Raw genomic sequence first — 72,089 nt, 5'->3', positions numbered from 1 at the left:
ATACTCGAGTGTCAGCTCACCACAGCCACTCCTGAATGAACACACAAGACTCTCTGTGATATCACCAGAAACTTTTACTGTAGGAAACATGAACATCAGAAAAGCCAAGAATGGGATACTACGGCCAACCCTCCTTTATATACCCTCCCCCTCATTTGAACAGTCTCTTCCCGCTCAGTAAAACCCCGCGCAAATTCCCCGCCAAGTCCAGCAGCCGTTTCTTCTCCAAGTCCTGAGCCGCAGGTGTCTTATCAATGTCAGTGACCCTGAAACTCAGAGCCACATCCAGGCTCTAGTAGCAGGGTTCTGACATGGCGTCCTCCTCCCCTTCGTCCTGGAAGGAAAAAATTAAACACAACTATTGTTCTCCGCCGTCCAGAGTTCCTTTATACTTTTTTAACAGGCTGCAATGGAATACCGGGTGTACCTTTCCTAGGTCCTTGGGTAGCCTCAGCTCATAGGTCACTTCGTTTATTCTTTTTGCTACCCTGAATGGTCCTATATAGCGTGGAGCCAATTTCTTGGATGGGAATCCCAATTTTAGGTTTTTTGTGCTCAGCCAAACCAGATCTCCTTCGCCCAATTTGTCCCCCTCTCGGCGCCTACGATCCGCAAAGAGCTTGTACTTCTTTTGTGTTTCCCGCAATGCCTCTACCACGGTTTGCCACCCTTGCTTGATTTTGGCCGGCCATTCCTCGTCGGTCTGGCCCTCCCCTTCCTTCCACTCGGGTAGCCTGGGGAAAGGTGCCACCTCCTGTCCGTATACTATTTCGAATGGGGCACGACCTGTGGCCGAATGTACGGCCCCGTTAAAAGCCATCTCAGCAAACGGTAGAAGGTCCGCCCAATCATCCTGTCTATAATTGGTGTACATCCTTAAGAATTGGCACAGTGTCTGTTGGGTACGTTCGACCCCCCCGTTGGTCGCGGGATGAAAGGCCGAGCTCAGGTTCCTTTCTGCTCCTAACAGCTGTAAGAATTTTCCCCAAAATTTAGCAGTAAATTGGACTCCCCGGTCGCTAATTATTTTGTCGGGACACCCATGTAGGCGATATACATGCTTCACATACAAATCAGCAAGTTTTTCAGCTGAAGGGAGTTTTGGCAGGGCCACAAAGTGTGCCTGTTTTGAGAATAGGTCCAATATTGTCCAAATGTATCTGTGGCCTCTGCTGGGGGGTAGTTCGCCTACAAAATCCATGGCTACGCATTCCCATGGCCTCATGGGCTCCACCACCTTCTGCAATAGCCCCTGGGGCTTCCCCGGTGGTGTTTTTCCCTCTGCACATAATTCACACTGCGTGACGTACCCCCTGGCGTCTTTCCTCATTCCGGGCCACCAGCATTGTTTGGCCAACAGTTTAATAGTCCTGGTGGGGCCTAGATGACCCGCACCTTTGTTATCATGGTACTTCCTTAACATTTCTCGTCTTAAATATTCAGGGATATACAATTTCTTATTTACAAACACCAAATCCCCACACAATTCTCCCTTTTCTTTGTTAGTTTGTAACCATTTGTCCATTCCATACGCTCGCTTCAACTCTTCCTCCCATATTTCTCCTCCCCCCGTGGAAATGGCAGTACGTTTGTTTTCTTTGGCCGCTTGTGCTCGAGTTAGTACTGCCAGGCCCCATTGCTTATCTAGGAATAGGCTCCCTTCAGATTCCTGAATTCCTCCCCCGTGCTGAGGCATCCGAGAGAGAGCGTCAGCGAGTATGTTATGTTTCCCCTGGAAGAATCTGAGTCTGAAATCAAAACGGCTGAAATATTGGGCCCATCTAATTTGCTTCGCCGATAGTTTACGAGGGGACCTTAGATACTGTAAATTTCTATGATCAGTCCACACCTCAAACGGTTTTCCACTTCCTTCCAGAAAGTGTCTCCAGCACTCTAGTGCTTTTAGAATAGCTAAGGCTTCTCTCTCCCAAATAGGCCAGTTTTTTTCTGTATCGCTAAACTTTTTTGACAGATAGCCACATGGCTTCAGGTTCCCCCCCTCGTCTTTCTGTAGCAGAACTGCCCCATATGCCCGGTCTGACGCATCGCAATGTAATACAAAGGCTTTAGACATATCAGGGTGCTGTAGGACAGGCTCCTCAGTAAAACGCTTTTTAAGGGCTTCGAAAGCTTCCTGGCATTCTATTGTCCAGGTCAGTTTGGCCCCTGGGGCCTTCACTTTGGCTGTTTCTCCCCTGCCTTTAGTCTTTAACAAATCCGTTAATGGCAAAGTGAGGCGCGCAAAGTCCTTGATAAATGTTCTATAGAAGTTTGCGAACCCTAGGAAGGATTGCAGCTGCTTCCGTGTTTTGGGGGCTTCCCACCCCCTCACGTCTTCTACCTTCGCAGGGTCCATCGCCACTCCCTGGGAGGAAATCCTATACCCCAGAAAGTCTATCTGGTCTTTATTGAACTCGCACTTGGCAAGCTTCGCATACAGTTTTGCTTCTCTCAACTTTTGCAGGACTTCCCTGACTAGTTCTATGTGTTGCTCCTTAGTCCGAGATATTAACAATATGTCATCTAAAAAAACAAAGACTCCCTTGTACAACAATGGATGCAACACTTCGTTGATTAATTGCATGAACGCGGCACCTCCGCCGCACAAACCGAAAGGGAGCACACGATAATTGAATAATCCGAATGCACAGGAGAAGGCCGTCTTCCACCTGTCCTCTGGTTTAATCTGCAATTTATGGTACGCTTCAATTAAGTCCAATTTAGTGAATATCTGTCCCTCCGATAACTGGGCGATCAAGTCCTTCACTAAGGGTAGGGGGTATTTATTTACAGAACTGATTGCATTCAGGCCCCTGTAGTCAATGCAGAGCCTCAGCGTTTGGTCCTTTTTCCGCCTGAACAACACAGGCGCCCCTAAAGGGGAATTTGAAGGCTCTATGAAACCCCTCGCTAGGTTTTTATCAATGTATTTTCTCAGTTCCTCCTTTTCCCTAGCCGACATTGGGTATATTTTTGCCTTGGGAAGCTCTGCTCCTGGGACTAGCTCTATCTTCACTTCAACTCTCCGCTTCGGTGGGAAGCTGTCTGCTTCCTTCTCATCAAATACGTCCACAAAATCCCGATACTCTGGGGGTAATTTATCTGCCAGTTCTGCTATCCTGATAGAGTCTTCCTCCCCCCTTTTCCCCGGCTCCCTCTCCACTTCCTGGCTCCCTTCTTCCAAACTCATCCTGAAGATCATGCTCTTATCCTCCCAGTTGATTTGCGGGTTGGCCTGCCCCAGCCATGGCATGCCTAGTATAACATTATAGCTGGCTATTTGTGATATCACAAATGACACCTTTCCTTCCCAACTCCCTATCTTACACTTTACATCTTCGGCACTGTACTTAGCTAATGATCCCGATGCTGTGGATCCGTCCAACTGCGAAAAAGCTATTGGGGATTCTAGGTTTGTTCTTTCGCATCCCAATCCCTCGGCTAATTCAGGGGAGATGATGTTCCTGGAACATCCACAATCCACAAATGCTTTGCAGGTTGCTTGTTTGCTGCCACTTTCAAGCTGAATGGGGACCACTATCATGGCTTTGTCCTGACTTACCAACCCCCCCGAGTGGTGCCTCATCGGTGGTTCTTCCTCGGCGCGTTTCCCTGCCACGGCTCTTGGTTTGGGCGGGCCTCCGCCTTCCCCTTTTCTCTGCCAGCACTCGGCAGCCCTGTGGCCCAAACAGCCGCACACGAAGCAGCCCCTCCTGCTGGTGCTCACGTTCCCTGTCGGCTCCGTTCTCCTCCCGGCTGGGGTTGATCCCTCCTTCCGGCTCCCCTCTTTCATCTGCGGCCGCTGCTGTAGCCCTCCTCGGTGCCTCCTCGCCTGGGCCAGCGATGTCTCGATGCGCCCCGCCAGCTGAATCCATCCGCGCAGTGTGTCAGGCTCATCACGATGCACCGCCCAGGAGAGGATCTCCCGCCTGAGCCCCTCTTTGAAGAGTTCTATCTTTGTCACTGCAGACCATTCCGGCACCTTTTCAGCGAGGCATTGGAACTCCTCCGCATACTCAGATACCGACCTCTGCCCCTGGGAGACGGTCTTCAACTTCTCCCTCGCCCGGATCTGCTCCAGTGGATCTCGGAAACGGGTCTCCAGGGCCCCCATAAATCGTCGGAGTGACCCCAGACATGGGTCGCGCCGCGCGTGCAGTTGAACGTACCAGCTGGCCGCTCCCCTCTTCAACACTGCACCAATGGCCCGTACCCGGCTGGATTCCGTTCTAAAAGTGTGAGCATTGTCCTCCATATAGCCCCTCACCGTGGTCAGGAAAAAATCCAGTTCAGAGGACTCTCCCCCAAACTCGATCCTTAGTTCCTCTCGTCTCGGTAGGGGTCCCTGTGGTGGCAATCCCCAATTCTCCGCCCGTCGCAAGCCCCCTTGCGGACCAGTGGGCCCCGCTGCTGCTTCTCTTGGCCCTGTGCCACGCCCGGCATCCGCCAGGGGCACCAGGGTCTCAGCTGGGAGCGTAGCCGGGATTCTCGGAGGTTTTTCCCCTTCGTCGTCACTCTCCTCCACCCGCGTCAGGCTCGTTTGGATCTTGGGCCGGGCACCGGGCTCCTTTCGCATTTCCCTTCCCTTCGGTGCTGGGAGGTCTGCAAAGCCCTGGCTGCTTCCCATGCTCACGTCCCACATTGAGCTAGCCCGAAGTTCCCTTCCTCGCTCCGGCTCCGCCAAAACCGCCAGGCGCTCCATCGCCCTCGACATCACTGCCAGGGTGGTTTCCATCGCCGACATCCTCTCCTCCAGAAACACCATCTTTTGCGGGCCTGGGGAAGGTGAACCTTCCTCTCCTCCGGTGCTATCTCCCCGCACCACTCCGCGCCTCTGGGTTACCCCATTTGGCTGGGCATAAGCGGTGGATGACGCCAGGGCCGCCAGCTGGTGGAACTCAGCGTCCGGCTCGGGAGTGGCCCTTTCCGACCTTCCTCCTCCTGCGCCCAAGAGCTCTTCATCCTCCACTTGCATGTTACACCTCACCGCTACAGCGGGATGGTGTCCGTATTCTTGGCTTAGTGTCAGCTCACCACAGCCGCTCCTGAATGAACACACAAGACTCTCTGTGGTATCACCAGGAACTTTTACTGTAGGAAACATGAACATCAGAAAAGCCAAGAATGGGATACTACGGCCAACCCTCCTTTATATACCCTCCCCCTCATTTGAACAGTCTCTTCCCGCTCAGTAAAACCCCGCGCAAATTCCCCGCCAAGTCCAGCAGCCGTTTCTTCTCCAAGTCCTGAGCCGCAGGTGTCTTATCAATGTCAGTGACCCTGAAACTCAGAGCCACATCCAGGCTCTAGTAGCAGGGTTCTGACACAAAAGACGTATGAGGATCTGCGAGGGTTGAATGAAAAGTAATGCCTCCACCTTCGTTACTTGGGTTTGGATGGGAATCTTCTATAAATATAAAAATGTAATGGAATTTTTACCTAAAAGTAGACAACGAAACTAAACCACCCAGAAACACGAAACTTGGCAACACAACCCACGGTTCTTGTGGCTAGGTTCCGACAACACGATCAAAACTATTACTCACATACATCGCCTAAAAGAGACAAAAAACACCAAAAGGCCATATGCGCATGCGTGGCGCAGGACGCAGCACGCGAGCCTCTCTAATAATAATAACAACGGGGGGAGGGCTTACAGTAAAGGGTAATGGGGATGCTTTGAACTGTGTTCAGTGTGAACGACACTCTGACAACAGGAAAATTTCAGGCATAAAACAATCAGGGCCAGCTAATACCTCCCAACAAAAGATTCCCCCAGGGAGGAAGCAGCCAGGCTTTGAAGCTTAAAGGTCATTACATTCAAATCATTTTGCCTAATTGCAGCATTCCTACTTGCCCCCAGCAGACAAAACAAGGAATAACAAGAAATATTGTAAATTTACATGCTTTAGGACAGCACATATACTAACTACCACCAATTCCTCACAACCTTATTTTCCATACCACCAAACTTAGCCACAGCAATGCGTAGCTGGGCACAGCTAGTATTTTAATAAATGAAACACAGAAATAATCCTTAGAATGTGCTCTTTAACTACCACTATTCACTTTTCCATATCATGACCAGACAATTGGATATATTTCTGCCAACGATGAACACGTTTTCTGAAGTCGTCACAGAAGAAGTTGTTTCCACAACCAGCGTCCCACAGTCCCCATTGTGCACAGATCTTCCAATAGCCAAGAAAAAGAAATAATGTGACCCACACGTTCTTGTGAAATGCCCATTATGCTTGAAATTTCTCTCTAAGTGATATGACGATCATCCTGAATCAATCTGTCAACTTTTGCTTGTGAAACTCTATGGTTGCTGTCACAGGACATCCAACTCTTTGTTTGTCATGCAAGTCAGATATTTATTGCCCCAAATTGCTATGTGTGTGTGTAAAGAAATCCTTGCAAAAGATGTTTGCAGGAAATCTCTGCAAAAGAGCTCAGCTTTGCAGAGGCAAAGCCACGCCTAAAACAATGTATCGGTTTGATGGCAGATGGCTTGGTTTGTCAGTTGGTTTGTCAGTTGGAATTTGAGCTTGGTGGGAGAGCACAGAAAATAGACAGGCTCTCTGGCTACGGTCAAGTAGCTGATTTAAATATGCTATGCTGTATATATATTGAATGCTGATTGATTGGTTATTGATCTTATGCAACTACATGGACATTGTATGATTGCTGAACTGTTTATTTGACTTCAACTCAACAAGTAAAGTTTTTCCTTTTGTTCTTTCAATTCCTCTGCCTGGTCTGAGTCTTTTGCACATGGTGTTAACTGGACTCTGCTGATTCCGCTGCACACTCACCTGGTAACAATGTTCCCACCTCAACATCCTTAAACTTACTCGCCCAATGACGCACAGGACTCACATCAACACAATTACCCCAAACAGCTTGAATTTCTGATGAATCTCCTTTGGAGTGACACCTTCTGCTGTCAAGAATTCAGTGACTGCATGTTGCTTAAGTCACATTGACCGACCATCTGCGCAAGGTTCCATACTTCGCACTTTAACAACACAACCAGTCAATGCTGAGGCTTCCGACCAAATGGAACTGTAGAGGAGAGTCTACTGAACAAGCCAGTACCTGCCACATTCCAGGACTGTTATCTGTTGAGGAATTACGAAGGTGGAGGCATTACTTTTCATTCAACCCTCGTAGATGCGGTGCATGGTCTTGCCTGCAATGTCGGAATGAAGTCAAGTGGTGCATGTGTGTGCATGCATATTTTGTGGCGTTTTACAATGGCTTTTACACCTCCCGCCCTCTCCTTGTTGAGGTTGAGTGTTGCCTGGCTAACCCACTTCAGCCGCCTATAAAAGCATCATTAGCACTGGTTTAGCAACCCGCTGACCTCAACAAGGGGCCTTGAAAGCCTCCTTAATCAGAAAGGCTTCAGCTTGTCCCTCAGCCCCCAAAGGCAAGCCAGAACTGAAAGGAAAGAAAAACTTGATTTGTTGATTTGGTCAAATCAAACAAAACCAAATCCAATTAAAACATACAACACAGATTGAAAACAGAATTAAGACCTATACCGATAAAGAACAAAACGATATCTCCCCGCCAGCCTAAAGCCCTAGGGGGTTGGCTCAGGATATTTTGCAGTCTGGAAGAGACTCGCTTCCCTTCATCTATACAGATTTGAAGGTGTTTTTGCATCCAAAAGCATCCAAGTTGGGAAGGGGGAAGATCTCTCAAACACCTCTCCGCAATTGCAGTTTATTTATTTATTGTGTCAAAAGCAGTCATTGGGCGAATAAGTTTAAAGATGTTGAGGTGAGAACATCTGCCTTCCGTGGCAGAGTTGGACGTCCTGTGACAGCAACCACCAAGTTTCACAAGCAAAAGGTCGACAGATTGATTCAGGATGATCGTTGTTGAGAAATTTCAAGCATAATCGGCATTTCACAAGAACGTGTGGGTCACATTATTGCTTTGCTTGGCTATCGGAAGATCTGTGCACGATGGGTCCTGTGAGATGCCGGTTGCAGAAACAGAGTGTCGACTTCTTCCGTGACGGCTTCAGAAAACATATTCATTGTTGGCAGAAATGTTTCCAATTGTCTGGTGATGATGTGGAAAAGTGAATAGTGGTAATTAAAGGATTATTTCTGCATTTGATTTATTAAAATATTCCCATCCTAACCCAAGTAACGAAGGTGGAGGCATTACTTTTCATTCGACCCGTGTCTGATCCCATGATAAAGACAATTGGTATGTTCAGCCCAAGAAGAGAGATGATCACATTGCAAGTTTGATTGACCTGATTTATGGACATTTTTGGCCAGTTGGGGAATGAAGTTGGGCCATACTCTGGCCTGACTTGGGAATCTTACTTGAGGTATTTGCCCAGCCTGTGGATACATGCACACATTTTAAAATTGAGAGTACAAGCTGCCCTTTTCTTACTCTTTTTTCCCTTCAGTACATCCATGGGCCTCCGTATATTAATGGCATCTTATTTGTTCTGAATGCATCATTAATGTTAACGATCCCTTTGAGTCTCCCCTCACCCTCCCTGGACAGAATGTATTAATTGCTCGCGTTGTAATTAAATATTAAGGCTGGGATTTTTCACGCTTCACACGGCTGGGTTGTGAATGTGAGAGAAAGAGAGAAAGTGTGCGCTTCTTGAAAGCCAAGGGCTGGTGAAAAAGGACATTGTTTCACGAACGTACAAACACAATATCACCTATGCACACAAACACTGAAGTTAAGTGGAGGAAATGGTCTCATAGTGTTGATTTATGAATGATAATCTAGCAATCCATGTTTAACATTTATACAAATGATCAACCACTGCCAGAAGGGACAGAGATTTCCTTCTATGCTGACGATCATGCCATCACTGCTCAAACTTGAAATGGTTGAACAGAAGCTCTCCGGAGCTTTAGGTGCTCTTACTGCCTAAAGCTCGCTGTTTCAACATTCCTGTGTCAATCATAAAGGTCCTTTTGGATTCTTGCCTCTCTGAAGTTCTTGCTGTGCTGTTAGGCTTTTGTTTTGCCTATCAAAAGGATAGCAGAGAGTTAAGGCTTTGTTTCCCCCTCTCTCTTGGAAGAACATAAGAATAACCCTTATAAATGTTGTTGTGAGCTTTTTGGGCTGTAAATTGAACCCCAAAGATTACTGCCTATTACAGGGAAAACCAGCTCATTCCTAATCGATCTAAACTGCAGACACATACTTTTCACCTTAAGAACCAACAAGCATCTCAAGCCTTGAGCATGACCTGGGAAAGAATCCTCCTGGAGCATTGCAGCACAACAAAATACTTGGAAATCACTCTGACTTATAAGAACCACTGCTTGAATATCAAGCAAAAAGTGGGTGCTAGAAATAATATTGGACGAAAGCTGTTTGGCACAACCTGGGATCACAACCCGACACAGCTTTGCTACTCTGCTGCTGAATACACATGCCCAGTGTGGAATACATCTCACCACGTTAAAACAGTTTATGTGGCTCTTAATGAGACATGACACATTTTCACAAGATGTCTACATCCTACACCCATGGAAAAATTATACTTTTTAGCCCGTATTGTACCATCCGATATCCGTTAGGAAATAGCAGCCAGCAATGAAAGGACCAAGGTATTGACATCTCCGGTCCATCCTCTGTTCAGATATCAGCGAGCAAACCAACGCCTTAAAGCAAGAAACAGCTTCCTAAGATCTACAGAGATACTCGCAGGAACACCACAGCAAGCAAGAGTCCAAATGTGGCAGGTGAAAACCCGGAATCTCAATCAGTAGCTGATACCAGATGGGAGACGCTCTCTTGGGCACACAGAGGATTGGGTGATTTGGAAGGCACTGATCAGGCTGCGCTCTGGCACCACGAGATACAGAGCCAATCTTCAGAAATGGGGCTACAAAGTGGAGTCCATGACATGCGAGTGTGGAGAAGAGCAAACCACAGACAAGGTACGACAATGCAACCTGAGCCCTGCCACATACACAATGGAGGACCTTCTCACGGCAACATCAGAGGCACTCCAAGTGGTCAAAGGAAATCTACGAGGGTTATCCAGAAAGTAGATTACGTTTTGGAATTAAAAATGAACAAAGTATAGGAGAAAACATTTACCGTATGCAGTTGAAAGCCACAGCCAAATACCACTTCTCAACATAGTCGCCATTCAAATCTAGGCACTTCTCATAGCGATGAATGAGCTTGGCAACTCCTTCCCCACAAAACTCTGCCGCTTGCGTCCTCAATGCAGCGTTTTGGTGATGATGCGCAGCTGTGGAGAGGGGTGACCGGCTGGTTGAGAACGCAAGCGGCAGAGTTTGGTGGGGAAGGAGTTGCCAAGCCCATTTATTTATTTATTTATTTATTTATTTATTTATTTATTTATTTATTTGCAGCATTTATATTCCGCCCTTCTCACCCCGAAGGGGACTCAGGGGCGGATCACATGATATACATATAGAGCAAACATTCAATGCCCATATAACACATAGAACCGAGACAGAGACAGATGCAGAGGCAATTTAACCTTCTCCTGAGGGGATGTTCGATTCTGGCCACACTGGAGAGCAGCTGATTCATCATCCACTGTGACGGCACTTCCTCATTCCAACATTGTAAATTAGTTAAATTTGCCTCCCCACTTTATAAGGTAAAGATTTCCCCTGACATTAAGTCCAGTCGTGACCAACTCTGGGGGTTGGTGCTCATCTCCATTTCTAAGTCGAAGAGCCAGCGTTGTTCGCAGACACCTCCAAGGTCATGTGGCCACTGGCATGACTGCATGGAGCACCATTACCTTCCCGCCGGAGCCGTACCTATTGATCTACTCACATTGGCATGTTTTTGAACTGCAAGGTTGGCAGAAGCTGGAGCTAATAGCGAGCGCTCACTCCGCTCCTGGGATTTGAACCTGGGACCTTTCGGTCTGCAAGTTCAGCAGCTCAGTGCTTTAACACACTTTGCCATCAGGGCTCCTTTATAAACTTTATATGTGGTACCTTATTTCCTACTTGATAGATGCAACTATCTTTCGGGTTGCTAGGTCAGCAACGAGCAGGGGCTTTTTTTTTTAATTGACGGGTGCTCACCCCTTCACGGGCTGGCCTTAATAATAATAATAAAATAATAAAACTTTATTTATACCCCGCCACCATCTCCCCAATGGGGACTCGGGGCGGCTTTGAACTCATGACCTCATGGTCAGAGTGATTTATTGCAGCAGGCTGCTCACCAGCCTGCGCCAGAGCCCGGCCCAATTCATCGCTATCATAAGTGCCTAGATTTGAATGGCAACTATGTTGAGAAGTGGTATTTAGGTGTGGCTTTCAACTGCATATGGTGAATGTTTTCTCCTATACTTTGTTCATTTTTAATTCCAAAACGTAATCTACTTTCTGGATAGCCCTCGTAATATAATGCCAAGTTTTTAACTTTGTTTGTGTTTTTAAATACATTATAAGTTCACCCAATTTGCTTCTGACATGATAAATAAATAAATCCAGCAATGGGAGACATTGGCCTTGCATCTTGCATGTCCTGAAAGACATGGTGGTGGGTTTACACTGACCTTTCGACGTCTGGTGCACCTCGCTGGTTCCTCTCCCTGTCCCACCTTCCGAGTAGAGTAGGGACCCTCCTGTAGAAGGAGAAATATAGCATTAGGGAATAACTCCAGAAGAACCACCATTATCCCCAGATATATCATATCACTCCCTATGCACACACATAGAGTATACCCTCCAATATTTCACAGATGAAAATTGAGAGACGAGCGGCATCAGAGTGTGGTCAAGATGGCAAACGTATTAATAAGTAAGAACACCCAAAGCAAGGCGAACATATCTCAGGTTGATTTGGCAGAATTTGTTTGCCTTCTTCCATCCATAACAACAACAACAATTGCACAACATGTACAAAAAGGCCGCTTGGGAACAATGCTTCCGTTGTAAACACTCCCTTGACCCTGCCCCAAACCCGCAACCTGCCCACAAAGCATTCCCCAAAAATCAATGTTGGAAACAAACTTCCAGTAAATGTTGGAAACTATTCGAATCAAACCGCAATATTTACTAGTTATTATCATGAGATTTCAAACCTGTAAACAGGTTTATAGACGGCATAAACGATTTCAACAAGGCAGAACTAAAATCTAGACATAACGTATCAAAAATTCCAAGTACAGTAGAGTCTCACTTATCCAACATAAACGGGCCGGCAGAACATTGGATAAGCGAAAATCTTGGATAATAAGGAGGGATCAAGAAAAAAGCCTATTAAACATTGGATAAGCAAAAATCTTGGATAATAAGGAGGGATCAAGAAGAAAGCCTATTAAACATTGGATAAGCAAAAATCTTGGATAATAAGGAGGGATCAAGAAAAAAGCCTATTAAACATCAGATAAGCAAAAATCTTGGATAATAAGGAGGGATCAAGAAAAAAGCCTATTAAACATTGGATAAGCAAAAATCTTGGATAGTAAGGAGGGATCAAGAAAAAAGCCTATTAAACATTGGATAAGCAAAAATCTTGGATAACAAGGAGAGACTAAGAAAAAAGCCTATTAAACATAAAATTACATTATGATTTTACAAATTAAGCACCAAAACATCATGTTTGACAAGAAATAGACAGAAAAAGCAGTCAATACACAGTAATGTTATGTAGTAATTACTATATCTACGAATTTAGCACCAAAACATTGCAACATTGACTACAAAAACAATGACTACTAAAAGGCAGACCGTGTTGGATAATATAGAACCTTGGATAAGTGAAGCTTGGATAAGTGAGACTCTACTGTAATTGAAAGAGATTTAAAAGGGTTTTAAAACAACCATGGACAAGGTTCAAAGGAAATTAGGCTTAGTGAAGACATATAATAAAAAAAACCACATGTTGACTAGAAACCAAAAAAAAAATAAGGTAGCAACACTGGTGCAGGGAGGGTCTGCAAAAGTAAGGAATTCTACAAGTGGGATGCCATGGCTGAGAAGACCCTCTTCTGCATCTGTCCCCCCCATCATATTGTCCATATGGATGGGATACACATTAAAGATGAGGGTTGAATGAAAAGTAATGCCTCCACCTTCATAACTCCTCAACAGATGGCAGTACTGGTCTGCGGCAGGTCCTGGCTTATTTAGTAGACTCTCCTCTACAGTTCCATTTGGCGGGAAGCCTTAGCATTGAACGGTTGTGTTGTTAAAGTGCGAAGTATGGAACCCTGCGCAGACAGGGAAGCCTTAGCATTGAACGGTTGTGTTGTTAAAGTGCAAAGTCTGGAACCCTGTGCAGACGGTCGGTCAATGTGACTTAAGCAACGTGCAGTCACTGAATTCTTGACTGCAGAAGGTGCCACCCCAAAGGAGATTCATCAGAGAATGAAAGGTGATTATGGTGATTGTGTTGATGTGAGTCCTGTGCGTCGTTGGGCAAGTAAGTTTAAAGATGTTGAGGTGGGAACACCTGACTTATGTGACAAACAAAGAGTTGGATCTTCTGATAGCCAAGCAAAGCAATAATGTGACCCACATGTTCTTGTGAAATGCCAATGATGCTTGAAATTTCTCTCTGAGTGATACGATGATCATCCTGAATCAATCTGCCAACCTTTTGCTTGTGAAACTCGGTGGTTGCTGTCACAGGACGTCCAACTCTTTGTCGGTCACACAAGTTAGATGCCGCATACCAGGACTACTATACAAAATCCCAGAATACTTGTAAAGTATCTATACAAACATACGATAGTCTATGTACAAAGAAAATGTGTCCAAATGACATATATTATTACAGTTCCCCGTACAAACACTCGCAGTTGAAATCACCACAAGCAGGGTCACTCAGTGAAAGCAATTAGGCACTATATAGAAATTCATTGTTGCTGAGTATAACAACTCCTGAAGAAGGGGATTTTCTCCCTGAAACAGGGTACAAAAATACCCGGGACCCCTGTAGACTTGGGACTTTATTTAGACTTTATTTTCGAAGACTTTTTTGAGAGCGGTGCTCCATCATTATTTTCTTCATTCCAGTATACAGCAACACGACCAACCATCTGTTTAAATTGTTTGGAAGATATTTTCATTGACTATGTATCCCTGAAGCCTATATACATTGGAACCAATACCAGACTTGAATAACTTTTGTGTTAGAGCTGTTGCTCCTTTTCATTTTGCCGGGTACGGCCAAATCGAGCTTTGTACGGGGAACTGTAATAATATATGTCATTTGGACGCATACCAGGACTGCCATGTGTTGAGGAGTTACGAAGGTGGAGGCATTACTTTTCATTCAACCCTTGTATGATGGGAAACAATGAAAGTAAGTCCCATTGCTGAATCTTGAGACCCTGTATGCCTGGCATTGCCAGATTGGAAAAATCAATTTTTGGTCCAAATTCCTAGAGGAAAAATGCTCCTAAACAGCAACATTGTCCTCACTTCCTAACCGCAAAAAATAAAATAAACCCAAGAGGGTCTCAAGGCTTTAGACACAACCTTTGCAGGACCACTGTCCCCATTATTAGAAAGTATAGTTTATGAATATGTATTGTTCGGTGAAGTTAGAACTCAATGAACTAAAGAGTTAGATTGTCCTGTATGAAGCAACCAGTGGAAAATTGCCGCAGCCTCAGTACCAAACATTTCTATAGATTTAAAAGTACATCTGGTTCAGCAAAATAACCGATGTTTTGGGCATACTGGATATCACAGTGTCTTTTTCAGAAAGAATTGGACAATTCAGTTAAATGTTGGCAAGTTGATACAGATAATGCTGTTAGGAATGGTGGGAGTTGGAGTCCAAAACATCTGGAGGGCCGAAGTTCACCCATGCATGTCCCAGGCAGTCAACTGTGCCGAGAAAGCTTGTATTCCTATTTGGATTATAGTAACTCTTACATCCAAATTTGCATCTATATATATAAAAAAATTACCATTGGCAGATTTAATGCAAATCTGTGTGCTCTTTCGTGCCTCATTTTGGTGATGCCTAAGTGGCTGCCCTCGGGAAGATGGCGAGGAGTGAATGAAACGAGTGACGTTCAAAAAGTACAGGCTGTGACAATTACCTTAAAGCCAAAATGGACGTAAAGCATCGACGCATGTCGCGGTGAGTATTTTACATATGTTTAAGCTTTTCCGTAATTGTCACTGCCTGTACTTTTTGGCGTTTCGTTTTCCTCTGATCTCAGTGTCCACAATTTTTCTCTCCCTGTCTTTGTGTATGCACATGCAAATACTGTATATACTCGAGTATAAGCCTAGTTTTTCAGCCCTTTTTTAAAGACTGAAAAAGCCCCCCTCAGCTTATACTCAGGTGAGGGTCCTGGTTGGCTTATATTTGGTTCAGCTTATACTCAAGAATATATGGTACATTTATTATTTTTCTCTATTATTGTTGCTGCTATTACATTTATTTTACTATATTTTTATTAATATTATTAACACAGTAGCGTCTCACTTATCCAAGCTAAATGGGCTGGCAGAACCTTGGATAAGCAAATATCTTGGATAATAAGGGGGAATTATGGAAAAGCCTATTAAACATCAAATTAGGTTATGATTTTACAAATTAAGCACCAAAACTGGATTATCCAAGGCATTTTTGTAGTCAATGTTTTCAATATATCGTGATATTTTGGTGCTAAATTCGTAAATACCGTAACTACTACATAGCATTACTGCGTATTGAACTACTTTTTCTGTCAAATTTGTTTTATTACATGATGTTTTGGTGCTTAATTTGTAAAATCATAACCTAATTTGATGTTTAATAGGCTTTTCCTTAATCCCTCCTTATTATCCAAGATATCCGCTTATCCAAGGTTCTGCCGGCCTGTTTAGCTTGACTAAGTGAGACTCTACTGTATTTTTATTTCTGAAATTTACCACTCTCGGCTTATACTGGAGTCAATGTTTTCCCAGTTTTTTTGTAGGAAAATTAGGTGCCTCGGCTTATATTCAGGTCAGCTTATACTCGAGTATATATGGTATATATGCCGACAGCATTGGGGAAGAATCCAACTCTGATTAAAACGGCTTATACTCGGGTGCGGGCTTATATTCGGATCAGCTTATACTTGAGTATATACAGTTATTGGAATCTATTTTTATTTCTGAAATTTCCCACCCTCGGCTTATACTGAAGTCAATATTTTCCCCTTTTTTTGTGGTCAAATTAGGTGCCTCGGCTTATATTCGGGTCGGCTTATACTCGAGTATATACGGTAATTGGAATCTATTTTTATTTCTGAAATTTACCACCCTTGGCTTATACTGGAGTCAATGTTTTCCCAGTTTTTTTGTGGTCAAATTAGGTGCCTCGGCTTATACTTGAGTATATACGGTATATATGCCGACAGCATTGGGGAAGAATCCAACTCTGATTAAAACGGCTTATACTTGGGTGCAGGCTTATATTCGGGTCAGCTTATACTCAAGTATATATGGTATATAGGCTGACGCTCCTTGCGGTCATGCCAGCCACGTGTTATTTGAGTGATTATATTGCTTCTGTTTATGTGATTGTTTTAGTCAATTGTTATGTTTTTTAAAAAATTCTTATAGCGTTTTATAGTGTTTTCAGTGTTTTATTGTACAATGTTTTATGCTGATTTTATATTGGAAACTGCCCTGAGTCCCTTTTGGGAGAGAGGGCGGCATACAAATAAACTTTTACTTACTTACTTACTGACAGCATTGGGGAAGAATCCAATTCTGATTAAAACAGCTTATACCCGGGTGCAGGTCTTGGTTGGCTTATATTTGGGTCAGCTTACACTCGAGTATATATGGTATATTTATAATTTTTCTCTATTATTATTGGTATGATTAGATTTGTTATTTTACTGTGATAATCAAACCCTGTCAGAACAACCAGCTTGAAAAGGGGAAGGACTGCTGTGAGGTTATCCCTGATGAGCAAGCCAGGTTCTAGCTACATATTTGCACAGTACAAAAGCTGCCCGGGCCCTGAAATCTTCCTCAAGCGTGAGGCTGCTGCAGGCAAGTAATTCTGGGTTTCAGGTGCTCTGACTCTGCCCACCTTCTACCTGTAAGCTGCAATTATCCACAGAGCAATAGCAGCCAGGTTCAACAACAGGTTGGGGATGGATGACATGCTTATCTATCAAGGATGCCTGTGCAAACATCCTTTGCTTCCCATTTCTGTGTCTGGCTTGTGTCCACTTCTGATTACTTTTGCTGTACTATCGTTTTGTTGTGTTTGGTTTATAATTGGAAATTATTAATTAGTTACATTGCTTTAACTACATCTTGTTTGCGATCTACGTACATGTATGGATACCTAGGCTTTAAAAATGGGTAATCCAAAATCTTACCCCATTGATTAAAACATACACCTGGATAGAGAGAGGTATGTTATTGTTGGGTTACTATGAGTTTTCCAGGCTGTATGTTCCAGAAGCATTCTCTCCTGACGTTTCGCTCTTTATTTTGAAACATTTTAATAACTGCCTCATGTTTACAAAACACACTTAGTGCACTTTCGCCCAGTTCGTTTTTTATGATTTTATTGCTGTATTTTAATATGTCTTTACTAATGTTTTTGCTGTTTTTTTAACATGTTTATTCTCATTTGCGCGTGGTTTTTGCTGTTTGATGTGTTCCTTATTGTATTTGCTCGGGCTTTTGCCCCATGTAAGCCGCCCCGAGTCCCTTCGGGGAGATGGAGGCAGGGTATAAGAATAAAGATTATTATTATTATTATTATTATTATTATTATTATTATTATTATTATTAAATCTGGGATCTGAGACTTAAGCAAAGTCTGTTGCCTTTTGCTCCTCTTGCATAACCGCTTGCTGCTTTGTTTCATTTTATTAGGGGACTGATACCTTCTGGGTGACACAATGGAGGAAATGTCCTTCTCGTTCGTCCCCTCCAACCCTGTCCTGGAGGGTCTGGAACAGACAGAAGGGTGTCCTTGGATGACTTGAGCAGACAGGCTGAGTCATCTGTGGGTCCCTGGGGGGAAACTTCAAGGTTTGCAGGAATATAGCAGGGGAATAATTCAGCAGTGGGGATCCAAACCCTGGATTCCAGAGTTCAGTGCTCAGATCACTACAGCTTTGATTTGAATGCAAAAGCAGGCGGTTGCCTTATCTCACGTGAGACAACTGGCTCATCTCTCTCAAGGGTGGGTCAATGTCTTCTTCAAGTATCAGCTTTTTGCTCCAACTCAAAATTAGGGCTCTGCCTACACCCTAAATTTGGGATAGGGGAGGGTGGAAGAAAAATTGTTCTAAAATATTGTGTCAGATTCCAGTTCTCCTGCTTCTGAAGAATGGGTTGATTGAAATAGGAACATAGGCAATAGATTTACACCGAGACAGGGAACTGCTGGATCCAGTCTACAAAGAAGTCCTCTGTCTTGAACTTTGGGCAAAAAAGCAACTGTCTCTGAAACATTTTCATACTGCAATTCTCGGTATCTTCTAAGCAACACAGCCTAGCGGGGAGATTCTCAGAGATATAGCCCAAAATAGTAACTTTATCCATCTCTGATGAATGCTGATAATTTGGCCATCCTGCATTGCACAGCCTGCCTTTAAGTTGGAAGTTCTCCTCCTCTATTTGAAGTGCTAATTTAAAGATGGAAAATCCCACGAAGGAACTGCATAGACCAGGGGTCCTCAAACATTTTAAGTGGAGGGCCGATTCACTGTCCCTCAGAGTGTTGGGGGCCCGGATTAGGATGAAATAGTCCAAAATTATGATTGTTGTTGTTGTGTACCTTCAAGTCATTTCAGACTTAGGTCAACCCTAAGTCTAAAGTTTAGGACAGAGGCCAGGTCAGTGACCCTGGAGGACCTTAGTTTGGGGACCCCTGATCTAGACGATCTCATTAGACCATAGGTAAGGAAAGAGACCTCCAAAGACCATCTAGATGGTCTCATAAGACCATAGGTAAGGAAAGGGACCCTCAAAGGCCATCTAGACGGTCTCATAGGACCATAGGTAAGGACAGTGACCTCCAAAAGCCATCTAGATGGTCTCATAAAACTATAGATAAGGAAAGGGATCCTCAAAGACTATCTAGATGGTCTCATAGGACCATAGGTAAGGAAAGTGACCTCCAAAAGCCATCTAGATGGTCTCATAAGACTATAGATAAGGAAAGGGATCCTCAAAGACTATCTAGATGGTCTCATAGGACCATAGGTAAGGAAAGTGACCTCCAAAAGCCATCTAGATGGTCTCAATAGACCATAGGTAAGGAAAGGGACCCTCAAAGGCCATCTAGATGATCTCATAAGGGCATCAGAAGACCATAGATAAGGAAAGGGACCTCAAAGACCATCTAGATGGTTTTGTAAGACCATCGGTAAGGAAAGGGGCCCCCAAAAGCCATCTAGACAATCTCATAAAACCATAGGTAAGGAAAGGGACCCTCAAAGGCCATCTACAGTCTCATAGGACCATAGGTAAGGAAAGTGACCTCCAAAAGCCATCTAGATGGTCTCATAAGGCCGTAGCTAAGCAAAGAGACCTTCAAAGACCATCTAGACGATCTCATAAGGTCGAAGCTAAGCAAAGAGATCTTCAAAGACAATCTAGACAATTTCATAAGGCCATAAGTAAGCAAAGAGACCTCCAAAGACCAGGTAGACTTAGATCAACCTTAAGTCTAAAGTTTAGGACAGGGGCCAAGTCAATGACCTTGCAGGGCCACATCCGGCCCACGGGCCTTAGTTTGGGGACCCCTGGAATAGACTGTTGTAGTTCAGCAGCCAGGGGATGATGGGTTCACTGAAGACTCAGAAGGGATTGTGGGATTTCCTGGGGTTCAAAGTGATACAGACCAAGGGAATGAAATTGACTCAGACCGTGCTGAGCTCCAAGGTCAGTCACAGGAGCCAGAAACAACATCATTAGATAAGGGGAGGAGAGAAGAAGAATGAAGTGAAACAGAAAACTCAAGGGAAAGTACCTGGTGGTATGGAGATAAACCAGGATCTCTGTTTGCACATCAGGACAGAGAATCAATTCCTAAGGTCAGCATGTTTACGTGGGAAATAGATAAAGTTCATGGGAAACACCATGACTTCATGACTGCTTATTAACGGCCAGTTGTTTACCTTTAAATTAGTTCAGGCAACATTGGTGTTCGAGGGAGAACCTAGGCCTGAGTTCTTGTGTCCTGCTCATGGGATTCAAATATCTTGGAAGGTTGTTTATATTCTTGCTTTGTGATTCTTGCTAAGTTTTTTTTCCTAAGGATATCTTTTGCTTATGAATTTATGCTCTACTTGTGATTTTTGACTATTCCTGGACTGTGTGACCTTTGGATTTTCATGAGACATTTGGAATCCTGTAAGATTATCACCTATTGCTGAACCTGTTTTGTATTACAGTAGAGTCTCACTTATCCAAGGTTCTGTGTTATCCAAGGCAGTCTGCCTTTTAGTAGTCATTGCTTTTGTAGTCAATGTTGCAATGTTTTGGTGCTAAATTTGTAAATACAGTAATTACTACATAACATTACTGTGTATTGAACTGTTTTTTCTGTCCATTTCTTGTAAAACATGATGTCTTGGTGCTTAATTTGTAAAATCATAATGTAATTTGATGTTTAATAGGCTTTTTTCTTAATCCCTCCTTATTATCCAAGATTTTCGCTTATCCAATGTTCTAATTTTATATTTAATAGGCTTTTTTCTTAATCCCTCCTTATTATCCGAGATTTTCGCTTATCCAATGTTCTAATTTGATGTTTAATAGGCTTTTTTCTTAATCCCTCCTTATTATCCAAGATTTTCGCTTATCCAATGTTCTAATCTTATGTTTAATAGGCTTTTTTCTTAATCCCTCCTTATTATCCAAGATTTTCGCTTATCCAATGTTCTAATTTTAATAGGCTTTTTTCTTAATCTCTCCTTATTATCCAAGATTTTCGCTTATCCAATGTTCTAATTTTATGTTTAATAGGATTTTTTTCTTAATCCCTCCTTACTATCCAAGATTTTCGCTTATCCAATGTTCTAATTTTATGTTTAATAGGCTTTTTTCTTAATCCCTCCTTACTATCCAAGATTTTCGCTTATCCAGTGTTCTAATTTTATATTGTACTAGCTGTGCTCGGCTATGCGTTGCTGTGGCAAAGTGGTGGTGGTATTGGTTAAAAGTTGTTGTGGAATTTTTATTTGACGTTATTTGTACTTTTTAAAATTAATTTTATTGTAACTTATCTTTTTTATTTATTATATTTTATTATTTTGTAGTATTATTTTTAGTTATTTTGTTATTATAGTATTTAATTTTTTTAGTGTTTTTATTGTATTATTTGTATTTATTTTATTTTTTATTCTTTTATTAACACTGGGCTGAGTGGGTTGCTAGGAGACCAAGTGGGCAGAGCTTAGAGCCTTCTAAGTGGCAGCAATTGGATAAAAACAATTATTTCTCTCCCTCTAATTAGGACTTTATTTTTCTTTGCTTTTTGTTGTATCAACCTAGAGGAGTGGATGAGGGGTTGTGCTGTCAAATTTCGAGGTTGGGGGGCCTGTAGTTTTGTTGTTTTGTGGGTCGCAGTGATGCCATCACTCTTTTATATATATAGATAGGCTTTTTTCTTAATCCCTCCTTATTATCCAAGATTTTTGCTTATCCAATGTTCTGCCGGCCTGTTTATCTTGGATAAGTGAGACTCTGCTGTATTCCTCTTCTTTCTTATTTCCTGCTTTTTCACATATTTTATGTATTTTTACAGTCAACTCTTTACTTATACTCTGGATTCTTGTGTGTTGCTGTGGTCCTAGGTGGCATCAGGCCTGGAGGGCAACCTAGAACTTGACATTGTCTATCAACAATCCCATTGGCCATGATAGATCAGTGGTCCAAAATCATGATTTCCCAAGCTCGAGCCATCTGTTCCTTGAAACACTCTCCTACGACTCCGGATACCAATTACAAATATTGGCTGGACAATTTGGAAATAATTGGAGGTGGAGGAGGATTTTCCTAAGCATTATTGTGAACATTTCTGGAACACGATGGCCACTTCATCCTGATGTTAGAAACATGGCTGGGTGTGATACACCATATGCCCAAGCTCTAAACCTCGCCATCTGTAAAGATAATGAACTGAGTGATGGCAAGAGATGAATGGCAGAAGCTGGCATTGTAGGACTTTATGGAAGACCAAGGGCCATGGCAATTTACAGTCCAATCCTACAGAAACCTGGCACCTCCTGGACAGAGCACTAAATATCCCACCACGATGCACAGTCTCCTCGGGAAGGCATGTCACGTCCTTCGACTGATGGGGCCTCGTAAGCATCTCTGTGCATGATAAGGGAGTTGTCATGCCAGCCAGCTGCTATGGCTGGTTGACTGCTCAATCGCCCAATCCTGATGGACAGTTCTGAATTTGAGCTGCATCCAGGGCCAGCTTGAGGCAGGGGACAATATGGCACGTTGCCAGAGGTTACCTTTTGGTCTACAGTTTCCTGGGGATTTGGGGAGCTGTAGCCCAGAAAAGGAACATTTTCCTGCTTTGCTAACTTCATATCCAGAAGCTAGCCAAGGATGCACTTGTGTCTCCTCTGACATGGACAATGAGGCAACATCCTGAGCTATTTCCAGTTAAAATAATTTGAATATTTATTTATTTATTTATTTATTTATTTATTTATTTACAACAGTTATAGCCTGCACTTCTCGCCCGAGGGGACTCAGGGCAGCTTACAAAAATATTGGGTTGCTGTGAGTTTCCCAGGCTGCATGGCCAAGTTCCAGAAGCATTTTTCTCTCCTGACATTTCACCCGCATCTATGGCAGGCATCCTCAGAGGTTGTAGGGTCTGTTGGAAACTAGGCAAGTGGGGTTTATATATCAGTGGAAGGTCCAGGGTGTGAGAAAGAACTTTTATCTGTTGGAGGCAAGTGTGAATGTTGCAACAGGCCCTGATTGTGGGAGGTCCAGGGCGGGAGAAAAGGACTCTTGTCTGTTGGAGGCAAGTGTGAATCTTGCAACTGGCCACATTGAATGGCCCTTCAGCTTCAAAGCCTGGCTGCTTCCTGCCTGGAGGGATTCTTTGTTGGGAGGTGTCAGCTGGCCCTGATTGTGGGAGGTCCAAGGTGGGAGAAAGGGACTCTTTTCTGTTGGAGGCAAGTGTGAATGTTGCAGCAGGCCACATTGAATGGCCCTTCAGCTTCAAAGCCTGGCTGCTTCCTGCCTGGAGGGATCTTTTGTTGGGAGAAGTTAGCTGGCCTTGATTGTGGGAGGTCCAGGGTGGGAGAAAAGGACTCTTGTCTGTTTGAGGCAAGTGTGAATGTTGCAGCAGGCCACATTGAATGGCCCTTCAGCTTCAAAGCCTGGCTGCTTCCTGCCTGGAGGGATCTTTTGTTGGGAGAAGTTAGCTGGCCTTGATTGTGGGAGGTCCAGGGTGGGAGAAAAGGACTCTTGTCTGTTTGAGGCAAGTGTGAATGTTGCAGCAGGCCACATTGAATGGCCCTTCAGCTTCAAAGCCTGGCTGCTTCCTGCCTGGAGGGATCTTTTTGTTGGGAGAAGTTAGCTGGCCCTGATTGTGGGAGGTCCAGGGTGGGAGAAAAGGACTCTTGTCTGTTTGAGGCAAGTGTGAATGCAAGTGTGAAGCTTGATTAGCACTGAAAGGCTCGGCAGACTAATTCAGCCAGATAACTCAGCCATAGCAGAGCACCTGATGAACCAACCTGTATACAGCATATTATCTGAGAACGCAGAAATGCTGGGCCACTCTCACAACCACCATGTCACACTATACAGAGAAGCCTTTGAAATACGCAAGCATGTGGAGAATTTCAACTGAAAGGAGAAAACCATGAAAATGGACAAAATCTGGGGGAATCCTTTGTTGGGAGGTGTTAGCTGGCCTTGATTCTTTCTTGTCTGGAATTCCTGTGTTTTTTAAATGTTGTTCCTTATTTCCTGTCCTAATTCTGTCCTGATTTTAGCCAGATTTTGTTCGTTTTCATGGTTTCCTCATGAATACCATTTTCCTGCTTCTTGAAAGGTGGTTGGATTGGATCAGTGGTTCCCAAAGTTATTTGGCCTGCCGCCCCCTTTCCAGAAAAAATATGACTCAGCACACCCTGGAAAGAGGGGAGTGGCTTAGAGGGGTGGGCGTGGCTCCTGCTCAAGAGGGCGGGACTGAGCCTCTCCCCTAGACCCAGATTCAGTGCTGGGAGGGGGAGGGGGAGGTGGGCGGGGCCACAAATGGGCGGCCAGGACTGGAATGGGCGGAGTTACGAGTTCTGAGGCAGGGCTGAGCTTCTATCCCTGTCTTGCGGTGCCTGCCAGGACACAGGGGGCAGGGCTAGAGGAGGGGGCGGGCCTCTTCCCAAGTGCCTGATGGGGCTGAACCTCTATACCCCACCCCTGTGTTCTAACAAGAGCCTCAGGAGAGGTATAGAGGCTCAGCCCTGTCTCATGCTCTTGGAAAGAGGCCACGCCCCCACCCCTAGCACCGCCCTTTAGTCCTAAAAGGCCTCTCAGGAGAGGTATAGAGGCTCAGCCCTGTCTCAGGCTCTTGGAAGGAGGCCCCGCCCCCTTCCCTAGCTCCACCCTCTGTGTCCCAACAAGCGCCTCAGGAGAGGTATAGATGCTCAGCCCTGTCTCGGGCTGTTGGGAAGAAGCCACGCCCACTCCTCTAGCTCCACCCCCTGTGTCCTAACAGGTGCCTCAGGTGCTCAGCCCTGTCTCCGGCACTTGGGAAGAGGCCCCGCCCTTCCCCTGGCCCCGCCCCCGTATCCTAATAGGTGCCATCACCGCCCCCCTGGATCTCTGCAGCACCCACTAGGGGGCAGTAGTGCCCACTTTGGGAATCACTGGACTGGATGGCCCACGAGGTCTCTTCCAACTCTATGATTCTATCAGTTGGAAGGGCTTGGGCTGTGTCTTCCTGCATAGCAGAGGGTTGTACAGGATGGTCCTGGGGGTCTCTTCCAAATCTAGGATTCTGTAACCACGTTTCTGATATGGGAGCCACCATCCATCATAGAAGAGTGGCATCATGCTTCTCCTGCCCTGATCTAGTTGGGGGCAAACTCCTTCACTCGCTTGCATCCTGGTTCACTATATCTTGGTCCAAGAACTCCATTGTATCTTGTGTAGACAAATTTAGCTCACACCAGCTGGTACAGTATGTGAATCCCCTAGAACCGCATCCAAAGCAACCAATGAGCCAAATGCACAAGGCTGTTAATAATCAGATCATAAGCATAAGTCACACAGTTCATCAACGTGAAGCGACACGAGATAAAACCATCTTTCTCTGGTGCTCTCGAGTTCTCTCCGCAACATGCTTTTTCTTTCGGATACATGTTCACATTCCAAACAACCAAAAGATATATATATATATAAATATATAAAATTCAGCAAGAGACAGAGGCAATGTCAGAAACCAACATGAGATGAGATGGTCGAGGCGGATGGCAGGAGAGAGAACGAGAGACTGAGAGTGATGATGAAAAGAGAGAAAAAGAGAAAGAGAGATGGAAGCAGGTTTCGGAGGAGGAGGAGAAGAACTTTGAAACTCATTTGTTGAAAGAAACATAAAACCATACCTTGGCTGTTTAGCGTCAGGTGAGCCGGACCTTGAAGGGGAAGGAAAGGAAAAAAGAAAGAAAGAAAAAAGACGAGTCATATAAACGCACGGAAAAAAGGAGGGTTTTCCCCTCTATGCCACAATTTAAAAGCTTTTTTTAACTTGTGACAGACATCCGGGTCCCCCAGCAGATAGAGAGGGGAAGGGAGTTGAGGGTCGGATGCCGAAACAAACAGAAAGGAGAGGAGAAGAAACTGAAAATCCCGGACAGAGCCAGACAGAACCAAAACAAGAACAAGAGAGGGGAACAGGCTAGAACAGAAAAACAAATTAAAGTTGGGTTTCTTTTACGGTTTAAAAAAAAAAAAGCATTTTGGGCAAATGGCCACATTGCCCAGTGGGAGAAAATGCTTTTTTTTTCAGGAGAAAAACAACAAAAATGGGTGGGGGGTGGGTGGGAGAGAACTACACAAACCAAGCAGCCTTGAGGGGCGAGTGTTGTGTTTGCAGCCGTGAGCGAAAACAGCTCCAGGAAGGAAGATTGTTAGTGGTGCGAAAAAATGGTTTGCAGGACTCTCCTGGTGGAATACTTTTTGGGAAGGTGTCAGTGTAGTAGGCCAGGGAGGGAGAGCCCAGCTGTCCATGGGACCGGAGGAACATTTCCACCCTTCCCATCAAACCAACCAACATCTCTCACCCACGAACCAGCAATGATAATACATTCTGGATGAACACCATGTTATATCCCTTTACCACAGAAATATTGTGTAAGCCCCAAAAACTGACCTACCACCACCTTGGATGGGGGATTGTACAGCCAGAGCCATCGGGTAGGAGACTTGGGATCAATAAGAACGCGGAAATTTGGTGTGCCCAAAGCCAGTTTCTCAGTCCATCAATTTCAGTGCTGTGACAGAGGTCTCCCATGGGCTTTATTGTGAAATTCCAAGACCTTTTGCATGCTAGACATTTGTAACTGCCACTCAACTAGAACTTTACTCCCACCCATAAAAAAGCTGGTTTGAATTGGAGCAGAGAAACTGGCAGTCGGGTTCTCCACGGTATCAGGTAAGCCAAACCTAGAGATGTCAGGCATCAAACCTGGGAACTTGTATATGCAAAGCAGATATTCTGGACTGAGATGCATCTCCTAATTTATAGCAGCACATTAACATGCTTTATTTGACCTGTTCGGCAGTAATGGTGTAAGTGCCATTGATCACATGTAAGTGCAATTGACCACATCCCTTTATTGTGCACCACCACTACCAGTTTGAAGCCCAGGAGAACAATTCCCAAATAGAAAATGACATTGACCCTCCCTGTTGAAAAATGGCCTCTCATGAACCTGAAATGACCTAGAAGGTGCTCAAAATATAGCCCAATTCACCACCAATTCCACTACGTTATGTTGTAGGCAAGCGTCAACCTGAATGTGGCCTCCAACCACCAATCCTTGACCACTTTGATCTTTCCTAGCTCTTCTTGGAGCTCTGTGATCTTGGCCTCGGGATCTCATGATTGCTCTACAATGGAGCTAGGTCTAACTCCCCACTACCCAAATAGAAAATGACATTGACTCTCCCTATTGACAAATGGTTTCTCTTGGACCTAAAATGACCTAGAAGGTGCTCAAAATATAGCCCAATTCACCACCAAGTCCACTATGTTATGTTGTAGGCAAGCGTCAACCTGAATGTGGTCTCCAACCACCAATCCTTGACCACTTTGATCTTTCCTAGCTCTTCTTGGAGCTCTCTGAAGTGAAACCTGGGATCTTGGCCTCAAAATATAGCCCAATTCACCACCAAGTCCACTATGTTATGTTGGAAGCAAGCGTCAATCTGAATGTGGCCTCCAACCACCAATCCTTGACCACTTTGATGTTTCCTAACTCTTCTTGGAGCTGTGTGATCTTGGCCTCGGGATCTCATGATTGCTCTACAATGGAGCTAGGTCCAACTCCCCACTACCCAAATAGAAAATGACATTGACCCTCCCTATTGACAAATGGCCTTTCATGGGCCTAAAATGACCTAGAAGGTGCTCAAAATATAGCCCAATTCACCACCATGTTATGTTGGAGGCAAGCGTCAACCTGAATGTGGCCTCCAACCACCAATCCTTGACCACTTTGATCTTTCCTAGCTCTTCTTGGAGCTCTCTGAAGTGAAACCTGGAATCTTGACCTCAAAATATAGCCCAATTCACCACCATGTCCACTATGTTGGAGGCAAGCATCAACCTGAATGTGGCCTCCAACCACCAATCCTTGAGCACTTTGATCTTTCCTAGCTCTTCTTGGAGTTCTCTGAAGTGAAACCTGGGATCTTGGCCTCAAAATATAGCCCAATTCACCACCATGTCCACTATGTTATGTTGGAAGTGAGCATCAACCTGAATGTGGCCTCCAACCACCAATCCTTGACCACTTTGATCTTTCCTAGCTCTTCTTGGAGCTCTGTGATCTTGGCCTCGGGATCTCATGATTGTTCTACAATGGAGCTAGGTCTAATTCCCCACTTCCCTAAAAGAAAAGAAAAAGATCCCCATACTCATCAATCCGAACAAAGAGTAGACATTTTGCAAGCAAAGTACATACTACATCCTTTGGCTACCACAAAATAGATGAGCACGTCTTGAGTGGTTGCGTCATGCTAATGTTCATCTTCCTCTATTATTCTGCATTAGTCACAAGACAACATCAGATCACAAACACATTTTGCATCACTTAATTCCATGCTCACCTCCTCCATTCCTATTCTTGAACGATTCGAATACATTAGAATTCTTACTTTATTGCCATGGGGAACCCATTACTTGAAAATGCGGGATATGAATTTAATCAGTAAATAAAGTAAATAAATAAGCATGCGTTGACACGCTATGGATGTTTCTCAAATACAAGACAGACAGCGAGGTTAACACTGGCCACTCATCTGGTCACCTGTGGTGAGTAAGCCTTCGCCTCCGGGCGAATGTCTTCCAGTGACTAATACTGATATATGCGCAGAAGGACACATATTATCGTGAGCTGGTAATTTCTGAAGATTTCTTTGCAAGACTAGACTGAAGGTTGCTAAAGGGCAAACAGTTATGGTCAGACTTTGTCTAGCAATCTCATTTTGTTCACTGGCATTGATACAGCAAAGTGCCGAGTTCGATTTGCACCAGTCTGCGCACCCATGCCCAGGAACTCGTTATTTCAGGCCCATTGGTTGTGGGTTCAATGGTTGCGTTATACTCTGTTATCATGTTAATTTTATTCTGTTTTATGTATCACAGTGTGTTATTTTAATTACCGTATATACTCGAGTATAAGCCGACCCGAATATAAGCCAAGGCACCTAATTTGACCACAAAAAACAGGGATAACTTGTTGACTCGAGTATAAGCCAAAGGTGGGAAATGCAGCAGCTAATAATACATTTCAAAATAAAAATAGATACCAATAAAATTACATTACCGTATATACTCGAGTATAAGCCGAGACAGCTAATTTTACCACAAAAAAACTGGGATAACTTATTGACTCGAGTATAAGCCAAAGGTGGGAAATGCAACAGCTAATAATAAATTTCAAAATAAAAATAGATACCAATAAAATTACATTACTGTATATACTCGAGTATAAGCCGACCCGAATATAAGCTGAGGCACCTAATTTGACCACAAAAAACTGAGATAACTTATTGACTTGAGTGTAAGCCAAAGGTGGGAAATGCAGCTGCTAATAATAAATTTCAAAATAAAAATAGATACCAATAAAATTACATTAATTGAAGCATCAGTAGGTTAAATGTTTTTGAATATTTAACGTATTTCAAATAAAAACAATAAACTAGCTCTGTAAGTGGAAACGTAAGATCAACAAAAACAATATGGTATCAACAATAATTTTATACTACTACTACTACTACTAATAATAATAATAATAATAATAATTCATTTGTATCCCACCCTATCTCCCATGGGGACTCAGGCCGGCTTCCAACATAGTAACAGGCAAACATTCAATGCCTATATAAACAATGCAGAGCTAGATATACATCTATAATTATATATACAGTAGAGTCTCACTTATCCAACACTAGCTTATCCAACGTTCTGGATTATCCAACGCATTTTTGTAGTCAATGTTTTCAATACATCGTGATATTTTGGTGCTAAATTTGTAAATACAGTAATTACTACATAGTATTACTGCATATTGAACTACTTTTTCTTTCAAATTTGTTGTATAACATGATGTTTTGGTGCTTAATTTGTAAAATCATAACCTAATGTGATGTTCAATAGGCTTTTCCTTAATCCCTCCTTATTATCCAACATATTCACTTATCCAGCATTCTGCTGGCCCGTTTATGTTGGATAAGTGAGACTACTGTAATTCATTTGTATCCCACCCTATCTCCCATGGGGACTCAGGCCGGCTTCCAACATAGTAACAGGCAAACATTCAATGCCTATATAAACAATGCAGAGCTAGATATACATCTATAATTATATATACTAATTTCACATATGCATTTAATGATTTAATCAGAGTTGAACAGTCATATCTTAAATTACAGTTTGATGTAAAGATTCAAAAACATGTAAACTACTGATTCCTCAATTAATGTAATTTTATTGGTATCTCGGCTTATACTGGAGTCAATGTTTTCCCAGTTTTTTTTCTGGTAAAATTAGGTGCCTCGGCTTATATTCGGGTCGGCTTATACTCGAGTATATATGGTATTATATATTATTATATTGTTATAGTGACACAGGAGACATGGTGGAATGATGTCTTCCTGTCTGCTTCTTCATTCTGGCTCAGAGCTCCTTTGACGCATCAGGAATTGGTCTTTGGAGTGTTTTCAAAGCCGGAGGTCCCATGTTAAAGTCTTCCTGATTTCCATGTCTGCTAAGACCACCTACCCATTCATTACCTCCCAGTACAGTCTTGATATATAAAACAGGATCCCGAGGACTAGGAGGAGGATAAGCAATATGGGGCCACATACTTCGCTCCTGCTTCTTAAAGGGTGCAGTTGATATCAGATCAAAATGCCATTACTATTCCTTTTGCACCAGCCCTTCTGTCACCATTCATCATCGCGTCAGCTTTCGACCTGGCACTGGCAGCTGTTTCCGAAAAAGGACCCAATTTCATGCAAATGAGGGCTTTGCACTCCCTTCTTGAATGTGCAAACACACATGCTCTCTCTATCACACACTCACACACACACCCACAGCAATCAATCTGTCAAGTGGCCACAGCTTATGCGCCCATTCCATACTCACTGGTGCAAAGCACACAGACTGATAGAATGCCTGATGTTCTCCCAAAAAGAAAGAATACAGTGTTCCCTCACTTATCGATGGGTTTAGGTTCCAGGTTCAAATCCAGAGAGCGGAGTGAGCGCCTGCTGTTAAGCTCCAGCTTCTGCCAACCTAGTCGAAAACATGCCAACGTGAGTAGATCAATAGGTACCGCTCCGGTGGGAAGGTAATGGCACTCCATGCAATCATGCCAATGGCCACATGACCTTGGAGGTGTCTACGGACAATGCCAACTCTTCGGCTTAGAAATGGAGATGAGCACCAACCCCCAGAGTCGGACACGACTGGACTTAACGTCAGGGGAAACCTTTACCTTTTTACCTTACATTATTTTAAAAATAAATATAGTGTCCCTACTTCGCGGATTGTCACTTATTGCGGAAAATATATTTTAATACTGTATTTATACATTATTTTAAGGGGCCCCTGGTGGCACAGTGCGTTAAAGCGCTGAGCTGCTGAACTTGCAAACTGAAAGGTCCCAGGTTCAAATCCGGGGAGTGGAGTGAGCATCCGCTGTTAAGCTCCAGCTTCTGCCAACCTAGCAGTTCGAAAACATGCCAATGTGAGTAGATCAATAGGTACCGCTCCAGCGGGAAGATAACGGCGTTCCATGCAGTCATGTCAGCCACATGACCTTGGAGGTGTCTACGGACAACGCCGGCTCTTTGGCTTAGAAATGGAGATGAGCACCAACCCCCAGAGTCAGACACGACTGGACTTAACGTCAGGGGAAACCTTTACCTTTACCTTATACATGGAAAAGTTGGAAGGAGCTAGCCATGTTCTGCTCCATGAAGAGGACTGAGAAGGGACATGGGATCATTCTTTAAATAGCTCATAGGCTGTCACAGAGGGTAGCACCAGGCTTGTAGTTATAGGAGAGTAGATTTTGATTGAACATTTGAAGGAACTTTTTGACAGTAGGTGTGGTTCAGCAGTGGAACCAATTTCCTAAGGAGGTGAACTTTTTCAAAAGACCTTGGACAGTTCCCTGTTGTGGATACTTTGGCTGGAAATCCTGCCTTGAGCAAGGAGGCTGCACTCGCGCCCATGAGCTCTGTTACAACTCTGTCATTCTGAGATTTTAAGCTGTCTTACACTGCAGTGGACCACTTGCCTGTCTTGCTCAGTATTCTGTGCATCGGCCAGCAGTGATTCTCCAGAGTTTCTTGACAGAAATCTTTCTCAGCCCAGCCTTTCTCAGCGTCTGCATGCAAAGGAGTTGCCCTCCCACTGAGTTGCAACCTGTTTGCAGCCATTCCTGCGCTTCTTTCTTCCGCAATCAGATAGGGGGTAATGGGACTGTAGGACAACCAAGATCTCTATAAATCTCAATTGAATCAGTGAGGTCTTATGCTCGACAGCATCCGGCTCACCCAGTTCTTGCCAGGTGGAGCCTGCACCTGCCTTAGGATCCTATATCTTCCTGGAATTTCATTTCGCTGCTCCCAATCTGCTTTTCGATGAGGAGTTCATCCAGGAATGCATATAGATAAATCCCCGGTGACTTGCAGTGTTTTTATGCTATACAGTTCTGTGGAACTACCGTATATACTCGAAGATAAGCCGAGTTTTTCAGCCCTTTTTATTTTAGCTGAAAAAGCCTCCCTTGGCTTATAATGGGGTCAAGATCAACAGAACCTGGAGGACATTGCTTGCAATATATGATATATATGTATCTCTCTTATCCTCCCTTAGCAGTGTTTAGTTTTCCAAAGCCTCCCTCGCTCTTAACCAAGGGAATGTTTTGAAAAGGTAGAGAAGCCCTTGCAAGTCAGGAAGAAGAAAATATATATCCATTAATCTTATAAAAGCATTTTCCCCTGAAATATTGGTTAAACTCTCCTACAGATAGGCATTAACCCCCCTGCATGCATTTGCAATCCCTATGTATTTATATACCTGTATCTATCTAGCTATATACATTAATTTTATATATGAATTTTCCCCTCATATCTTTGCAGGTCTTTGCAAATCCTATATACATATAGATCCATGTATCTGTATATCTGTATCTGTATATATACATTATTTAACCCACTGATGCCTTGATTAATGTAATTTTATTGGTATCTATTTTTATTTTGAAATTGACGAGTAGCTGCTTCATTTCCCACCCTCGGCTTATACTCGAGAATATACGGTAAGTATTTTGGCTTTATCTTACAGAACCCTCACATTTGTAGTTTGGTGAGCAGCTTAAAGTTTTACATAGATGAGCATTAGAGCTCCCTAGTAAAGAATTCGTGACCAAACTACAAATCCAAAGCTTCCTTAGATTTATGCATTGGCAGTGAAAATAGTATGAAACTGTTGTAACTGTCTAGTGTAGGTGTACTCTAAGGAGCCCCAAATAGATGACTTGTGAGTAGATTCTAGTAGTGGGTGGCATGTGTAAAAATTTGCTAGCATAGTGATGGGCTTTTGAGAAGGAGATGCTGGAAATGGTGCGTGTATGGTACGAGGGTTATCCAGAAAGTAGATTACGTTTTGGAATTAAAAATGAACAAAGTATAGGAGAAAACATTTACCATATGCAGTTGAAAGCCATACCCAAATACCACTTCTCAACATAGTCCCCATTGAAATCTAGGCACTTATCATAGCGATGAAGGAGCTTGGCAACTCCTTCCCAACAAAACTCTGCTGCTTGCGCCCTCAAAAAGTATAGGAGAAAACATTTACCATATGCAGTTGAAAGCCACACCCAAATACCACTTCTCAACATAGTCGCCATTCAAATCTAGGCACTTATCATAGCGAAGAATGAGCCTGGCAACTCCTTCCCCACAAAACTCTGCCGCTTGCGTCCTCAACCAGCCGGTCACCCCTTTTCGCAGTTGCGCAGCGTCGCCAAAACGCTGCATTGTCAGCCACCCTCCCCATTGTTGGAATGAGGATGAAGAAACAACTCCCACCCAAAGACTCCAAAAGATCCCCACACGGAGGGTCGCACACGTGAAGTTCTGGAGTCTTTTGGGTGAGAGTTGTTAGCCCCAGCTTCTACCAACCTAGCAGTTTGAAAACATGCAAATGTGAGTAGATAAATAGGTACCACTCCGGCGGGAAGGTAATAATGCTCCATGCAGTCATGCCACTGGCCTCATGACCTTGGAGGTGTCTATGGACAACGTCGGCTCTTCGGCTTAGAAATGGAGATGAGCACCAACCCCCAGGTCGGACACGACTGGACTTAATGTCACCGGCATTTTCCTGGCATTTCCTTATGGGTGCCTAAATACCTCCCAGTATTTATCTATTCACATTTTTCTTTTGAACCACTAGGTAGGTGAAAGCTGGGCTAAAGGCTAGGATCTCACCCTGACTCAAGCTTCGAACTGTCAACCTTTCGACTAATAAACCAACATTTCAGCTGGTAGTTTAACCTGCTGTGCTAAAGCCTGGCCCCAAAGATAACTGCTCAAGACTGTGTGGAAGGGGCTGGTCCTGAAGCATTTCTGGAACTGGTTGTAATATGATTTTATTTATTTATTTACAGCATTTATATTCCGCCCTTCTTTCTCACCCCGAAGGGGACTCAGGGCAGATCACATTGCACACATAAAGGCAAACATTCAATGCCATAACATAGAACCGAGGCAAAGACAGACACAGGCTCCGAGCTGGCCTCGAACTCATGACCTCTTGGTCAGAGTGATTTGTTGCAGCTGGCTGCTAACTAGCCTGCACCACAGCCCGGCCCAATGCACAGGTATGCATGAGAAGTACTACAGTTGATAATGAAAGGCATGGCAGGGGATTAGACCACACAGCCCAACTCTGCGATTCTACGATTCTGCATGCAAGGCAGCTGCTATGGAAAGATGCATATTGCATGCACTTGAAGGTGTGAAATGATGAAACGTGAAGGTGAGCGCGATGCACCAGGCACTCAAGTCTCCCTGCAAAAGGAGACTGTTGCTTTGTTTCATTTTCTTGCCTCGGTCGCCTGCCGTGGGTTGCTCCTTGGGCAACCCCCCCCCCACCCCCCCTCCGCCCCCACCCCCCGCCCCCAATTGCCTTGCTTGAAGCAGCGAGGATGACGACGGGCAGAGCCTGAATTCACAGCCTGCCCTTTGGGATTTATCCTTTCCACTTCACTATGTAGACGCGGAGAGTGGGCGGATGTGTGCGAACGTGTGCCTTTGTGCATTGCTCACAAGTCTCCCTCCCTTTTGCTCCCCTTGAGCCAGAAAGGACTCAGAGAGAGGAAGGGTTACATAGGGGTTCGGGGCAGGCTCTCAATAATAGAGGGGGTGTGATAGTAGCAGGGAAGGGGAAAGCCATGCGGGTGGTGCGCACATGTCTCCTGCTTTCTTTCGTCTCCAAGTTCCCTCTGGTTTTGTCCGGCTGCAAGATCCTAACCGGAGCCAATTCCGGCTCACTTAGTGGGGGCTGCCGCAGCCGGAGCAATATGGCCGCCGCCGTCATGCCTGAGGGACCACTGGAGTGGTCTCCATGGCAACGGGAGGAGAGAGCAGCATCCTAATGTGCTCAGACTCCTTTTCCTTCTCCGCTCGGCTCAGGCGCTTGACAGGCCTTGGAAGACGGGAGGCGAGGACCGGGACCCTCAAATCTGCATCCTCCTCCCCTCCAACCCACATCTAGAGTATAGACGCAGGCATGGGCAAACTTCAGTCCTCCAGGTGTTTTGGACTTCAACTCCCACAATTAATAATAATAATAATAATAATAATAATAATAATAATAATAATAGAAGGCCTGATCCTTGCAGCCCAGGAGCAAGCCATCAGAACAAAGGCAATGAAGACCCTAACCAGTACAAGAAAACCGCACTGCAAACTAGAGCTGACAGCTGGCACAACAAAACATTGCATGGAAAGTTCCTTGACAAAATTGAAGGAAAAGCTGACAAGGAGAAGACCTGGCTCTGGCTCACGAATGGGACCCTGAAGAAGGAGACAGAAGGCCTGATCCTTGCAGCCCGGGAGCAAGCCATCAGAACAAAGGCAATGAAGACCAAGATCGAAAAATCAGCTGATGACCCAAAATGCAGACTCTGCAAGGAAACCGACGAAACCATGGATCATATCCTCAGCTGCTGGAAGAAAATCGCACAGACAGACTACAAACAGAGGCACAACTCTGTGGCCCAAATGATTCATTGGAACTTAGGCCTCAAGTACCACCTCCCAGCAGCAAAGAACTGGTGGGATCACAAACTTGCAAAAGTATTGGAAAATGAGCATGCAAACATACTGTGGGACTTCCGAATCCAGACTGACAAAGTTCTGGAACACAACATACCAGGCATCACAATTGTGGAAAAGAAAAAGGTTTGGATCATTGATGTTGCCATCCCAGGTGACAGTCGCATAGATGAAAAACAACAGGAAAAACTCAGGACCTCAAGATTGAACTTCAAAGACTCTGGCAGAAACCAGTGCAGGTGGTCCCGGTGGTGATTGGCGCATTGGGTGCCATGCCAAAAGATCTCAGCCGGCATACACAAGGAAACTATTCCTGGCCTCGATGTGCCTGAAAGGACTAAGAGAGAGGACGAATGGACTGGGAGGGTTATTCCTATCATCCAGCATGCCAATGCCTTAAATCAAGAAACAGCTTTTTAAGATCTACAGAGATACTCTCTATTGCAAAGTCATTTCTTCATAATATCACCTGCTTGTAGCTTAGTCATGACTTTGTACCTTCTGTCCTCCTTCCTTCCTTATTTATTTATTTATTTATTTATTTATTTACAGCATTTATATTCCGCCCTTCTCACCCCGAAGGGGACTCAGGGCAGATCACATTACACATATAGGCAAACATTCAATGCCTTTTTAACATAGAACAAAGACAAGACAAACATAGGCTCCGAGCGGCTTCGAACTCATGACCTCCTGGTCAGAGTGATTCATTGCAGTTAATTGCAGCTGGCTTGCTCTCCCGCCTGCGCCACAGCCCAGGCCCTTTACTTCCTTGATTTAGCTATGCTGATAATCGTGCCATTACCGATCAGGCAGGGAGCTTTGAAATGGTTGAACAGAAGCTCTCTGAAGCTCTAGGTGATCTTACTGCCTATTATAGGGAAAACCAGCTGATTCCAAATCCATCTAAAATGCAGACATGTGCTTTTCACTTTAAGAACAGACAAGCATCTTGAGCTCTGAGGATTACCTGGGAAGGAATCCCCCTGGAGCTAGTTTATTGTTTTTCTTTGAAATACGGTAACTATTTAAAAACATTTAACCTACTGACGCCTCAATTAATGTAATTTTATTGGTATCTATTTTTATTTCTGAAATTTACCACTCTCGGCTTATACTTGAGTCAATGTCTTCCCAGGTTTTTTTGTGGTAAAATTAGGTGCTTATATTCGTGTCGGCTTATACTTGAGTATATCGGTAATCAATGTGTTACAAACACACATACACTCACAGAAAGCAAAACTCTTATATTCAAGGTTTGTGAATTTCTTTGCTTTCCTATATAAGGAAGATTTTGGCTTAGAGACATGTATTTTGAAGCATTTAGTATATTCTGAATCTCTATAATCCTTGTCTGTATATTGTATGTTCTATGACTATAGCATTTATAGGAAATACTGTCTTATAGTTTATATTATTATATTATATATCTGGTTATAGTGGCCTCTTGCCTTAGGAGAAGAGAGAAACCAGGACATTTTAAAAAGGTTTTTTTTTAATCGTGTCAGAAGCAACTTGGGAACATACTGCAAGTTGCTTCTGGTATAGGAGAATTGACTGTCTACAGAGACGTTGCCCAGGAGATGCCCAGGTGTGTTATCCTCCTGCTGTGTTCCATTCAGTGCCGTTTGTCTTTATTTGCTTTGAATTACTGAGTTTCAATATTAACATCATCAATACAAAGTAAAGTAGAGTTTTGCTTATCCAACCTTTGCTCATCCAACCTACTGACGCCTCAATTAATGTAATTTTATTGGTATCTATTTTTATTTCTGAAATTTACCACTCTCGGCTTATACTTGAGTCAATGTTTTCCCAGTTGTTTGTGGTAAAATTAGATGACTTGGCTTATATTCGGGTTGGCTTATACTCGAGTATATACGGTATGGTACATCTCAACCACCCCAATTTCTTTTTTTACGGATTAATTTTGTCTCTTCCTTCTTTCCACCCATTTGACTTATACTTGAGTATATACAGTACTCCAGATTCATTAACCCCAGAAAACGTCCTCATTCCATGCCACAGAGTATTAACATAAATTAGTATCCTAAATGAGAGCCAGTGTGGATGAGGAGGAAACTATTGCCTACCTAGGACATGGAGGGAGAGAGTATTGGGGGAAATTCTGTATTTTTGGGACACCTGGATTTAGGAAGAAAGTGGGTTTCAATCCACTGCAACAACAGTGTATACTTGTCATAAGCCGTGGCTACATGATCCATCCATCATCAAATAAATCTGCTTTTACCAAATGGCTTTGCCTTAATTTCATCAGTCTGTAATCTGGTTTGGTGGAGTGGTTGTGATCAAAGCAGCTCCGATCAATTCATAACAAAGGGGACGGAGCAGGATCCTCTGATGAAAGGCTATGACATCCACAGCTCTTTAATTAAGAATAAAAGTTTGATGGGGAAGCACTGAGAGCTATGTGCAGTTCTACATGCAGTAGGCTGAGGCTTAATTCAGACAAGATGGGAAAAAACAGCCTATGAAATAATTCACCATGATTTACAGGAGTTGTAGGGACTGGGATGTATAGTTCATCTGCAATCAATGAGCACTCTAAACTCTGCCAATGATGGAACTGGAACTAACTTGTCACATAGAAGCTCCCATGACCAAGAAAAAATACTGGAGGTCTTTGGGGAAAATTCACCTTGATTTGGGGGAGTTGTAGTTCACCTCCATCCAGAGAGCACTGTGAACCCCAACACCGATGGATCTGGACCAAATTTGGCACACAGACCTATATCCCAAAATTGGATTACTGGAGTGTTTGGGTTAGGGTTAGGAAACTGACCTTCCTTTCTGGGAGTTGTAGTTCACCCACAACCAGAGAAACTGTGACCTCCACCGATGATGGACCTGAACCAAACTTGGCACGCAGAATCATAATAACTAACTTGACCTACTGGAGGGGTTTGAGGGGTCCGAAAACATAGTGGGAGTTGTAGTTTACCCTACAGCAAGAGAGCACTTAACCTTACCAATGATGCATACAAAGCAAATTTGCCCAACATAACAAGCTTTAAGTACTGATGAAGTTTTTTGGGATTAACCTGGCATTATGTGAGTTGTAGTTCATCCACAACCTGATGGAGTTTTTCGGGTTATGCCGTTAGGACTGGCACCACATGTATCTGCACATGAAAGCAATCCCATCCACAGTATCTGGGCTTCATTTATTTATTTACTACATTTATATCCCGCCCTTCTCGCCCCAAAGGGGACTCAGAGTGGCTTACAAATAATATTTATCTACAGTGTATTATATTATATTAGCACAGCACTACACTAGCACAATATACCAGCATATTGCAGCACACCACTATACTGTACTATTACCGGTAATATTACGTGAAATAAATAATATATAATTAATATTATTATATTGTATTATTATTAGTATTAAATTGCATTGCATTATAATATTATCATCATGTAATATTAATAATAATATTATGATGTGATACAATGTAATAATGCAGTAGAGTCTCACTAATGTAATATTAATAATAATATTATGATGTGATACAATGTAATAATACAGTAGAGTCTCACTAATCCAAGCCTCACTTATCCAAGCCTCTGGATAATCCAAGCCATTTTAGTAGTCAATGTTTTCAATATATCGTGATATTTTGGTGCTAAATTCGTAAATACAGTAATTACAACAGAACATTACTGCGTATTGAACTACATTTTGTCAAATTTGTTGTATAACATGAAGTTTTGGTGCTTAATTTGTAAAATCATAACCTAATTTGATGTTTAATAGGCTTTTCCTTAATCCCTCCTTATTATCCAAGATATTCGCTTATCCAAGCTTCTGCCGGCCCATTTAGCTTGGATAAGTGAGACTCTACTGTATTCAAAAAATTTTAATCTACTGATTAATTTAATTTTATTGGTATCGATTTTTATTTCTGAAATTTACCACTCTCGGCTTATACTTGAGTCAATGTTTTCCCAGTTGTTTGTGGTAAAATTAGGTGCCTCGGCTTACATTTGGGTTGGCTTATATTCGAGTATCTACTGTATATATTATCGTAACACAACCACACAATACAGAGCAGGGAGCTTATATAAACATATATCTCAAATTGAAGGAAATCTAAATCCTTGCTTAAACTACAAAAGGCTGGTCTAAATGAGTCCCTCAATGTATATTTGGTATAAAAAAACTCCACTGTGGCAAAATGAGGCACATTATGATAAAACACATATTGTGCAATTTAAAATCGTTTTCTTTTCTTTCTTCCTCTCTAATAAGAGTTGGGGGACCGATCCATCTCTGGGCGGGGGAGGCTTAACCTTCCATTGCACCCCTGACTGGTTTTTGTTTCAAAATTCCCTCTCTGCGTAGGAGCTCCAAAGGCAGAAACGGGGTTTTCTTTGCCTTAACCGGCACAGGGGGGCCAATTTTGCAACAAAAAACCAGCTGCAGAGGAACAAGGTTTAAGCCTCTTTCGCCCATGCCAGTCTTGACACAAGCTTACTTGAAGCTTTTTAAAAAGGATTTTAAACCACACAGGACTGCACGGAGCTTAGATCTTACTCTGGGAGTGACTTTCGTGGCTTCTGAATGTTTTCTTTGAAACACAGGAGCCCCATGGACCCTCCTTTGACCCCAAAGAGTCCACCCCAGGAATCCACATATTGCATTGCCAATGCTTTCAAGCTCTCCTTCTTCATTTGGAGTGAAGAACCCTTATAATAAACCCAGATTAAAAGTCCTTTTGTAGACAATTATCACTCAGAACAGAAAGGTCACACTTTGATGTCATGGCTGGGATATTTGGCTAGGGTCACAAAAAAATGGGGTTTAGTTCTGAAACTCAATGGATGATATGATAATATAATAATACCATATATTCTCGAGTATAAGCCAACCCAAATATAAGCCGAGGCACCTAATTTTATCACAAAAAAACTGGGAAAACATTGACTCCAGTATAAGCCGAGGGTGGTAAATTTCAGAAATAAAAATACATTCCAATTACCATATATACTCGAGTATAAGCCGACCGGAATATAAGCCAAGGCACCTAATTTTATCACAAAAAAACAGGGAAAACATTGACTCCAGTATAAGCCGAGGGTGGTAAATTTCAAAAATAAAAATAGATACCAATAAAATTACATTAATTGAGGCATCAGTAGGTTAAATGTTTTTGTAATTGGGATACATTTGCAAATTCCAGTCAATTACCAGTGGTTTGAACAGAGAAAATGGCTTTTCAGCCCATTATATATATTAATAGGCTGGCTTTCATGATAGTTGTGCGTATGACAAACAAACAAACAAAAGCCTTCAAGAAAAGGCTCTGCTTCCAACAGCACCAAACTTTCCTGAAAGCAGAACGTATTAGTTTCACACTTCAGAGCCAATTAACAGCCAAGCAGACCCGTGTTTTCGCTTAACGGTGCCAGCATGTTTATGCTAAGTGCCTAATGTTACAATCCCGTTTTTTCCGTATCCCATTTCGCCCCCTCCCCAGCTCCTCAAATCAATGAATACGGTACTCCATCATTTCATCTGAAGAAGTGGATTGCAAGCCACAAAAGTTGATACTAAAACAGGAGGGTTGAATGAAAAGTAATGCCTCCACCTTTGTAACTCCTCAACAGATGGCAGTCCTGGTCTGTGGCAGGTAATGGCTTGTTCAGGAGACTCTCATCTACAGTTAGCTCCATTTGGCGGGAAGCCTTAGCATTGAACGGTTGTGTTGTTAAAGTGTGAAGTATGGAACCCTGTGCAGACGGAGAAGCCTTAGCATTGAAAGGTTGTGTTGTTAAAGTGTGAAGTATGCTTGGCTATCGGAAGATCTGTGCACAGTTGGTCCTGTGAGACGCTGGTTGTGGAAACCGAGTGTCGACTTCTTCCCGTGACGGCTTCAGAAAACTTGTTCATCGTTGGCAGAAATGTATCCAATTATCTGGTCATTATGTGGAAAAGTGAATAGTGGTAAAGAGCACATTCTTAGGATTATTTCTGCATTTGATTTATTAAAATATTCCCATCCAAACAGAAGTAACGAAGGTGGAGGCATTGCTTTTAATTCAACCCTCGTAGATTTGGTCTTAAAGGTTCTACAGAACGGCTTTTTTTCCTTTACTTCCCATACTGAAACAAACCAGCATGGCTAACCCTTAACAGATTGCTTGTGTGTATATTGTGTGGGTATACCTTTCCTCCTCTGCAATGCATCCATTCCTGGAGCCAGAATTGACATCTGGACGCGCACGGCTTTGTTTGGCATGCACACATCACACCCTCGCCCACAATTACTTCCCACGCTGTCTTTGTTTTCCGACCGGGGTCTGCAGCCCCCTTTCATTCAGAGGGGAGCAAAGAAATTGGGCAACTGGTTTTCCTCGCACACCTCATTCTCTCTCCCCCTCTCCTGCCACCCCTTCCAGCTTCACTTTCCCCTTTGTTTTTGTTCCAGGAAGTCACGACATCAAGAGCAAGTCAAAGTCAAAGCCACAGCGCAAGGCACAGAATCTTATCTCGCCGGCACAGATACTGCCTGTTGTGTTCCCCTACCAATACCACTTGCTACGCAGGAGAGCTGGAAGGCACAGGACCAGTGAGCAAAGTGTGAGCATACACACATACACACACACACACACACACACAGAAGGCAGACTCATTGGTAATAGTGTGCGCACACAACCAATACAGCATTCCTAATTGGCGCATGGTGTAAAGTGGCAACTCATTGCCAAAGGAGGTATTCTCCAGGGAGCATCCCAAAACAATATTGGAACTACAGTAGAGTCTCACTTATCCAAGCTAAACGGGCCGGCAGAAGCTTGGATAACCGAATATCTTGGATAATATGTAGGGATTAAGGAAAAGCCTATTAAACATCAAATTAGGTTATGATTTTACAAATTAAGCACCAAAACATCAGGTTATATAACAAATTTGAGAGAAAAAGTAGTTCAATACGCAGTCATGTTATGTTGTAATTACTGTATTTACGAATTTAGCACCAAAATATCATGATATATTGAAAACATTGACTACAAAAATGGCTTGGATAATCCAGAAGCTTGGATAAGCGAGGCTTGGATAAGTGAGACTCTACTGTATTTTGGCAGTCTTTAATTTCCTATGGCAACTGGTGGCTCCTGCGTCTGAGGAAGTGTAGAATCTGCTCTGGTTTTCAGTCTGAATGTTAATGCAGCTACGTATATCCAAGGTGCTTCACAAAATAGTATCTGCATTTTGAACGAATCATTGAAGTTGGACTAGAGCTCCATTTCACTAGTATGGAAGCTGCCAGATGTCACTGATAAGTTTCTAAAGCAAAAACAAGAGGAGTTCATGTAAAACTTCTCTATTGCGAAGTCATTTCCTCATAATAGCCCTTACGTGTAGCTTAGTCATGACTTCGTACCTTCTGTCCTCCTTTCTTCCTTTTTTACTTCCTTGAGTTAAATTATGTTGACGATCGTGCCATCGCCGCTCAGGCAGGGAGCTTTGAAATGGTTGAACAGAAGTTCTCTGAAGCTCTAGGTGATCTTACTGCCTATTACAGAGAAAGCCAGCTGATTCCTAATCCATCACTATGCTGACGATTGTGTCATCACTGCTCAAGCAGGAAGATTTGAAAGGGTTGAACAGAAGCTCTCTGAAGCTTTAGGTGCTCTTACTGCCTATTACAGGGAAAACTAGCTGATTCCTAATCCATCACTGCTCAGAGAGCTTTGAAATGGTTGGACAGAAACTCTCTGAAGCTCTAGGTGATCTTACTGCCTATTACAGGGAAAACTAGCTGATTCCTAATCCATCACTATACTGACAATCGTGCCATCACTGCTCAGGGAGCTTTGAAATGGTTGAACAGAAGCTCTCTGAAGCTTTAGGTGCTCTTATTGCCTATTACAGGGAAAACCAGCTGATTCCTAATCCATGCACACATGTGCTTTTCACCTTAAGAATAGACAAGCATCTCGAGCACCAAGGATCACCTTGGAAGGAATCCCAATGTATTAAGGGAAGCAAGAAGGAAAAAGTTACAAAAATGGTACAGAACTCCTTCACAACTTTCACGTTTTTTACCAGGGATGAAGGATAAGTGTTGGCACGGTCGTGAACAAAGAGGGGTGTTTATATCATATGATATGGGAGTGCGATCAAGTGCAAGAATATTGGAGAATGGTTGAAGGAGAAATCAATAGAATGCTAAATCTACAAATAGTAATACAGTAGTCTCATTTATCCAACATAAACGGGCCGGCAGAACATTGGATAAGTGAATATGTTGGATAATAAGGAGGGATTAAGGAAAAGCCTATTAAATATCAAATTAGGTCATGATTTTACAAATTAAGCACCAAAACATCATGTTACACAACAAGTTTGACAGAAAAGTAGTTCAATACGCAGTAATGCTATGTAGTAATTACTGTATTCACGAATTTAGCACCAAAATATCACGATGTATTGAAAACATTGACTACAAAAATGTGTTGGATAATCCAGAACGTTGGATAAGTGAGTGATTTTCCATGGCCAAGTAGAGATCCGAACCTTGCTCTCCAAATCCTAATGTGGTGACTCTTTATTCTCCCAGCAAACCTACTGGGTTTGTTAGCCGGGGAAGGTGTGACTCTCCCACGGTTCCCTAAATATTATTTGGGAACCAGCCCACAGATATGCCAAATCCCTGCCTGAACTCTAGCAACTACATACTGTCTCTTGGTACGGAAATATATGTGGTTTCTTTCGTTCTTGACAAGTGTTCTCACCCATGTGTTTATTCAGACTCTGATTGCAGCTATTATCAACAAAAAAGCAAATATTGATACAATGTTCTGATATGACAAAGCAGCACAGCAATGTTTGAAAAATGGGAATAAACAACTAGTAAAATGTTGTAAGCTTTCATGGCCGGGATCACTGGGTTGCTGTGAATTTTCCGGGCTGCGTGGCCATGTTTCAGAAGCATTCTCTCCTGACGAAAATGCCTACATCTATGGCATCATCAGAGGTCATGAGGTCTGTTGTGGGGTTTATAACAGGGCACTTGATGAACCAACCTGGACACACCATATTATTTGAGAACACAGAAATGATGGACCACTCTAACAACCAGAAGCATTCTCTCCTGACGTTTCACCCACGTCTATGGCAGGCATCCTCGGAGGTTGTGAGGTCTGTTGGAAACTAGGCAAGTGGGGTTTATAGCATCACATTTGATGAAACAACCTGGACACAGCATATTATTTGAGAACACATAAATGGTGGACCACTGTAACAACCAGAAGCATTCTCTCCTGACGTTTCGCCTACATCTATGGCATCATCAGAGGTTGTGAGGTCTGTTGTGGGGTTTATAGCAGGGCACTTGATGAACTAACCTGGACACATCATATTATTTGAGAACACAGAAATGATGGACCACTCACAACCAGAAGCATTCTCTCCTGATGTTTCGCCCACATCTATGACAGGCATCCTCAGAGGTCATGAGGTCTGTTGGAAACTAGGCAAGTGGGGTTTATAGCATCACACTTGATGAAACAACCTGGACACAGCATATTATTTGAGAACACAGAAATGATGGACTACTCGAACAACCACCATGTCAGACTACACAGAGAAGCCACTGAAACCTACAAGCAGGTGGACAATTTCAACGGAAAGGAGGAAACCATGAAAATGAACAAAATCTGGCTACAGAAAGCACGCTGAAAAAGGATCCGGCTATCCTTAATACATTGGCAGCTGAGGGGGGTTTGATATTTAGCTTGTCAGCCGCTTTAAAAATAGAAAGATAGACACTTAGCACATGCCCATTATTATCCTCTGCTGTTATTACTGCACATATTTTGGAGCTGAGCCATGGTACCAAGACCTGGATGAGATCCAGCTGGAAAGGGAGGAAAAGCAATAGAGCTTGCACCAAACTTATTTTTGCTGTCATATTCATACTAGAAAAAGGGAGCTCATTTGCTCCAATATTAACTATGCAGTGTAACCATCCCCGGCTTTTATCTAAAGTTACAGGAACTGACCTATAGTTTTCCAAAATAGGCTCTAATTTAATGTTTAATAGGCTTTTCTTTAATCTCTCCTTATTATGCAACATATCTGCTTATCCAACGTTCTGCCGGACCATTTACGTTGGATAACCGAGACTACTGTACTACTTTGGTTCATACAAAGTGCTTATATTGTCTATATAAAGGCTATATGATATATGCAGAGGCAAAGCTATATAGGCAATAGTCTACTATTTTCTGGCTTATGGTCCCTACACCAGCTTGGTTGTAGCTGGGGCTAACAGCGGGTGCTCATTCCTCCAAGGTCATGTGGCCACTGGCATGACTGCATGGAGCGCCGTTACCTTCCCGCCGGAGCGGTACCTATTGATCTACTCACATTGGCATGTTTTCGAACTGCTAGGTTGGCAGAAGCTGGGGCTAACAGCGGGAGCTCATTCCTCCAATGTCATGTGGCCACTGGCATGACTGCATGGAGTGCCGCTACCTTCCCGCCGGAGCAGTACCTATTGATCTACTCACATTTGCATGTTTTCGAATTTCTAGGTTGGCAGAAGCTGGGGCTAACAGCAGGTGCTCATTCCTCTCCCTGGATTTGAACCTGCGACCTTTTGGTCCACAAGTTCAGCCGCTCAGCGCTTTAACACGCTGTGCCACCGCCCGCCACTCTGAAAATCCCTAGAGGAGACATATTTTGTCAGATGCAGGTAGATGAAACTGTGGGCACAAGGGTCGTACTGTAGTTGCTTTTTGTTATATGTTTGACTCAGTTTTTATTCCATGTAAATGTTACTCAATAAAAATGATTTTTTTTTAGAAGCAATAAGGAACCAAAGCTCTGTAGCAAGGATGAAAGGGGCATTGATTTCAGATGAGAGGTAACTGCGAAGGCGGAGGGGCACCATCAAAGTTAACCCAGCGTGTGCTGAGAATGCAGATTCGCAGAGAGGGAAATCTGTGACATCAGCAGCTCGGCCTGGCCTCTCCTTTAAAAATTGCTCTGCCTGTTTGAACAAGAGAGCCGGCCGATTTCTTGGCGAGAGGAGTCAAGATGCCACCAAAAAGACAAGGAAGAAAGGAATGTGTGGAAGATAAGAGCAGGTGATGGAGTGCACGGCGCCGGCGCCGGCGGGGGTTTAATCTCAGGTCTCCTTCTCCAGGCGACGCAGAGGGTAATTTTTCTTGGAGATGAATGCTGTGCTCTGGCAGCCACCGTCTCCACGTGGCACAGAATCAACAGGAGGAACAGCAGAAAAGGCCATGATAAGCCCGACCTCTGGATCAAGGGGTTGGACAGACAACTGAATTAACCACTGGGTTCATTGCAGTGGTTGGAATGCCTATTTAAAACTGCTATGTGCCTGTAATGCAGCTAAATGTATAGAAAGTTGACCTGAAAGGAATAATAATAATCTATCTATATAAAAGAGTGATGGCATCAGGGCAACCCGCAAAACAACAAAACTACAGGCCCCCCAACCTCGAAATTTGACAACACAACCCATCATTAATGGCTCTAGGTTGATACAACAAAAAGAAAAGAAAAATAAAGTCCTAATTACACGGAGAGAAATAATAGTTTTTATCCAATTGCTGCCAGTTTGAAGGCTAAGCTCTACCCACTTGGTCTCCTAGCAACCTACTCAGCCCAGGGGACAGGCACAGTTAGGCCTCACTTAGGCCTCTTCCACAGATTATCAGATTTTAACTGGATTATATGGCAGTGTAGACTCAAGGCCCTTCCACACAGCTATATAACCCATTTATAATCTTATATTATTTATTTATTATTTATTTATTTACAGTATTTATATTCCACCCTTCTCACCCCGAAGGGGACTCAGGGCGGATTACAATGAACACATATATGGTAAACATTCAATGCCAACAGACAAACAACATATATAGACAGACTCAGAGGCATTTTTAACATTTTTTTCCAGCTTCACGATTCCGGCCACAGGGGGAGCTGTTGCTTCACTGTCCACTAGTGGCTGTACTTCCTCATTCCTTTCCTCGTGTTTTGCTGGCAGTTTTTTATGATGTTGTAAATTAGTTAAATTAGCCTCCCGCATAAAGCGTACCTAAATTTCCCTAATTGACAGATGCAACTGTCTTTCGGGGCTGCATAGGTCAACAGCAAGGGTTATTATCTGCTTTGCACTGGATTATCTTGACTCCACACTGCCATATAATCCACTTCAGTGTGCATACTAAACATAAAGACAACCACACAACAGACATTCAATACCACCACTACCTCAACAATTTCTCACCAACACCACCAGACAACACCACAGCAACGCGTGGCCGGGCACAGCTAGTGATTCTATATAAAAATGTCATGTACATTTGTAGGACTGAGTAAACAACAAAACCACTGAACCAAATCACACCAAATTTGGCCACAAAAGACAGCCAACCAATCTATGTCTTTCAAACAAACAAAAAAACCCTGGAAAATAAAGTCCAAATTAGAGAAAGAGGAAGAGCTATTTTCAACCCTGGTTGCTGATCAGAAGGGTAGGCCCCGCCCCCTTTAGGCCCTGCCCACTTCATCTCCTAGCAACCCCCTCGGTCACAATGGCACCAGGGTACAGCCAGAGTTCAGGCTTTTTAGGCTGCAAGGCTATTCATTACTATTCCACTCGGCCAACAAAGCATTCCCATAAGCCACAGCAATGCGTGGCCGGGCACAGTTAATAATAATAATAATAATAATAATAATAATAATAATAATAATAATAATAATAGATCTGTCAACTGCAAAAGGCCACCCTACTGGGATCTGCGCGCATCATCCAAAAATACATCACACAGTCCTAGACACTTGGGAAGTGTTCGACTTGTGATTTTGTGAAACGAAATACAGCATATCTATCTTGTTTGCTGTGTCATACAATATAATAATAATAATAATAATAATAATAATAATAATAATAATAATAATAATAAAAAACAAGAAAAACTCAGCCGCTATCAGGACCTCAAAATTGAACTGCAAAGATTGAACTGCGGGCCCGGGCTGTGGCGCAGGCAGGAGAGCAAGCCAGCTGCAACCAGCTGCAATGAATCACTCTGACCAGGAGGTCATGAGTTCGAGGCCCGCTCGGAGCCTATGTTTGTCTTGTCTTTGTTCTATGTTAAAGGCATTGAATGTTTGCCTATATGTGTAATGTGGTCTGCCCTGAGTCCCCTTCGGAGTGAGAAGGGCAGAATATAAATGCTGTAAATAAATAAATAATAAATAAAGACTTTGGTAGAAACCAGTACAGGTGGTCCTGGTGGTGATGGGCACATTGGGTGCCGTGTCAAAAGATCTCAGCCAGCATTTGGAAACAATAGACATTGACAAAATTACAATCTGCCAACTGCAAAAGGCCACCCGACTGAAATCTGCGCGCATCATCCGAAAATACATCACAGAGTCCTAAACGCTTGGGAAGTGTTCGACTTGTGATTTTGTGATACAAAATCCAGCATATCTATCTTGTTTGCTGTGTCATACAATGTCGTTGTGTCAATAATAATAATAATAATAATAATAATAATAATAATAATAGGAAGTGTCCGAGGTGTGATCCAATACAACAGCCAGCAGAGTGTCTGTTGTGGACTCATCTTGTTGGGATGCCTTAGCATTGAACGGTTGTGTTGTTAAAGTGCGCAGTATGGAACCCTGCGCAGACGGGGAAGCCTTAGCATTGAACAGTTGTGTTGTTAAAGTGTGAAGTAGGGAACCCAGCATATCTATCTTGTTTGCTGTGTCATACAATGTCGTTGTGTCATTAATAATAATAATAATAATAATAATAATAATAATAATAATAAAAACTTTACTTCTAGACTGCCCTCTATTCCCAGAGGGACTCAGGGTGGTTAACATACATATAAACGGCAAACTTTCAATGCCACGACTACTTCACTAATATCAAAAGTATAAAATGACAATAACATACACGTTTTCATAAAAATCCCACATTAAAAAAATATATATATTTAAACAGTCAGTAAAAATATTATTGCACAGAGCGAGTGTATACCTGGACCGATTTAAGTGACCAAGTTGCTGAAAATGTTCAGTCACTTGGACCATAGCTGCTATGGAGTGGGACTGAGAGTAGGGCCTCCTCCGCTGACCGAAGTGCCCGAGATGGTCGATACAGGGAGATGCGATTTGACAAATAGCCTGGACCTGAGCTGTTTAGGGCTTTATAGGTAACAACCAGCTCTTTGTATTTAGCTCAGAAACAGACCGGCAGCCAGTGGAGCTGCTGCAGCATGGGAGTGGTTCTCTCCCTGTTAGTACCTGGCTGCCGATCGCTGAACTAGCTGTAGTTTCCAAACTATCTTCAAAGGAATCGTTTTAAAAATAAAATGATGTGGGTGGGGGAAAGGAATCGAATGAAGGCGGGGAGAGAGAGAGAGAGAGAAGCTTCAGGAGGCTTTTCCTTTGAATGATCTTGAACCTTGCAACCATCCTGACGGTAACTCTTCTTTCCTCCTGGCACGGCTGGCTGAGCGTATGTCAGGCGTAATTGCCAGCTGCACTCGTTGGGGGGTAATTTAGCTCAAGCAGCAACTGCATCTTTACACCGTGGGGTTGTATTGTGATGCAGGCTTTTGTTTCTGATTTCTCCAGCAGTTTGCTGCCAGGAAAAGAGGTGGGCAGCAGCAGAGATGGAAGAGAGAAGTGTCTGCTTTGGTTCATAGTGGATTCCTCTTCTCTGAAAGCCCGAATGCTGCTTTGGAAATCTTCAAACATGTGTGCATACTGTTAATGTGGGATTTGTGTTTATAGTGTTTAAATGCAATTTGTGCCATGCTTGTATTGCAACTGATTGCATCATCCAGAATGTACCATAGTGTGGAAAGAGTTAATTGCCAAGAAGCTATGATGAACTTGATGTGTGGCTGGAACTAGGGAGTATCCAGACACAAGTGTTTGTGCATAACGATTGCATCAGTTCAGTTCAATTCAGTTGAGTTCTGTCTGCCTAGAGTTCGAGTCAAGTTCTGTTGGAGAACAGAACAGTCCTGTGTTCATCTGTCGTCTGCAAGTCTGTTTGTGTTGAATACTGCTGCATACAGTAAAACTTTGTAAATAGTTTTACCAATGTCTCTGAGTGTCTCTTTGTTCTGCGTTCCACTGCTTCCATCCAACTACTGCTGCGCTGCAAATACTCTGACACATACATATATACGAGATTCCACCTGAACATGAGGGAGAAATTCCTAACTGGGAGAGCTGTTCAGCAGTGGAACTCTCTGCCCCGGAGTGTGGTGGAGGCTTCTTCATTGGAGGTTTGAAACAGAGGCTTTATGGCCATCTGTTGAGGGGGATTTGAATGCGATTTTCCTGCTTCTTGGCAGAATGGGGTTGGACTTGATGGCCCATGAGGTCCCTTCCAATTCTAGGATTATAGGAATCTACTAGCTGTGCCCGGCCACGCGTTGCTGTGGCAAAGTGGTGGTGGTATTGGTTAAAATTGTTGTGTAATTTTTATTTGACGTTATTTCTATTTTTTAATTAATTTTATTGTAAGTTATCTTTTTATTTATTATATTTTATTATTTTCTTGTATTATTTTTAGTTATTTTTTGTTATTATGGTATTTTATTGTATTAATTTTTTAGTGTTTTTTATTATTTTTTATTGGGTTGCTAGGAGACCAAGTTGGAGGAGCTTAGCCTTCTAGCTGGCAGCAATTGGATAAAAGCAATTATTCCTCTCTCTCTCTAATTAGGACTTTATTTTTCTTTTCTTTTTGTTGTATCAACCTAGAGCTGTGGATGATGGGTTGTGTCGTCAAATTTCGAGGTTGGGGGGCCTGTAGTTTTGTTGTTTTGTGGGTCGCCGTGATGCCATCACTCTTTTATATATATAGATGATAAGTGATATCTATATATATATAAATGTGATGTATGTTGTAGGACTGAGTTAACAACAAAACCACTGGGCCAAATCACACCAAATTTGGCCAAAATTATTACCCTAGAACGCAAGTACCCAGACTTCCAAGCAGCAAACCTATTCCATTGTATTCCAGCACACCAAACTAGGATTCCCATAAGAAAAAAACAGCCAGGCTTTGAGGCTCCAAGGCTATTTACTGCTATTCCATCTAGCCAACAAAGGATTCCCATAAGCCACAGCAACGCGTGGCCAGGCACAGTTAGTATGAATCTAAAAGCTTATGACTAGCAATTGTTGACATTTCATGGTAATTCTTAGCGCTGTTGGAGAACAGTAGGCAATTGTCAGAAATGTCTGCCATAGCAGAGAAAATTTGAAAACTATGGTATCACTGATATAAAGCACCAAATTTTGACATCATTTTCATCATTTACCAAAGTATCCAACATCTCACAGCCTGAGTGAGAATGTTGTTGTTAACCTTATTTACAAACCACCTTTCCTCCGAAACCAGTCAACAAAATAGTTGAAAACAATCCAGTCATTTCTAACATTTACTAGTACATCATAATCATCATCATCATTATTATTATTACCGTATATACTCGAGTATAATCTGAGTTTTTCGGCCCTTTTTTAGGACTGAAAAAGCCCTCCTCGCCTTACACTCGGGTGAAGGTCCTGATTATATTCGGGTCAGCTTATACTTGAGTATATATGGTACATTGATTATTTTTCCTCTATTATTATTGATATTATTACATTTATTTTTCTACTCTATTATTATCATTTCATTTATTATTTTACTCTATTATAATTGTTACTACTACATTTATTTTATCTTATTTTTATTATTATTGACACATTTATTATTTCACTGATATTATTACAGTAGAGTCTCACTTATCCAAGCTAAACGGGCCGGCAGAAGCTTGGATAAGTGAATATCTTGGATAATAAGGAGGGATGAAGGAAAAGCCTATTAAACATCAAATTAGGTTATGATTTTACAAATTAAGCACCAAAACATTGTTATACAACAAATTTGACAGAAAAAGTAGTTCAGTACGCAGTAATGTTATGTTGTAATTACTGTATTTACGAATTTAGAACCAAAATATCATGATATATTGAAAACATTGACTACAAAAATGGCTTGGATTATCCAGAAGCTTGGATAAGCGAGGCTTGGATAAGTGAGACTCTTCTGTATTACATTTATTATTTTACTCTATTTATCATTACATTTATTATTTTACTCTATTATTATTGTTACTATTATATTTATTTTACTCTATTTTATTATTATTGATACATTTATTATTTCACTGATATTATTGTTATTATTACATTTATTATTTTATTCTATTATTACATTTATTATTTTATTCTATTATTACATTTATTATTTCACTCTATTATTATTGTTACTATTACATTTATTTTACTCTATTTTTATTATTATTGATACATTTATTATTTCACTCTGATATTATTACATTTATTATTATATTTATTATTTGACTGTATTTATTATTATTCTTACATTTATTATTTTACTCTATTATTATTAAAAGGCTAGGTAAGCACATGTACATTGAAGAAGATGAGAATGATGACTTGATCAGAGTTGGACAGTCTTATCTTAAATTACAGTTTTATGTAAATATTCAAAAACGTTTAGCCTACTGATGCCTCAATTAATTTAATTTTATTGGTATCGATTTTTATTTCTGAAATTTACCACTCTCTGCTTATACTTGAGTCAATGTTTTCCCAGTTGTTTGTGGTAAAATTAGATGACTTGGCTTATATTCGGGTCGGCTTATACTCGAGTATATACGGTATGGTACATCTCAACCACCCCAATTTCTTTTTTTACGGATTAATTTTGTCTCTTCCTTCTTTCCACCCATTTATCAGTAGATGTCAGCATTTAACAGGGCAGGCTGGGAACTGTCCTGCATTGTTTAAAACATTAATTGCTGTTCAGACATTTTCCAGCATGTGTTTGTTGTTGACTTTTCCAAAGTCATGGCAGATATACTAACAAATGTACTTATTCCAACAAATCAATGCCAGCAGCTGCGGAGAGGACAAGGCAGGAATAATTAAAGAGATGAGCAGTAGGCGGCAGTCCTTACTTGTGAGGAGGCCTGTTCCTGCGCTTATTGTTTTAATGCTGCTTTTAATTTGCTTGCTGGTAAGAGTTTTAATGGTTTTGGAGGGTAATTATTGTTTTATGTTTGCTAACTGACAACATAAGCGTGCTGAAAATCCTTTTGATGAAGAGCAGAATAAATGCATCAAATAAATAAACTGAAATTACTCCTCTGCAGAGGTTTGAAATACTGCACTGGGTACCATAGCTTGGAAAAGCTACCGTATATACTCGAGTATAAGCCAACCCACCGTTAGCCCCAGCTTCTACCAACCTAGCAGTTCGAAAACATGCAAATATGCAATATATACCGTATATACTCGAGTATAAGCCTACTTTTTCAGCCCTTTTTTTAAGACTGAAAAAGCCCATCGGCTTATACTCGGGTAAGGGTCCTGGTTGGCTTATATTTGGGTCAGCTTATACTCGAGAATATATGGTACATTTATTATTTTTCTGTATTATTATTGGTATACATTTATTAATCTTCTCTATTATTGTGGCTACTATTACATTTATTTTACTCTATTATTATTATTATTATTATTATTATTATTATTATTACATTTATTATTTCACTCTGATATTATTATTATTATTATTATTATTATTATTATTTTATTTTATTATGACACAGCAAACAAGATAGATATGCTGGATTTCGTATCACAAAATCACAAGTCGAACACTTCCCAAGTGTCTAAGGCTGTGTGATTTATTATTATTATTATTATTATTATTATTATTATTATTATTATTATTTTATTGTATGACACAGCAAACAAGAAAGATATGCTGGATTTTGTATCACAAAATCACAAGTCGAACACTTCCCAAGTGTCTAGGGCTGTGTGATTTATTATTATTATTATTATTATTATTATTATTATTATTATTATTATTTTATTGTATGACACAGCAAACAAGAAAGATATGCTGGATTTCGTATCACAAAATCACAAGTCAAACACTTCCCAAGTGTCTAGGACTGTGTGATGTATTTTCAGATGATGCGTGCAGATCCCAGTAGGGTGGCTTTTTGCAGTTGGCAGATCGTAATTTTGTCAATGTCTATTGTTTCCAAATGCCGGCTGAGATCTTTTGGCATGGCACCCAATGTGCCCATCACCACAGGGACCACCTGCACTGGTTTCTGCCAGAGTTCAATCTTGAGGTCCTGATAGCGGCTGAGTTTTTCCTGTTGTTTTTTGTCAATGCGACTGTCACCTGGGATGGCGACATCAATGATCCAAACCTTTTTCTTTTCCACAACTGTGATGTCTGGTGTGTTGTGTTCCAGAACCTTGTCAGTCTGGATTCGGAAGTCCCACAGTTATTATTGCATTTATTATTTTACTCTATTATTACACTATTCCAAGAATAGCCTGCTGTTAGCCCCAGTTTCTGCCAACCTAGCAGTTCAAAACCATGCAAATATGAGTAGATCAATAGGTACCGCTACGGCAGGAAGGTAACAACGCATCCATGCCAGTGACCACATGACTTTGGAGGTGTCTAGGGACAACGCCGGCTCTTCGGCTTAGAAATGGACATGAGCACCAACCCCCAGAGTTGGACATTACTGGACTTAACATCAAGAGAAAACCTTTACCTTTACCTAAAGCTATTTTAAAAACCCTTCTCTGAGATCTTGGGAAAGAAAGCATGGCCTTCTAGACTAGACAGTACAGGGCTGGAAGGACCAATGGTCTGACCCAATACAAACGCGGCTTCCTTTGTTTCAGTTGTGTCATACTTGTGTTGTGACAATGTTGTCACAACAAGATGGTTTTCTGCCTGCCTCCCAAGCCTTCCGTCTGCTTTCCCCTCCTTCTCTGATTAGAGGGTTTCGTTGGCAATGAGGAGGTGTCTGCATGCATAGGTTACTCAGTCTCTGTTTGTGTAGGAAACAATGAGTAATGGTATTAGTAAAGGCAGATTGCTTGCTGCAAGCATCGATCTCCATTCTTGGCTGCAGCTGCAAACTGCATTTTTCTCTCCATAGTATTTCTCAGCCATGTATTTCAAGCAGAAAGAATTCCCAGCACCCAGTTTATATCTGGACTTGAACTCTGCTTATTGGGCTGCAAAATAAGTTAATGCAATTTTCTTTTTCATTCATAGTACGGAAGGTAAAGGTTTCTCCTCTTTTGTTGAAAGTATGCAATCCGAAGGTAAAGAAGAAAACAGAGGAGAAGTACCGTATATACTCAAGTATAAGCCAACCTGAATATAAGCTGAGGCACCAAATTTTATCACAAAACTGGGAAAACCTATTGACTCGAGTATAAGTTGAGGGTGGGAAATGCAGCAGCTACTGGAAAATTTCAAAAATAAAAATAAATATAGATACAGTAGAGTCTCACTTATCCAAGCTAAACGGGCCAGCAGAAGCTTGGATAAGTGAATATCTTGGATAATAAAGAGGGATTAAGGAAAAGCGTATTAAACATCAAATTATTTTATTTATTTATTATTTATTTACAGCATTTATATACTGCCCTTCTCACCCCAAAGGGGACTCAGGGCGGATCACATTACACATATAGGCAAACATTCAATGCCTTTTAACATAGAACAAAGACAAGACAAACATAGGCTCCGAGCGGGCCTCGGACTCATGACCTCCTGGTCAGAGTGATTCATTGCAGTGATTCATTGCAGCTGCTCTCCAGCCTGCGCCACAGCCCGAGCTGTGTTATGATTTTACAAATTAAGCACCAAAACATCATGTTTTACAACAAATTTGACAAAAAAGCAGTTCAATACACAGTAATGTTAGCTTGTAATTACTGTATTTACGAATTTAGCACCAAAATATCACGATATATTGAAAACATTGACTACAAAAATGCCTTGGATAATCCAGAAACTTGGACAAGCGAGGCTTGGATAAGTGTGACTCTACTGTACTAATAAAATTACATTATTTGAGGCATCAATAAGTTAAATGTGTTTGAATGTTTACATAAAATTGTAATTTATGATAATAATAATAATAAGAAGAAGAAGAAGAAGAAGAAGAAGAAGAAGAAGACTTTAATAAGATAAGACTGTCTGATTACCTATATACTTGAGTATAAGCCGACCCAAACATAAGCCAGCCGGGATCCTCACTCGAGTATAAGCCGAGGGGAGCTTTCTCAGCCTTAAAAAAGGGCTGAAAAACTAGGCTTATACTCGAGTATATACAGTAGATTTAAAACAAGAACACATTGACTGAAAATGGACTATAGGACTATCAAAGTAAGAAGTCAACAAATTTTTATTTTTTTAATTTTTAATTATTTTTATTTTCTTTTATTTTTTATTTTTCTTCATTTTCTTTTTCTTCCTTTTCTGTTTTCCTACTTTCTATATAATCAAAATGTTCCCACTCTTCCGATGTTAATTTACTTTATTTCATATGATAAAAACCTTAATAAAAATATTTTTTTAAAAAAGATTTCCCCAGTCATGTCCGACTCTTGGGGTTGGTGCTCATCTCCATTTCCAAGATGAGCGGGCCGGTGTTGTCCGTAGACACTTCCAAGGTCATGTGGCCAGCATGACTGCATGGAGCGTTGTTGCCTTCCCGCCGGAGCGGTACCTATTGATCTACTCACATTTGCATGTTTTCGAACTGCTAGTTTGGCAGAAGCTGGGGCTAACAGCAGGAGCTCACCCTGCCCCCGGATTCGAACCTGCGATCTTTCGGTCCGCAAATTCAGCAGCTCAGCACTTTAACATGCTGTGCCACTGGGGGCCTGTACAAAAAAGCATACATTTGCAAAAATAACATTGTCTTTGTGGGTGAAACTGGTTGCCTGAAAAGGTGTGTTAAGGCATAATTATGTACGTAGATGTACATTAGGAGAAATGTGCATGCTAAAATTCACAGTTCCGGTTTGAATAGTGTTTTTAAAAAAAGAAAATAAAAGAAAACAGCAACTGATGTGCAAATGGGACAAAATGATTGCGAAAAGGAGACAACACCAATTGGATACATTTTGTCTGTCACTCGCTGGAACCATGACGTTGAAATGCATATATTCTTGAAACTGACACTAAAATGTGATATACAGTATTAGGAAAATTGTTTTTGAGAAATAGTCACAGGAGGAATGTGCGCACAAATATATATGGATTTCTGAGCAAGGTTATACAAAAAAACTTTTCAAATGGAAATGGTGAATGAAGAACATCTCAAGATTTGGTAGCTCCCATGTCAGAGGAGCACTGACTGCGCTCTGGGTTTTAGTCTGATATTTAAAGGAATTATCAAAAATATTGCAAGTATCTGGTGGAATACTTTGAACGGCTCCTTTAAAGTTGAGAGTAATACCTGGAGCAGATTGAATGTCCCACTAACATGGAGGATATCACTGTATTTTAAGAAAACATAGATTTGGAAGATGTCACATACGGTAGTTCAAGGATGGAAAATGCCAAAAGATATCAACTCGGTTGACTCAAGAAGTTTCAACAACAAATGCTTCCTCCCTTCCCAGCATTGCCACAGCTTTCCTATGAATATACACCACCCCACGAAGTACATATCATCTGCTAAATGATAATAACAGAACTCTGGATCACTCTCTGACTTGAATATCAAGCAAAAGTGGGTGCTAGAAATAATATCATACGAAAGCTGACTGGCACAACCCGGAGATCACAACCGGACACAGTGAAGACTTCTTGCGCTATGCCATTCTGCTGCTGAATACGAATGCCCAGTGTTAAAATAGTGAACGTGGCTCTTAATGAGACATGCTGCATCATCACATGATGTCTATGCCCAACACCACTGGAAAAATTATACTGTTTAGCTGGTATTGCACCACCTGACATCCCTAGGGAAATAGCAGCCAATAACGAAAGGACCAAGGCATTGACATCTCTGGCCAATCCTCTATTCGGATACCAACCAGCATGCCAACGCCTTAAATCAAGAAACAGCTAAGATCTTCAGAGACACTCGCAGGAACACCTCAGCAAGTGAGAGTCCAAAAGTGGCAGGTTAAAACCTGGAACCTCAATCCATGGCTGATACAGAATGAGAGACTCCCTCCATGGCACACAAAAGACTGAGCGACTTGGAAGGCTCTGAACAGACCGTGCTCTGGCACCACGAGGTGAAGAGTCAATATTAAGAAATGGGTTTACAAAGTGGAGTTTATGACATGCGAGTGTGGAGAAGAGCAAACCTCAGACCACTGACTACAATGCAGCCTGAACCCTGCCACATGCACAGCGGAGGACCTTCTCACAGTGACGCCAGAGGCACTCCCAAGTGGCCAGCTTCTGGTCCAAGGACACGTAATATAATGCCAAGTTTTTAATGTTGTATTTTTAAATACATGATAACTGTACCCTCAATTTACTTCTGACATGATAAATAAATAATATCATACTGAGATAGATATTTCAAGTGTGGGCATACAGGGCCGGCCCTAGGTAATTTTCAAGTGTAAGCGAACAGAATTTTGGCGTCCCACCACCCCAAACCAATCACTGAAAAATAAAAGCATTGGATAAGCAAAAATGTTGGATAATAAGGAGGGATGTGCGCATGTGGGAGCACCTCAATTGCGCCCCCTAGAGGATGGTGCCACAGGCAACTGCCTAATTTGCCTCACGGTTGAACCGCCCCTGTGGGCATGCTATTTACATGAGCAATTTAAAGCACAAAATTGAGCGCAAATATGCACACGCAAAACCTAAGTCTGGATATGATGATTAAATAGCCTGTAGCAGTTAAAAACTTTCTTTTGGTGCTGAAAAGATAGCCAAGGGAGACTCCTTCTCTAGGGAGAAAATGCAGTGGAGAGGGAGACTCCAAAGAGGGAAGGGAAATGAACTCCTTCTCACCATGCCTCCTCTTTTTACAAGTTGATGAATTTTTTCACAAGTCTGACATTCTGTGTAACATAGCATAACACTGCCACATAGATCACTTCTGTTCTGGCTGCCAGCCCTTTTTCAGGATCCTATATTCCATACCCTTTCACCCCATCCCATAAGTGAGCCAGCAAGTCATAGACGCTGCAGATGCAGCTTTTGTACGTTTGTGCTGCCTCTTGTTGACCTTCCATTGCAGTGGTCAAAACTGTTATTCTTTTGCATGGCCTTTGGTTTATAAAACTGCGAGCGCTGTGCTTTCGAACGGTGTAATTTATAGAGTCTATTGGCATCACTTGGGGAAGTCCTGGTGGGCGGAAAGCAATTAGCAAATACATTTCATACTTGACAGCAACAACAAGAGCAACAACAATGTCATCGCTTAGGGCCTGGAGTGCAGCGGCCATAGTGGCCCAGTGTTTCTTCCAAAGGCCTAAACTTTTGGCCAAAGGAAGGAGGCAGCCAGATAGTTGCAAACCAAAGCACCGTTGTACGAGGGTTGAATGAAAAGTAATGCCTCCACCTTCGTAACACCTCAACAGATGACAGTCCTGGTCTGCGGCAGGTACTGGCTTGTTCAGTAGACTCTCCTCTACAGTTCCATTTGGCAGGAAGCCTTAGCATTGAACAGTTGTGTTGTTAAAGTGCGAAGTATGGAACCCTGCGCAGAATGGGAAGCCTTAGCCTTGAACGGTTGTGTTGTTAAAGTGTGAAGTATGGAACCCTGCGCAGAATGGGAAGCCTTAGCCTTGAACGGTTGTGTTGTTAAAGTGTGAAGTATGGAACCCTGCGCAGAATGGGAAGCCTTAGCATTGAACGGTTGTGTTGTTAAAGTGTGAAGTATGGAACCCTGTGCAGACTGAGAAGCCTTAGCATTCAACGGTTGTGTTGTTAAAGTGCAAATTATGGAACCATGTGCAGATGGGGAAGCCTGAGCATTGAACGGTTGTGTTGTTAAAGTGCAAAGTATGGAACCCTGCGCAGACGGTCGGTCAATGCGACTTAAGCAATGTGCAGTCATTGAATTCTTCACCGCAGAAGGTGCCACCCCAAAGGAGATTCAGCAGAGAATGCAAGCTGTTTATGGTGATTGTGTTGATGTGAGGTTAAAGAGGTTGAGGTAGGAACATCTGACTTGCGTGACAAAGAAAGAGTTGAACGTCCTGTGACAGCAACCACTGAGTTTCACAAGCAAAAGGTTGACAGATTGATTTAGGACGATCGTTGTATCCCTCAGAGAGAAATTTCAAGCACAATTGGCATTTCACAAGAATGTGTGGGTCACATTATTGCTTTGCATGGTGATCGGAAGATCTGTGCACAATGGGGACTGTGGGACGCCGGTTGTGGAAACCGAGTGTTGACATCTTCCCGTGACGACTTCAGAAAACGTGTTCATAGTTGGCAGAAATGTATCCAATTGTCTGGTGATTATGTGGAAAAGTGAATAGTGATAGTTAAAGACCACATTCTAAGGATTATTTCTGCATTTGATTTATTAAAATATTCCCATCCAAACTGAAGTAACGAAGGTGGAGGCATTACTTTTCATTCAACCCTTGTATAATTCAACTCTGTTTGGTCTAGTTCTTCACAGCAAAAAGAAAACAGTTTTTTTCCCCTCTGCCATGTGCAAATCCTTTTTGAGGCACCCTAAGAGGTCTCTCTTCCCCACCCCTATATCTCATACCACTCCCCCCATCTTCTCTTTTCCAGTCTAAATATTCTTCCAGCGTTTATTTTCTCACAGGATTTGTTTTCCATGGGGGCAGATTTGCAAATGCTCCAAATGAGGTTCGTAATAAGGATTTAAAAGATGAATAATGTTGGTCTGGAAGAACGAACCAATAAATCACACGAATTGAGTCATTCATCATCCACTGGAAATGTGCATGCTAAAAATCTCCCTGAATGGATCTGTGGCTGACAGTTTCTTAACTCACAGGATCCCGGTGCATCTGGCACGGCTTTGCTTGTTGGGTGTAAGCCCACGACTCAATGGGATGAAAGGGAAAGCACTCTGCACATGCTCCTTGTTGTTTATGCCATGTGCAAAAGGCCCAGTCCCTATGCTGTCTGGAGATTTACCATATATACTCGAGTATAAGCCGACCCGAATATAAGCCGAGGCACCTAATTTTACCATAAAAAAACTGGGAAAACATTGACTCCAGTATAAGCCGAGATACCAATAAAATTGCCGTATTTTCTCGAGTATAAGTCGACCCAAATATAAGCCAAGGCACCTAATTTTAGCACAAGAAATCTGGGAAAACATTGACTCGAGTATAAGCCGAGATACCAATAAAATTACCATATTTTCTCGAGTATAAGCCGACCCAAATATAAGCCAAGGCACCTAATTTTACCACAAGAAATCTGGGAAAACATTGACTCGAGTATAAGCCGAGGGTGGTAAATACATCGTGATATTTTGGTGCTAAATTCGTAAATACAGTAATTACTGCGTAGCTTTACTGCATATTGAACTACTTTTTCTGTCAAATTTGTTGTATAACATGATGTTTTGGTGCTCAATTTGTAAAATCATCACTTAATTTGATGTTTGATAGGCTTTTTCTTAATCCCTCCTTGTTATCCAACATATTCGCTTATCCAACATTCTGCTGGCCTGTTTATGTTGGATAAGTGAGACTCTACTGTACCAATACATTTACATTAATTGAGGCACCAGTCGTTTAAATGTTTTGGGATCTTTACATCAAACTGGAATTTAAGATATTCAACTCTAATTAAATCATTATTTTCATCTTCTTCAATGTAAATGTGTTTATGTATCCTTTTAATAATCATAGAGTGAAATAATCAATGTAATAATAATAATAATAATAATAATAATAAATGCCGTAAAATAATAAATGTAAAAATAGAGTAAAATAATACATGTATTAATAATAAAAATAGAGTAAAATAAATGTAAAAGTAACAACAATAATAGAGTAAAATAATAAATGTAATAATAATAATTAATAGAATAAAATAATAAATGTATTAATACCAATAATAACAGAGAAAAATAATAAATGTACCATATGGTTGTTGTATGTCTTTCGGGCTGTACCATATATTTTCGAGTATAAGCTGACCCAAATATAAGCCAATCAGGATCCTCACCCGAGTATAAGCCGAGGGGGCCTTTTTTAGTCCTAAAAAAAGGGCTGAAAAACTAGGCTTATACTCGAGTATATACAGCACATTCCTTAATCATTTTCAAAAAGCTATGGGCAATTTGCTGTGAAAAAACAGCTGGTCCACTGTAACTTCTTTGTTTCAAGCCTTTTTCTGTTCCAAACCAGAGTAAGTCCATTTAATTAGCAAGATTTGCATATGTGTTTACATCACATTCAGGAATTGATTTAATAGGATTTTGCCTTAGTCTCTTACCACTGGCTCTGAGCCTAAAGCAGTTTTGGGTTCCTAAGATTTTAAGCCCTTGTTTTGTTTTGTTTTTTAAATCGTTATTTATATAGGCCTCCCAATAACAATGTTCTATGGCCAGCTCACAAAACCATAAAATATTTAAAAAGACCATAGTCAAAACACAATAGCCAAGTGCAATGAATTGCAGCATGAAATATTGTGTTGGCAGCAGAGAAAATAAATCCAACTTACACAGCATCAGCACAGGCTCAATAAGATGCAAGAGGTTTGCCTTGTTTAGTCTCACTTCCCAGTTTGGCCACCAACAAACCTTCCAACAGACCTCACAACCTCTGAGGATGCCTGTCATAGATGTGGGTGAAATGTCAGGAGAGAATGCTTCTAGAACATGGCCATACAGCCTGGAAAACTCACAGGTTAATCACCTTGATTAGCATTGAATAGCTTCATCTCCTGGCTTCTTCCTGCCTGGGGGCATCCATTGTTTAGAGTCGTTAGCTGCCCCTGGTTAATTCATGTCTGGAACTCCTCTGTTTTCAGAGTGTTGCTTCTTATTTACTGTTCTGATTGTTGAGTTTTTTTAATACTGGTAGCCAGATTTTGTTCAGTATATGGCTCAAGTATTTTATAATGTACTAGCTGTGCCCGGCCACGCGTTGCTGTGGCGAAGTCTGGTGGTCTGGGAAATAAAGTATTGAGGAATTGGTGGTAGTTAAGGTCAAGGGTAAAGGTTTTCCCCAGACATTAAGTCCAGTCGTGTCTGACTCTGGAGGTTGGTGCTCATCTCCATTTCTAAGCCGAAGAGCCGGCGTTGTCCGTAGACTCCTCCAAGGTCATGTGGGATGACTACATGGAGCGGTGTTACCTTCCCGCCAGAGCAGTACCTATTGATGCACTCACATTTGCATGTTTTCGAACTTCTGGGTTGGCAGAAGCTGGAGCTAACAGTGGGGGCTCTCTCCGCTCCCCCAATTCAAACCTGTGGCCTTTCGGTCCAGAAGTTCAGCAGTTCAGCGCTTTAACACGCTGCGCCATCAGGGGATATTATTTCCTAAAGGTTGTGAATATACAATATTTCTGATTGGTTTTTTTGTTTGTTTGTTGGAGGCAAGTATGAATGCTGCAATTAGGAAAAATGATTAGGATGTAATGGCCTTGCAGCTTTAAAGCCTGGCTGTTTCCTCCCTGAGTGAATTTTTTGTTGGGAGGTGTTAGCTGGCCCTGATTGTTTCCTGTCTGGAATTCCCTTGTTTTCAGGGTGGTGTTGTTTGCGATATTTTATGTGCTTCTACTGTCTGTGGCCCTGAGAAAACAGAGGATTTTCCAGACTTTGATGATGGGAATACTTTGTTGGGAGGTGTTAGCTGGCCCTGATTGTTTCCTGTCTGGAATTCCCTTGTTTTCAGAGTGGTGTTGTTTGCGATATTTTATGTGCTTCTACTGTCTGTGGCCCTGAGAAAACAGGATTTGCCAGACTTTGATGATGGGAATACTTTGTTGGGAGGTGTTAGCTGGCCCTGATTGTTTCCTGTGTGGAATTCCCCTGTTTATTTACTGTCCTGGTTTTAGAGATTATATTGTTCTGCATTATTCTATCCGAGTAATTATTTCATATTAAAGAAGAATCTCACTTATCCAACATTCGCTTATCCAACGTTCTGGATTATCCAACGGTAATCATGTTTTTGTAGTCAAGTGCTTTTCAATTATTCGTGATATTTTGGTGGCTAAATTCAGTAAATACAGTAATTACTATATAGCATTACTGTGTACTGAACTACTTTTTCTGACAAATTTGTTGTCTAACATGGATGTTTTGGTGCTTAATTGGTAAAATCATAACTTAATTTGATGGTTTAAATTAAGTTATGATTTTACAAATTAAGCACCAAAACATCATGTTAGACAACAAATTTGTCAGAAAAAGTAGTTCAGTACACAGTAATGCTATATAGTAATTACTGTATTTATGAATTTAGCACCAAAATATCACGATATATTGAAAGCATTGACTACAAAAATGTGTTGGATAATCCAGAACGTTGGATAAGCGAGTGTTGGATAAGTGAGACTCTACTGTAAATACTACATAGCATTACTGCGCATGGAACTACTTTTTCTGTCAAATTTGTTGTAAAACATGATGTTTTGGTGCTTAATTTGTATAACGATTACCTAATTTGATGTTTAATTGGCTTTTCCTGAATCCCTTCTTATTATCCAACATATTCACTTATCCTGCCGGCCTGTTTACGTTGGATAAGTGAGACTCTACTGTATATTGATAATCTTAAATTATCTGCTTAGAACTGGATTATCTGAGGCCCCTTCTTCACAGCTGTATAAAATGCACACTGAAGTGGATTATATGGCAGTGTGGAGTCAAGATAATCCAGTTCAAAGCAGATAATATAAGATTATAAATGGGTTATATAGCTGTGTGGAAGGGCCTTGAGTTTACACTGCCATATAATCCAGTGCAAATTAGATAATCTGTGGAAGAATTCTAAGTGAGGCCTAAATCTGCCTGTCCCCTAACTGAAACCTGGCTGTCCTTTGGTTGCTAGGCAACCAAGTGGGCAGAGATTAGCCCTCTAAACTGGCAGCAATTGGATAAAAAAAATTATTGCTCTCCCTCTAATTAGGACTTTATTTTTCTTTTCTTTTTGTTGTATCAACCTTGAGGCGTGGATGATGGGTTGTGTTGTCAAATTTTGAGGTTGGGGGGCCTGTACTTTTGTTGTTTTGTGAATTGCCGTGATGCCATCACTCTTTTATATATATAGACTAGCTGTGCCCGGCCATGCGTTGCTGTGGCGAAGTCTGGTGGTATGGGAAATAAAGTCTTCAGGAATTGGTGGTAGTTAAGGTAAAGGGTAAAGGTTTTCCCCTGACATTAAGTCCATTATAAATGGGTTATATAGCTGTGTGGAAGGGCCTTGAGTCTACACTGCCATATAATCCAGTTAAAATCAGATAATCTGTATTTTAAAGGCAGTGTGGAAGAGGCCTAAGTGAGGCTTAAGTCTGCCTATCCCCTGGGCTGAGTGGGTTGCTAGGAGACCAAGTGGGTGGAGCTTAGCCTTCTAAATGGCAGCAATTGGATAAAAACAATTATTACTCTCCCTCTAATTAGGACTTTATTTTTTGTTTTCTTTTTGTTGTATGAACGTAGAGGCATGGATGAGGGGTTGTGCTGCCAAGCTTAGTGTTTCTGGGATGTGTAGTTTTGTTGTTTTGTCCTGGGCCGAAATTTCATTACCTTTTTATATATATAGATGGTTTTAAATCTATTTATTGTATTTTGTTAAATTACCTAATTGTTTTAATTGCTTAAGTTTTATCTTTTTGTATTGTATATTGGCATTGAATTTGGCCAGATTGTGAGCCACCCTGAGTCCCTTCGGGTGAGAAGGGCGGGATAGAAATGATGGAAATAAATATATATAAACCTTTCTTGCTTAGTTATCCATACCTCACAACCTCTGAGGATGCCATGGATGTGGGTGAAACGTCAGGAGAGAATACTTCTAGAACATGGCCAGACAGCCCGGAAAACATACAACAACCCTGTGATCCTGGCCATGAAAGCCTTCGACAACACAAAGATTTCAGTTCTGAATATGAAACACTGGAATAAGGTTACAAAGGCAACAAAAGGCAGCTCAGTGGGAATGGGGAACACACACTGAACACAGCTGTGACAAATTAAATTAAAAAACACTAATAATGAATGCAATTACTAGCAAATGGTGGATGTAAAATAGACACAGTTAGCACTGAGCAGGAAAGATATTTAGAATGGAAGGAGGAGGGTTGGCCTTTAGTTTCAGGACCATGGACAGCAAACAGAAGGACTATAAGCGGTCCTTTCTAGATTGGAATTCCCGCTCTTCCTAATCTTGGATTCTCTCTTAATGTTTAGGCCAGGGGTCCTCAAACTTTTAAAGCAGAGGGCCGGTCCACAATCCTTCAGACTGTTGAGGGGCCGAATTATCATTTGGAGAAAAAAACCGAACAAATTCCTATGCACACTGCACATGTCTTATTTGTAGTGCAAAAAACAACAATAACAATGAAAGAACAATACAATATTTAAAAATGAAAATAATTCTAACCAACATAAACCTATCAGGATTTCAATAGGAAGTGTGAGCCTGCTTCTGGCCAATGAGATAGTCAGGTTAATTAGGATTGTTGTTGTTGTGTGTCTTCAAGTCATTTCAGACTTTGGGCGAGCCGAAGTCCAAAATTATTTATTTATTTATTTACTACATTTATTTACTACATTTATATCCCACTGTTCTCACCCCGGAGGGAACTCAGAGCAGCTGTAATACATACAATATATTATATCATTAGCATAGCACAATATTAGCATTATACTATATTGAACTATACCACTATACTGTAATATTATATGTAATATATAACATATAATTAATATTATTATATGGCATTATTGTTAGTATTATATTGTATAAAATGATAATATTATTATCAATATTACATGTATATACAATATATTATATTATTAAAACTGATATAAAAATATTATATTATAAATGAGGGCGGGGGCCAGGTAAATTACCTTGGAGGGCCACATCCGGCCCCCGAGCCTTAGTTTGGGGACCCCTGGTTTAGGCGAATCCATTGCTCCGTGTTGTAGTCCCTAAAGTAAAGCAGCAGCTATCACATATACAAGTCGAATCACCCAATCTGTATGGAAAAAGTCACACGAGAAAGGACAAAGACCCACCCCGAGGAAAAGTGTTCTTGCCATACTTCAAGGGAACCACTGGCCACAAAGGGAAGCTGATGAAGAAACACAACCTACAAACTATCTACAGACCCACGAAGAAAATAAAGAACAGCACTCAGAAAACAGGGGAATTCCAGGCTGGAAACAATCAGGGCCAGCTAACACCTCCCAACAAAGGATTCCCCCAGGCAGGAAGCAGCCAGGTGTTGAATCTGCAAGGCTATTCAATGCTAATTAAGGTGGCCAGAGTCACCATTCACTCTATGGAGCCCCTGATGGCATAGTGGGTTAAAGCCTTGTGACTTGAAGGTTGACTTGAAGCAAAGGCTGAGTTTGTGCAAAATAAATAAATAAATAAATAAAATTCCAGCAATGTTATTCTTTTATCATTTGGAGGCATGGCCTGATGCTCCAAAGGGCGGGATATAAATGTATTAAATAAATAAATAAATAAATAAATAAATAATTTTCCTACTTTTTCTTGTGTGCAAGGCAAAGGCTGAGTTTGTGCAAAATAAATAAATAAATAAATAAAATTCCAGCAATGTTTTCTTTTATCATTTGGAGGCATGGCCTGATGCTCCAAAGGGCGGGATATAAATGTATTAAATAATACCTTGTTTCCCCAAAAATAAGACAGTGTCGTATATTAATTTTTGCTCCCAAAGAGGCGCTAGGTCTTATTTTCAGGGGATGTCTTATTTTTCCACAAAGAAAAATTCACGTTTATGGTTGAATGTTTAAAAAATGAAAATTTATTATCTACTGTACAGTAGTTGTCATCACAAACCAGCATAACCAAACTGTGAATCCTTTCAAGAATTTCTATATTATATTTTATTGCTATACTGTTTTTAAATTACTGTTTTAAATTTCTGTTCATATGTAAATTTATGTTGTTGTTGGGCTTGTCCCTGTGTAAGCTGCCCTGAGTCCCTTCTGGGAGATGGAGGTGGGATACAAGAATAAAGTTATTATATTATTATTATTATTATTATTTCTTGTTCCTACCTTTATTTCCATGTACAACAATCCTGCATGCTTCCAAACAAAAACTTTGCTAGGTCTTACTTTCAGGAGAGGCCTTATATTTAGCAACTAGCTGTGCCCGGCCACGCGTTGCTGTGGCAAAGTATGGTGGTATGGGAAATAAAGTATTGAAGAATTGGTGGTAGTTAAGGTAAAGGGTAAAGGTTTTCTCCTGACATTAAGTCCAGTTGTGTCCGACTGCACACTGAAGTGGATTATATGGCAGTGTGGAGTCAAGATAATCCAGTTCAAAGCAGATAATATGAGATTATAAATGGATTATATAGCTGTGTGGAAGGGCCCTTGAGTCTACACTGCCATATAATCCAGTTCAAATCAGATAATCTGTATTTTATAGGCAGTGTGGAAGAGGCCTAAGTGAGGCCTAACTCTTCCTGTCCCCTGGGCTGCGTGGGTTGCTAGGAGACCAAGTGGGCGGAGCTTAGCCTTCTAACTGGCAGCAATTGGATAAAAACAATTATTCCTCTCCCTCTAATTAGGACTTTATTTTTCTTTTGTTTTTTGTTGTATGAACATAGAGGCATGGATGAGGGGTTGTGCTGCCAAGTTTAGTGTTTCTGGGATGTGTAGTTTTGTTGTTTTGTCCTAGGCCGAAATTTCATTACCTTTTTATATAGATAGATTCAGCAAAACCTCTACTAGGTCTTATTTTTCTGGGGATGTGTTATTTTCAGGGAAACAGGGTAAATAAATAAATAAATAAATAAATTTCCTACTTTTTCTTGTGTGCAAGGCAAAGGCCGAGTTTGTGCAAAATAAATAAATAAATAAAATTCCAGCAATGTTTTTCTTTTATCATTTGGAGGCATGGCCTGATGCTCCGGCACATGCCACGGAAGTTCTCCGATTGCCACCTGGTGGTGCCCAGCCTGCTCAACAGTGAGTAAGGAGTAGAAGCCATGCCCTAGGAGATGTTCCACAGGGAGAAAAAGACACACACACACACACACACACACAGCATGCATTGCATCTTTTGGCAGCCGTGCTTGGCAACCGACCTTGGGCTGTCCTTGCAGGGAACGCCAAGGCTGGCTGGGCCTGGAGCCCCCTCGACAAGGAAAGCAATTCAGCAGGAAAAGAAAAATAGGAGCGGAGTCACTCGGCACCCATCATGGGAAGCAAAGCTAACGGGAACAGGCAGGTGGGCACCACTGCAGGCCTGCCTATGGGTATGGCGTGAGCGAGAGGGATGGAGAAGGGCTGATTCAAAAAAAGGCAGGGAGAGGGGGAAAGAGAATAAACAAAGGGAAGCTGGAGGGGAGGAGAGGGAGGAGAGAGGCAAGGCAGCCAAAGGAGCAGTCTGCGGAAAGAAATATTGAAGCTGATGAACTGACGGAGCAGGGAGAGACCATTCCAGCCTGTGGATAGTTTAGTACAGTAGCAAAGGACATGGTTTTATTTATTACCCTTATTTATTACCCTTCTTCCGTCTAAAGAGCTCAAAGCAGGATATGTCACCCTTTCTCCCCAGCCCACCTATGTTAAATTTAAAGCAACCATGTGGTGACAATAGCATCCATTTAAATGAAAGGATGAATTCATTCCAGGTTTGAGTCTGATAGGAGGAACCCAAAATGCTGAATCATACAAATATGAGGGTTGGATGAAAAGTAAGGCCTCCACCTTTGTAGGTTAAAAGGTAAAGGTTTCCCCTGATGTTTCTCTCCATTTCTAAACCGAAGAGCCGGCATTGTCCATAGACATCTCCAGGTCATGTAGCCGGCATGACTGCATGGAGCACCATTGCCTTCCCACCGGAGCGGTACCTATTGATCTACTCACATTTGCATGTTTTCGAACTGCTAGGTTGGCAGGAGCTAGGGCTAACAGTGGGCGCTCATTCCATTCCCGGGATTTGAACCTGGGACCTTTTGGTCCATCTTCGTAACTCCTCAACAAATGGCAGTCCTGGTCTGCGGCAGGTCCTGGCTTGTTCAGTAGACTCCCTTCTACAGTTAGTTCCATTTGGCGGGAAGCCTTAGCATTGAATGGCTGTGTTGTTAAAGAGCAAAGTATGGAACCCTGCGCAGACGGGGAAGCCTTAGCATTGAACTGTTGTGTTGTTAAAGTGCGAAGCATGGAACCCTGCGCAGACGGGGAAGCCTTAGCATTGAATGGTTGTGTTGTTAAAGTGCGAAGCATGGAACCCTGCGCAGACGGGGAAGCCTTAGCATTTGAATGGTTGTGTTGTTAAAGTGCGAAGCATGGAACCCTGCGCAGACGGGGAAGCCTTAGCATTGAATGGTTGTGTTGTTAAAGTGCGAAGCATGGAACCCTGCGCAGACGGGGAAGCCTTAGCATTGAACGGTTGTGTTGTTAAAGTGCGAAGCATGAAACCCTGTGCAGACGGAGAAGCCTTAGCATTGAATGGTTGTGTTGTTAAAGAGCGAAGTATGGAACCCTGTGCAGACGGGGAAGCCTTAGCATTGAATGGTTGTGTTGTTGAAATGCAAAGTATGGAACCCTGCACAGATGGGGAAGCCTCAGCATTGAACGGTTGTGAAGTATGGAACCCTGTGCAAATGGTCAGTCAATGCAACTTAAGCAACGTGCAGTCACTGAATTCTTGAGAGAAGAAGGTATCGCCCCAAAGGAGATTCATCAGAGAATGCAAGTTGTTTGTGGTGATTGTGTTGATGTGAGTCCTATGCATTGCTGGGTGAGCAAGATTAAAGATGTTGAGGTGGGAATGTCTGAAGAGTTGGACGTTCTGTGACAGCAACCACCAAGTTTCACAAGCAAAAGATGGACAGATTGATTCAGGACGATCGCCGTATCACTCAGAGAGAAATTTCAAGCATAATGGGCATTTCACAAGAATGTGTGGGTCACATTATTGCTTTGCTTGGC

The 72,089-nt window shown here is 42.1% G+C and overlaps 2 long non-coding RNA genes across 3 annotated transcripts in view; both read left to right on the top strand.

Moving 5' to 3' along the window:
- Positions 1-27,081: 27,081 nt before the first annotated feature.
- Positions 27,082-51,180, top strand: LOC134295044 (uncharacterized). Of its 2 annotated transcripts, none has more exons than XR_010001617.1 (2): positions 27,082-34,743; positions 42,500-51,180. It is a non-coding gene; the product is annotated as an uncharacterized LOC134295044 (long non-coding RNA). The 2 variants fall into 2 exon arrangements; XR_010001616.1 differs by lacking the exon at positions 27,082-34,743 and adding an exon at positions 34,751-41,701.
- Positions 51,181-67,054: 15,874 nt separating this feature from the next.
- Positions 67,055-72,089, top strand: part of LOC134295045 (uncharacterized) — a 9,123-nt gene continuing 4,088 nt past the window's right edge. Inside the window, exon 1 of the long non-coding RNA XR_010001618.1 lies at positions 67,055-70,380. This is a non-coding gene — a long non-coding RNA (uncharacterized LOC134295045). The remainder of the gene's footprint in view (positions 70,381-72,089) is intronic.

This window comes from Anolis carolinensis, unplaced genomic scaffold (genome assembly GCF_035594765.1).
Source record: "Anolis carolinensis isolate JA03-04 unplaced genomic scaffold, rAnoCar3.1.pri scaffold_63, whole genome shotgun sequence".
In the NCBI taxonomy this organism is placed as follows: domain Eukaryota; kingdom Metazoa; phylum Chordata; class Lepidosauria; order Squamata; family Dactyloidae; genus Anolis; species Anolis carolinensis.
Note: the sequence above shows the minus strand (reverse complement) of the source record. Positions and strands in the feature narration are given on the sequence as shown.